The sequence below is a fragment of the Vulpes vulpes genome, chromosome 11 (assembly GCF_048418805.1).
Source record: "Vulpes vulpes isolate BD-2025 chromosome 11, VulVul3, whole genome shotgun sequence".
Classification (NCBI taxonomy): domain Eukaryota; kingdom Metazoa; phylum Chordata; class Mammalia; order Carnivora; family Canidae; genus Vulpes; species Vulpes vulpes.
Genome location: NC_132790.1, coordinates 50660161 through 50732249, shown reverse-complemented (window position 1 = coordinate 50732249; position 72089 = coordinate 50660161). Strand labels below are relative to the sequence as shown.

Here is a 72089-nt window from a genome sequence, read left to right as displayed (position 1 = left end):
GTGGGGGGCTGAGTTCAAACTGGCCTGCATGGTCCATGCTGGCTGGGCAGTCATTAGTGCTCCAGAGGTACTTTCAGTTTCTCCTTGGGATGCTATGCCCATTGGCCTTTTGCCTGAGTTAAGAGATTGGCTGGAAATAAAAAGCTTAAGGAAAAATGTGGGACAAGGGTGGGTGAGCACAAGCAGGTGGAGGTAGAGGCAGGTCTTGGGGACTGCTTGTGACATAACTGATGAGGGAAACAAAGGCAAGAGAAATGTAGCTTAAATGAAATCTCCTTACAGCTCACAGCCCACTGACAGATCCTGGGTCATGCAGAGCATGACTTTCCTGAAGGAATTTGTGGCTGTCCTAATGCCTTATTGCTTATGTTTTATCAAAGACTGAAAGTAACTTTATCTTGGCAGCAGCTGGCCCCTCAAGGTCCTGAGCCTTGCTTCCAGATTCCTTAGAGACTTATGCTCTCCCTAACCTTCACTAATGAAGAAGTATATAGTCAGACATGCCTCACAATCCCAGTGCAGCTCTTCCTGCCCACAGATCCTGTCCTGTGCTATAAAAAAAAAAAAAAAATCACCTTTTCTGCGCTAGAAAGTCTCAAGAATTATTATCCATTCGCTCATGAATCCAAAAACTTCCAAATTTCCTCGATGACCTTCAACATGGGGTATGTCAAGAATAGCTCAACATGAAACGATTTTATTCTTGTGATTGTCCCTCCCATGCAGAAAACATGCTTCCATGTAGGAGGGGCAAGAACCAGAGAAGAATGGAATTACCTCTTAATTATTGGTACTTTAAAACCAGCTACTCTCAAACAGTACATTCAGACCTTCACTTCCCTAAGGTAGTTGTGTCAGCCTTATTTTTACCCCCATTAATATAAACTTAGCTCTCTCAGGAGTTTTCATTTCCTACAACTTCTGAGACATTAAAAACAAGTGGTATAATAACTTTTCAATTTTCTTTTTTTTCCATGTCCCTCAGGGATTAACCCTTCCTTGTTTCACTGAAATACTTAACCCCAAATCCCTAAGACTAAAGCTGTAAGGGGAGGAAATGTTGACATCATTTTACAAAAATAACAACAACAAAAAAAAGGTTAAGAGTATCAGTGAGCCCTCTTGCTCAACTCTAGAACCTGATAGTTAAAACCAGAAGTAGGCAAGACTGCTTAACTCATGCTCTAATAAAAACCCACTGTGCTTCTTTCTTATCACATTTTCTGGAGGCAGTGACAAAGATGTTTTGCAATAACCAGAATGTTCCAACCTCCAGACCAGAAAGGCCTTATAGCAGGGAAATGCCTAGAAGACCACGCCCTACAAGTCCTCTTCCCTGATCAATATCTTGGACCCCGCCACCTAGGACCCCGCTGTGATCACGTTCTTTCTGAACCTCTCTCTACAAAACTCTAAGTGTCCATCTTGCTGGCATGAAGGTCTGATGTTAAGGGCTGAGCCTGCCACGTCTTCCAACTGACAACACCAGAAAAAAATCCCTTTCTCTTTTCCAAATCTTTGTCTCTTGAGCTATTGACTTCTCTTGCAATGAGTATATCCAAGTTTGTTCCACAACAGTTTTATCAAACCCAGCCAAGAGCTGCACTTTCAATCTGTCCAGCCCCTTTGGGATTCCCTGGGATGGAACAATGGCCATGGGAGTGCACCAGGGCTCCCTTGTTCATTTCCTGAATTAGTGGCTATGACTGATCAATCAGTAATGAGAACACTATTCCAGTTCATTCATTAGTTCTTTTCTTTAGTTGAAGTTCAATTTGCCAACATATAGTATAACACCCAGTGCTCATCCCATCAAGTGCTCTCCTCAGTGCCTGTCAGCCAGTTACCCTATCCCACCACCAACCTCCCCTTCCACAACCCTGTTTCCCAGAGTTAGGAGTCTCTCATGGTTTGTCACCCTCTCTAATTTTTCCCACTCATTTCCCCTCCTTTCCCTTATAGCTCCTTTTACTATTTCTTATATTCTCTGTATGAGTGAAACCATATGATGATTGTCCTCTGATTGACTTACTTCACTCAGCATAATTCATTAATTCAGCTAACACTTACTGATACCTTGGATGTGCCAGGCACTGGGAAAATAGACAAAATATCAAGTTTACATTCTAGTTGTAGAGACAGAAAAGAAGAAAAATATAAAATAGCCAATCGGAAGGGGCAATGGAAAAAACTAAATAAAGTAGGGAAGGAGAATGGGAAGTTGGAGAAGGGGGGGGTCACAATTTTAAATGGTGAGGTCAGGAAAGATCTCACTAAGAGCCTGATCTTTAAGCAACTGTCCTTACTTGAAGTGGGGAACACCTGAGTGATGGAGGAAGGTAGTTAATCCACAGTGCAGCTTGGGGCATGGGCAGCTAGGGGTGTCTTGGGCCACCCAAGTGGAAAGGCCACCAGATGGATTTGAAGGTAGGAATCTGGTGCCAGTTAATATTTCTGGTCACTAATTCAGATGTGTGGGGATTTTTTTCTCTATACCACCAAGCAGAGCTCTGACACAAGTTGGGTATTCTATAATTTAACTCAATTCTGACATTGTCTTCCTGTTAATAGTTAAGGGCTCAGTCCTACAGATATCACCCCCCACTTCAGATGCCTGTCACACATCCAGGTTTTTACCTGTGCTTCTGACCAAACTTCTAGAAATTGGAGGTTCTAACGACCCCCTCCTTGGATTCTATTAACTTGCTAAAATGGCTCACAGAACTCAGAGAAACATTATCATTCAATGTATTTTTATAAAAAGACATAACTCAGGAACAGCCAGATGGAAGAGATGCACAAGGCAAGGTGTGGGGAAAGGAGATGGAGCCCCCTGCCCTCCCCAGGTACACCACTCTCCCTGAATCTTTAGGTGTTCCCCAATCTGGAAGCTCTCCAAACCCCACCCAATCCAGGGGAAAGGACTGCTGGCTGGGGAGAAATGGCCACACATGCTCCTGCTTCTGCCAGCCCATCCTGGAGTTCTAGCCAGATAAGGAGCATAGTCATCAGAGTCCGGAAGAGGGGCCACAGGGAGCTGCAGGAAGTGGACTTGGTGCTCAAACCCTAAGGAAGGCTTGGATTTGGGCCAGCTGGCCTGTGGCCTCATGGAGAGCAGAACAGAGCCTCAGAGCAGCAATAACCTGGAAGTGCATGCCAGCATTCAGGGCTCATCTACCTTCTCTTGAAACTTCAGAAGATGAACCCAAAGCAGACTGTTTGTCCTCCTGCAGCAGTTGGCTGGCGCTGTTCCCTTGGATGGGACATGTGTTTTCTGCTCACTGGTCCTCACCAGCCTGCTTCTCTGGAGTGTGACACTGGGTTTGAGTCACAGGTTATCAGTCCATGTGGGAAACTGACAGCAGAAGGGTTCATGGGATGTGCCTGGAGTTCCACCAGGTGGGGTGGGGGCAGGGAGCCTGGTCCCAGCCCATATCCCTGCTTCTCCAAGTTCTGATGAGGTTCATCTGTGGGATGTCCTGAGTCAGGACAGAGTTCTCCTCTCTCCTGTAAAATTGAATGGAAAAGACAGGTTTATGACATGCTTCAGAAATATTCTTATCAAAAATACAATTTAAAAGGCAGGCATTTCAGGGGGACCCTTTTATTGACCTAAAATATGTGTGTGTGTGTGTGTGTGTGTGTGTGTGTGTGTGAGAGAGAGAGAGAGAGAGAGAAAGAGAGAGAGAGAGAGAGAGAGAGAGAGAGAATGGGGGGGAGAGGTGTTTCATTTCCTACTATTGCACTGAGGAAATGTGAATACCTATGGGGTTGACTCTAATAACTGTAATTTAGCTTAAATGTCCCCATCACTTGACAGTCTTCCTGATCTAAATCCAGAGTTTGCTCCAGCACAGAGCCATCACTGTGTGCTTAGTCCCTGCCCAGACCTCTGGTGATGGAGAAGTTAATTAGTTAACACCCGAGGTGACTCCCCAGAGTGTGCCTTCCCTTCCTGAACCCAGCTCACAGAATCTTAGTCCCTGGCTTCTGCCTTCCATCTTCCTGCTTCTTTCCCTCTGTAGGCCTGAGACCTTCTGGAACTGCTCTATAAACAAGTTACAAAGTGAGCTGGGCACAGCCACTGTGCCAACCCTTAGGAGGTGGCTGTGAGTTTCCAGGGGACCCACTTTGGCAGCAGTGAGTGCTGATATGAGAGACCCATCGCAGGAAGGTAACTGCGTGTGTAAAATTGGCAGGTGTTGTAAGCAAACCCTGCTTTTCTCTGTACAGGTTGTGGTTGGGATGAACTATCTCCTGGAAGTGGAGATGGGCTGAACCAGATGCACCAAGTCCAAGCCCAACTTGGAGAGCTGTCCCTTTCATGTGCACCTAAACCTGCTGAAGGTATGTGCCCCGTGGGGGCAGCCAAGCAGGGCAGAGGGGTGGGGGTGAGCCTGTGTCTTTGAAGTGCATCCTGTGTGAGAGCACTGGTGGTATGGGCGTGCAGGTGCCAGGATACAAGTGGGAGGGGGCATATGTGTACATGTGACTGAGTTGAGCTAATAATGGGAATTTAGCTTGGAAAATTGAAGCTCCAAGTGCTTTGGGAATTGTTGCCTGTGGAACAGAGGAAGCAGCTATAGGGCTTTGCTAGGGAGAGGGAGATGGGCCTTTCATCCCAGTCTCAGCTGCCTGAAAAGACTGGAGGAAATTAGAGACCTGTAAGGAGTAGAAACCCTCTGATGCTGCTCTGTTCAGCAAATACTGTCTACTCCATGGGCCTGGCTCATTCTTGGGGATCTTGGCCAAAGTCCCACTTCTCTTGTCCCCTTGCCCCCATACCCTCCTCCTTTGTGTGTTTCCTTGCTCCGAAACAGCTCCTGTGCCCTCCCCTATGCACCTGTCCTAGTGTAGGCAGACTGGAGGTCAGGGAACATCAGAGCAGTGTCCTGTCCCTGGAGGGCTCTGTGGCCTTGCATGGACAACTCCTAAAAGGGCTGTGGTGGGGCACTGACCATGTGGAAACTTATGAGTGTGGACTGGGGACAGGATGCTATCTCTGATAGCATGCTCTAGCATGACAGGATGCTAGAGCCTTAGTGGAGTTACTGAGAGGTCACTGTAGAGCCCTGCTTAGCATTCTGAGGCTCAGCAGGGTAGAGGCTGAGAGTCTCACCACCACCCTTCCTCACCTGCACTTCTGACTTCTCCAGGCTGAGTTTTTTCCTTTTTCACTGTAATCCTAATTATCTGTCTGTCTCTTCTTTCACAGAAAAAGCTCTGCTCTTTCCAGATACACATTGTGCCCTGGATGGGCACGACCTCCTTGGTGAAGTCCAGCTGCCAGGATACATAGAAGACTCTGACAAGCCCCTTCTCATTATCATCCCCCCTCCTTATAAAGCTGCTACACTTTATAATGGTGACCCTGCCCAGGGGTCCCCATTGGTGTGCTAGTCCCAGGCAACAAAGAAAGGTTCTGGGGCTTTTCTGAACAGCTTAGTGGCTCTACGCACTTTCTTTTCATTACTCTCCAAATCACCAGAAGCAGTGTACATGTTCTGCTCTATGTTAATCAATAAATACTAACATCAGGCACCTTTTGAGTTGTTCACTGTCTTGGGAATATGCACAGAAGAACGGTTTGGGCAATGCTTTTAAGAGTCCCTAGTCCCATGGCTCTAGAGAGCAGAGGAGGAACTGAGAGCTGAAAGAACCCTGATGAGGTCGTGAGGGGAGTGTGCTGCCACTTTTTGGAATGATTAAGTAAAGAGAACGCTAGGAACCCAGATCTTCAGCTGTAGTGCTCCTGATGATCACATAGGAGAGAAAGAGACCTAGGCTGCCCCTCCTGGAGATTTGTGCTATAAAAGGAAGCCAGATGGTGAGCAGACTGCACAGGAGGGAGGGATGGATGGAGCCCATAGACCAGAGCCACCCTGGCAGGGCTATGCCAGGCACGGATTTTAGCCATGTGTGCTTAGCTCATCACACTCCTGAGGCTGATTTTCACTGGTAAAATATGCAAAATAAATGGATTTAGGTCTACCTCTTTCCACAAAAGGCATCAGGCACCTACAGTAGACAAAAACTAAAAGTATATGTCTGTTTATGTAACTATTAGGGAAATACCAATCAGAATTAAGGTCAGTCAAGGCCACAGTCAGGAGTTACATTAGAAAGAGTAAAAGCACTCTACGTCACTTTCTCAAGAGTATGTCCTTGGAGCTGCCTCCAGGAAATACAAGGGGACCACATATCCACAAACAGGGGTAGGGATATGGAGCCTTTTGAGTACTCAGGTTCAGGTCACTGGTTAATCCATGGTCTTCCCTTTTTGATGACATGTCCCAACACTCCACCCTCATGGACCACTCTTAAAATCTCACAGCCCCTTCTTCGGCAGCAGGCACTGAGCTGTTAACAAGAGGTTTTACTAGCCTGCATGTGACTCTTTTGGTGGCTCTCTGGCTGCATCGGAGGCAGATGCCATAGCAAAAATAAAGGCACATGCAAGACAAAACACATTTAAGACAATAATTTCCAAAACCAGTGACAACTTTTTCTACCTAGGCCACCATGAACCAAACAATCGATTTCTTAAATCCTGTAGGCTTGGGGTTGGATCACCCAGTCCATACAACATACTACATGCTGTTTGGATGATGACATAGGTGCCTTCCTTTGAGGCAATAATAATGTTCAGGCCAGATGACTTTGGAGGACAGCATTTATATTAGAGTCATTTCATGTTCAGTAAGGACAGACTCTGTTGGCTATCATTTAGGGCTTGCTGAGTGAATTAGCTAATGGCTTCTATGTGCACTCTAACACCTTCCTGGCCTATGGACAGCAACCATGCCTTGAGGACTGGGACATGGTAGCCACCAGAACCATGGGGCAGATTCTACCTTACGCCCAGGGAAATCCCATAAGCAGTGGTCCAATCACCCAGGTGGAAACCATGCCACACAGCCATTGAGTGCTACTCAAATACCTGGATTCATAACCTATGCCAAACTAGTCACTATCCCTTAATATGACAGAATGACCACTGGCTTCCAATGAACTACATACTAGCTGGTTCTTCTTTAATATTTGTGCACAATATTATTACCACAAGACAGAGTACACAGAGTGAACCTGGATTTTATTATATGGATTTTCCTGAGAAAGGCGTGGAAAAGTTCAAGTCTTCTCAGATTGCAGAGGGGCCATTGCTGTTTTTCTTATTACTGAGTCTGACTTCCCAATATCTAATTGACTTCTTGGTACTTATAACTAATGATGGTCTTCACAAACTTGATGCTAAAATATTACCTCTTAGGACTAGGATTAAGCACTCCAGGCTATAAAAGAAGAGACATATAAGCAACTGTCCCAATTCTGTGCAGGTATAAATCCTGCTTGACAAAAATAGATCATGTGCTAGGCTTTCTCAGCCCTCACAGGGTCACAAAGAGGCAATCATAACCAGATAGCAAGATCACTTCAAGTAAATGAGAGCAGGGGCAGAGGCTTCCAGTGTCAAGTTGGGAAGGGTGCCTGCAATGCCCCATGGCTAAGGCACAGGGCTGTGATCTAGGAAAGGATCGAGGTGGGGGAGGCCAAAGGGTGAGTAACTTCGATCAGGCATGTCTGGCTACAGGCACTGAGCTACTTCCTGGTGCTCTTACTTCTTTGGTGTAAGGAGGTTCAGGTCACTGGGTCACTGCCCCATGGTAATAATGGTGGCTACCATGTCCCTGTCCTCAAGGTAAAGGAGGACCCACTTTGGACTAATGTAAAGGAGAAAATGTTATGCCTCTTAGGCTTCCTTGAGCAAAAATAATGTCACAAGTCAGTGATAAAAGATTAAAACTCAAAAGATAAGAAATGCCCTCAATTCAGTATAGACAAGTCCCTGGAAAAAGGGGCATGAGTCCCTTGCAGGATGGGAGCACAAGCAGATGTGATCCTTCCATGGGTGGATGAACATTGGGTGTAATGGCCTAAGGCTGAGCAGATGCTGTGGGGGTAAAGGTATGGAAAATTTAGGGGCTGTCTTTACCAAAAAATGCCACAGTATTACCAATATCAAAGTACAAAAGTCATATTTATTTAGAGGAAAAATAAATCATGGTTTATATTACTAATTCTAAGATGCTCTTAAGGACTACAAACATCACCACATCCAGAAAAATAACATATGTTGTAGCAAAACCAGCTCATCCAAAACTAGCCTAGAGTCAGTAAAGTCACAATTCTTGACATGTTGCAATAACAGAATGAAGTCACCCCAGAGGAACCTGGAGCATCACACCAAGCACAGAAGAGAGTTACTATAAGCTTGAGGAAGGAGTTTGGGAGCAGTATTCTGAGGGACACAGAGCAAAGCGTGGCTGTGTGCAAACATGTCAATGTCAGGTCTGCAGTCAAAGTGCACCCAGGTCCTATCTTCAAGGAAACCTGAAGTGCAGCCAGATGAGGGGTGTTTTGTCCAGAATGTCCAGCTTCCTCTAAAGTTCTGTCCTTCTAGGCACAAGCTGCTTCTCTGGGTGAAATGGGCTAAGTCCTCCAGGTAGTAGGATGTTTTCTTCTTTCTGATGACCAAAGGTATGATAGTCTATTAATCTAGAGAACAAGATTTTCCAAAGAATGAGAAGCATTGGTCAAAGAAATCATTGTTTACATATTTTAAAGCTGCAGATGGGAGAATTATTGCTTCCTGTTACTTTTGTAACTGACTTTTTGACTTTTCCATTTATCTGTCCATACACCTTGTGGATGAAAGGGTTTCCCTTAACCCATGTCGTTTTTACCTTCTCACAAAATATTTTACTAAGGGACTTTGACACAACTCTATAAAAATCTCTCCTTCTATTTCCATCTTCTGTTAATGAATAAATATTGAATTGCTTCATTCTTTTTCAACATTCCCAGTATTCAGGGTCTTTTCTGGTTCCATACAAATCTTAAGATTATTTGTTACAACTCTGTGAAAAATGTCCACAGTATTTTGATAGAGATTGCATTGAATGTGTAGATTGCTCTGGGTAACATAGGCATTTTAACAATATTTGTTCTTCCAATCCATGAGCATGGGATTTTTTTCCACTTCTTTGTGTCTTCCTCAATTTCTTTCATAAGTGTTCTATAGTTTTCAGATTACAGATCCTTTTTTGCTTTGGTTAGGTTAATTCTTGCATAGCTAATAGTTTTTGGTACAATGGTTTCTCTTTCTTCTGCCTCATTGTCAGTGTATAGAAAAGCAACTGACTTTTGTGCATTGATTTTGATTTTCTATCCTGCAAAAATGCTGAATTCCTATATCAATTCTAGCAATTTTTTTTGGTGGAATCTTTCAGATTTTCTACATTAGCATCACATCAACTGCAAAGAGTGAAAGTTTGATCTCTTCTTTGCCAATTTGCATGTATTTTATTTCTTTTGTTGTCTGATTGCTGAGACTAGGACTCCCAGTACTATGTAGAACAGTGGTGAGAGTGGACATCCCTGTCATGTTCCTGATCTTAGGGGAAAAGCTCTCAGTTTTCCCATTGAGAATGATATTTGTTATGGGTATTTCATATATGTCTTTTATAATGTAGAAATATGTTCCCTCTATCCCTACACTGTGGAGAGTTTCAATCAAGAAAGTGTGCTGTATTTTGTCAAATGCTTTTTCTGCATCTATTGAGAAGATCATATGATTCTTGTCCTTTCTTTTATTAATGTGGTGTATCACATGAATTGATTTGTGGGTATTGAAACACTCTTGTACCCCAGGAATAAATCCCACATGGTCGTGGTGAATAATCCTTTTAATGTACTTTTGGATCCTATTAGCTAGTAACTTGGTGAGAATTTTTACATCCATATTATCAGGGATATTGGTCTATAACTCCTTTTTGAAGGGAGGGGTGGGAAGATCACATATTCATTTATTGCTAGCTTTATGTGTTTCCTTAGATATATTCAGTAAAATATACAATTTAAAGTCAATATAAAGAAAATATCATTGATAGAGCATAAAAGGATTATTTTATTTTTAATTTTTCTTTAAATTCAGTTTGATGTACACTAATATAGTACATCATTAGTTTCAGATGTAGTTTTCAATAATTCATCAGTTGCATGTAACACGCAGTGCTCATCACATCATGTGCCCTTCTTAATGCCCATCATCCAGTTATCCCGTCCTCCTACCCACCTCCCCTTTAGCAATCCTCAGTTTGTTTCCCAGACTTAGGTGTATCTCATGATTTGTCTTCCTCTCTGATTTTTTTCCCCAGTCAGTTCCAGGGCTCGCTGCCTGGAACCTGCTTCTCCCTCTGCCTGCCTCTCTCTCTCTCTCTCTCTCTCTCTCTCTGTGTGTGTGTGTATGTGTGTGTGTGTGTGTGTGTGATGAATAAATAAAGAAAATCTTAAAAAAAAATGAATCATCCTTCCAAAGGACCCAAGGAGATTCAGGACCAGTGTACACAAGATTACACACAAATGTCTACATACAGTCTATGCTCTTGCCCAAATGCCAGGCCAGGCCAAAATCCAACTGCCTGTGGGATGCATGAAGGAGCTATATAAGGGGCAAGATCACAGAGAATGTCATATGTCAGCCAGGTACTAAGTAGAGTTTTAATTGAAGGACAGTTAGAATACATTGAAGGCTTTAGCCAAGAACCACAATCTACCTTGCTGTGTAGTGGGTTGGAGGGCAAAGGAGAGGAAGTGGGAGTACCATTAAGTAATTCCGTCAAGAGACATCCATGGGCTTTCTTATAGCTGGGACAGTTGGGATGATATTGTAAAAATAATTTAGAGAATTTTACAACTCATCAATTTTTACGGGATGATGAAAGATAAAATTGAAGAGCAAATGTTACAGATAGATGATATAGATAGATAGATAATAGGTAGATAGGTAGATAGATAGATAGATAATAAGATAGATAATGGAAGGGAAGAACAAAGGAATAAAAGAGGAAAGGAAGGTAAGAAGGAAGGAAGGAAGGAAGGTAGAAGGAAGGAAAGAAACAACTAACAAAAGCCATGCACTGTTCTAAGCATTTTGAAAATATTATCACATTTAATTTTCCTGACAACCCTATGAGGGGAAGCCTGGAGAGTCACGCTCAGCATATGAGCACAGATTGAGGGCTTCAGCAATCTGATGACCACCAAGGTCCCACTTCATGAAATGCCTGTTTAGGGCTACAGATGCTGCCTCCTCTGGGCAGCAGAGACGCCACAGCACCGTCGGGTAATGGGCAGCACCCATCAGCACTGCACAACTTCCATGGACACTAGTCAGCCCCACTTTCTTTTAAGCTGTCCTTGTCCCAGTGTGTATCGTCTATATTTAAAATGTAGAGTCAGAATGTCTGGTTGCCCAATCCAAAGACAGGTGTCTCTGTCTTTCCTTCCAAGAGGCAGGAAGTGGTGTCTGGCTTGCTCAGCTTCCATAGCAGGGGATGGAGCTCCAACTTCCTTCACAAAGCACACAAGGCGGAACCCCAAAGAGGAACAGCACAAAACTTAAACACTAAAGCTGCAAATGTCCAGCACAGAAACTTAATATAAAATGTGATGCTTGCCTAAGGATATAAATAATCAAGATTGCTTCAGTAGCATAAGTTTGCCAAAAGTTAACTAAACTACCTGAAAAAAGCTTTTGGTAAAAGCTTCCCCCATGGGGAAAATCCCCATGGATTTTTGAGAGATAACTGGGATTACTAGGTTTAAAATGACTACAGCCTTTACTGTAATTAATCATGATTAAGTTATGGCCATTGTTTTCATGATATTATATGAAATGCATGAACACATTTTGGACTGTGCACTGTTGGACAGAATTATGTCTCCCTTCTGACTGAATGAGTATGAGAGATGTATTAACTTTCTCTACCTCTCTATTTTCATATCCATAACATGGGTAATACTCCAGGATTGTGTGTAAATGAAATAAGGAAGTACATATTAAGACACCTGGTACAATTCTCCATAAACAGGGAGTTACCTTCAAAGAATTAACTTCCCTACCTCCTCCTCACATCCTACCTCCTGCCCTCTATCCCACTCCTGCCTTTCAAGGTAATCCCCATGTTCTTGTCCTGCACCATCACCCTCTTTCTACTCATTCTTACAGCCTCAAGGTCAGAGAGAATTAATATCCTAAACACCATGGTGGTGATTTTAGGAAGAAACCCTCATATTCATAAGATGACTCTTCCTGCCAAGGGTGCCTTGACCTCACTTTGTACAGCCCTCAGACCCTCATCCATCAAGGGAATTTGGGTCAGCAGAACCAGGCGCCAGACTGAGAACAACTAACTGATAAATTATGGGTAATATTTGCTGACCATTCAGCTGGTCAACAGGGACAGTATTTGTCTCAGGACTGGAATTATAGAGACTGGCCCCAACACCTCACCCCCCGCTCCAAGCACCACCATGTACCCTAAGAAGTTTGCACTTGGGGCCAGTCTGTGATTTTCATAAGAACTGTAGCCAGGACTCAGTGAATGGTGCTTTTTGTAAAAACTAAAAATATGTGGTAGCATGAACGTATGCGTTGTTCATCCATCAGTGAGGATTGTCTTGTTCTAGGAACTTCAGTCAGGCTTTATGTGGCACTTGGGTCCAAACAGAGATCTGTAGCCATAGCTTCACCCTTGCTCCATGGACCCTGAATTTACCCACCTCTGCTGCTCACTTCCCACCACAATCTGAGGACCAATCTTGGGTCACATCTCAAACAAAGCTTCTGAGTTGTCCTGGCATAAGCTTAAAAGAAATGTGCAGCCAGAAGTCCCTGACATCTTGATTGAGGACACCTTAGTCTGATTTTCAGGCCCAGTCAGGATAAGTTTCCTGTGACCTTTAGGCCATGGCTTTTTATGCTCATTGCCTTGCTCTAGAATCACTTGAAAAAGGGAAAATAAGGACACCTGAACCCCACTGCTGAATAGTGACCAGAAACTCTGAAATGGCACCCAGAGGATTCTGCTCTGTGTCAGGGAAAGAATTTTGGCTAGACCATGAACCAGCCTCTCAGAGACACAGCTCTCAGGGATGTCAGCCTCAAGCAGGCTGTGTGCCACTCTCCTTGATCTGACCCCAGAGGGGGACAAAGGAAAGTGACCTTGGACCACAGAGTGGGGTCAGGAGGTAGTCCTGCCTAGTCATGCAGGACACAGAGACCATGGATGGCAGAGGCCAGGGAGGGAGGTGGAAATGGAGGGAAGGAAGGTGGAACAGCCTAAGGTCCAAGTTCTGTCCCGAGGGCCAGGTCCTCCTACACCCAGTGGTGTAGGAGCAATGACCCTCTGCGGTGACTCAATAGCAGAAGGCAGCACATGGGACCAGGCTAGGCCTGGGTGGAATGTGGGTGCCTTGAGTTGTCCCAGAGTTGCAGCCAGCAGGCCCCCTCCTTGGGTACCCCTTGAGGTTTGTCCTGATTCCTCTTCAGGGCCAGGCTGCACAGCACAAGCAACTGCCAGTCCCTTTTAAATAGACACTTTTCAAATAATTTACTCGGTATAATTCAGCCTTAGCACTGACTTCTAACTCCTGGCTTCAAACTACTGTCTTGACCCATTTCACACCACCAGTGAGTATATTTAAGGTATAAGTATATTTAAGGCCCAAAGATTACAACTTATTGCCAAACCAAAAAGTTGCCATTATGAGTAGAATTTGCCAAGGGACTCTCAGGTCATGAAAGAGGCTTCTTAACAAAACTCACACAAACAACATCACATACCCTCTGAGGAAAAGAACCTACTCTTCAATTTTACTTCTTTTTCTTTCTACATCCCTTGGGGGTTCTCCCATCCCTGTCTTACTGAAATGAACTCTCATTATAGAAGACATAAGATATCTTAGGAGGAAATTTTGACTTCATTTTTTTCATAAACAACAAAAACAACCTTAAGAGCGCTAATCCAGTACATGCATTAATTCAGCTAATACTTACCTGTCCTAGTTATGTTCCAGGCAATGGTCATTGTAGTGAAGAAAACAGAAAAAAAAAATCAGCTTACATTGTAACGGGAGACAGAAAAGGAGAAACAGTATAATCTCACCAAACAGAAGGTGCAGTGGAAAAACAAGTAAACAAAGAGAAGGATGATGTGGAGGTGGAGGAAGGGAGATGAAAATTTCAAAGAGTTTAATCCTGCCTTTTAAGAATATCTACTACTGAAGTGAGAACACCTGAGTGATGCAGGGAGGTGCCCAACCCACAGCGCAGTTTGGGGCATGGGCATCTTGGAATGTATTGGGCCACCCAAGTAGAAAGGCCATGAGCTGGATTCAGAAGGAGGATCCTGATAACAATAATTCTGCTCACCAATTCAGATGTGCAGAGTTTTTATCTACCCCACCAAGCCAAGTTCTGATACCAATTGAATGTCCTTCAATTTAGCTCTATTCTGACACTATCTACCTGGCTAAATTATCAGACCTAATAGGGTAAGACCTCAGTCCTACAAGACCTCCCCCCGCAACTTCAGAAGCCAGTCACACATGCAGGTTATCATTTATGCATTCTGACCACCCAGGGGGATATTAGAGGTTCGAATGACTCCCTTTGAGGATTTGATTAATTTGCCAAAGTGACTTACAAATCTCAGAGAAACATTATCATTCAATGGTTTAACATAAAAGGCTCTAACTCAGGAATAGCCAGATGGAAGAGATGCACAGGGCAGGTGTGGGGAGAGGGCTCTGAATTTCCATCACCTCTCCAGGTGGACCAATCTCAAGTCACCATGTGTTTACCAAACCAGAAGCTCTCTGAACCTGGTCCTTTTGGATTTTATGGAGGGTTCATAACATAGTCATGATTGATTCCTAAAGTTACCACTATAACATCACAAGACACACTTTTGTGTTCTCATCAGTTAGGAAATTTCAAGGGTTTTTCAGCTTTGTGCCAGAATCAAGGACTACAGCCAAATACACCTCTCTTATTATAAATCACACCATCAAAAGAGGTAAGGTGGTGGTTTTGAGCTGGGGCTAGCTGGTGGCACTAGTGGATGCAGAGCTAGTGTTAAAGCCACAAGATTGAACCAGACTCCAAAGGAAAGGTTGGGTGCAGCTAGAGGTAAAACGTGGTACAAGGCTTGAGCCTGGCAAACCCCTTAGAGCAGGCCTGGATGAGCTTCTCAAGGATGTCAGACCTAAAAAAATTTCTTCACATGTCGACCAGCAAAGATAAGCAACACTTCTGGTGTCTTGGAAATAAGAAAAGAATCAAGATCATACTGCCCTTTCTAATCTATCTGCACAGAACCCTGGAGAGACACCCCAGTCAGAATCTGGAACCCTGGTCTCTATGATCCTGCAATCTGGGGCAGTGTGTTGGGTTGAAGTACCTGTTTATACGTGTTTCTCTGCATCAGCCCCAGGACTTCTGGAGGGAAGGACCTGACTCTGATGTCTCTAAAGTCAGTATCTGACATCCTCCATGCCATGAGTACTTAATCAGCAATCGATAAATCCAATGAGACCATTTTTAATGGAGGATAAATGAGTGCAAGGTGGCTCTGCCATGGTGTGACTCAGGTACAAGATCGTAGCAGTAGGAGGAAGTGCCCTACAGCCAGGGTCTCAGGCCCAGCATCACAGCACTGAGGACAACTGCACTTGTAGATATTCGCAAGTAAAATAAGCACAAAATGCTGCTGTTGACCAAGAACTTTGTCTTTAGTACTTGAACCTGTGTAAGTCAGACATATCTTCCTAAGGAACTTTGACAGTCTGTACCCAAAAAGTCTTTGTAACCTTTGTGGGGCCAAGGGCAGGCCACTCCAAGATGGATCACTTTGCAGTTAAGATTATTTTGAATTAAGCAATCAAAACCTAGCATATGAAGGAAAGCTCTTTACCTCCCCTGCAACTGACTAAAAGATGGAAGGCCTGCTGCAGGAAGAGAGCTATCATCATAAATAACTACATTTTGATATAAACTGGGTATGACAGGGAGGAACCTAGCAAGATGCGTTTGATTAACATATTCTGTGTCCCATGATTGATTAACATGTTTCTGCAGGCCCAGCTAACATTTGTTACCAAACATTCATTTTCATTCTCCTTGAGAATTATAGTCCTTACCTTTGAAGTCCTAGACTTCAGCCCTGTCTTTGTAATTTCTTTATCTGTACGAACTCCCCATACATACAAAGTTAAATTTGAGGGATGCCTGGGTAGCTCAGTGGTTAAGTGGCTGTCTTTGGCTCAGAGCCTGATCTCGGGTCCAGGGGATTGGGCTCCCCATGGGGAGCCTGCTTCTCTCTCTGCCTATGTCTCTGCCTCTCTGTGTGTCTCTCATGAATAAATAAATAACCATTTTTTTTAAAAAAAAGCAAAGTTAAATTTAATTTTCTCCTGTTAATTTGTCTTGTCAATTTGATTATTAGTTCACCTAGAAAGATCTAGAAAGGGACAGGAAATTCTTGTTCTCTGACTTGGTATTTTCAATTCTAGGAAGAAAAAATCCAAAATATTTTTTGGATATTTTTTCCTATATTAGTGTGTATCACATTATTAGTCATTTTGCAGGGTTGGAAAGCCTGTGAACAGCCTAAATGTCTAGCATTAGAAAGAAAGCTAAGCTATGGAATAACTAGCTGAATACTTATTAATCAGTATGATTGACTGATAACTTGAGTTATTTATTAATAGCTAACCTTAGCAACATAGACACTTAATTGATAGTGCAGAGTTTTCAAAAATGATTTAACACATGAAAATGTTCATGACATAATGACAATGCAGAAAAGCAGCATTGAATTACAATCATCACATGAGATCAATGTGGTAAACCCTGCATAAGTACATTCAGTACACAGGTTCAGTGACATGCACACACATAATTTATATTCTTCATACTTTTGTTCTCTCATTTGTTTTTATACTAAATACGTTGTACTAGTTGGATTAAAACATAGAGAACTTTTATTTTCAAATATGGGGAAGAGTTGGATAAATCTGCTCTTTAAAACAAAAAAAAGATTTTATTTATTTATTCAAGAGAGACACAGAGAGAGAGGCAGAGAGAGAAACAGGCTCCAAGCAGGGAGCCTGATGCGGGATTCAATTCCAGGACCAGGATCACGCCTGGAACGAAAGGCAGACGCTGAACCCCTGAGTCACCCAGGAGTCCCGCTTTGTCTTTTAAAATCAGGTTTTTCCACTACTCATGGTGCTTTTTCCCAAAAACTAAAAGTAGTGAGAAGGAGGAAAGGAGGAAGACAGGGGAGAGGAGAGCAGGGGAGAGGAGGTTAAAAAGGAAAAAGGAAGAAAAGCAGAAGCCACCATTCCAGGTAATCAGGGTTGGCCTCCTTGGTGTGGCAGCAATGTCTTAGTGCCATGCTTGAGACCTTCCAGAGACTCTTCTGGAGGAGGCTCCCTGTGGCAATCCAAGGCTGACCTCACAATCACGCATACCTCGTTTTATTGTGCTTCTCAGATGCTGCATCTTTCACACTGGAGGTCTGTGGCAGCTCTGCATGCAGCAAGTCTGTTGGTGCCATTTTCCCACAGCATTTGTTCCCTTTGTGTTATGTTTTGGTGATTCTTGAAATAGTTCAAACTTTTTCATTATTCTCAGACTTATTCTGGTTACCTGCGATCAGGGATCTTTGGTGTTACTGTTTGAGCCAGAAGATGAGACTGAGTTGCTTCAATCTCATGGTAAAACTTTTACAGATAAGCCAAGAGAGTGGTTTTTGAGATGGAATCTACTCCTGCTGAAGACACTATTAAGATTGTTGACATGATAACAAAAGACTTAGAAGATGACACCAACTTACTTGATAAAGCAGAGGCAGGATTTGAGAGAATTGACTCCAGCTCTGAAAGTTCTACTGTCCGTAAAATGCAATCCATTAAACAGCATTGCCTGCTACTGATAAATCCTTTTTGAAAGTTATACCTATGTACAACTTATACAACAGAGATGAATCTCAAAAACATCAAGATGAGTGAAAACAAAACAAAACAAAAACCCAGAGAAGTCAATAACATAGAATTCCATTTATGTGAACTTTAAAAATATACAAAACTGATCTATAGTGAAAAAATAGAATAACATCAGTGTAGCCATTGTCTCTGGAGGTAAGGGCCCAAAATGACTGGGAAGGGGAATAAGGGAACTTTCTGGGTGATAGTCATGTTCTATACCTGATAGGAGGTTGGTTACATAGGGCTACACATTTGTTAACATAAAGTAAATGTATACTTAAGATTTGTGCATTTTACTATAGGTAAATTTTACAACAAATGAAAAATTGTAAATAAATATTCACCTCTAGTCCATGTTATTCATGCTTGTGTGTAGAGGTGAGATATACTGATGTCTTTAAATTACTTCAAAATGCATGAAAACAAGATAGGTTGATGGATGAATAGGGAGATGGACAGGTGGATAGACATGTGATAAGTAAGTAAAGTACAATATTAATGCTAGAATTCAGGTGGTGGGAATATGAATGTTTGCTATAAAATTCTTCTGACTTTGTTGCACATTTGAATGTGTTCATAATATGATGTCAGGGAAAATGCATCCCCCTCTGGATTTCCTCCCCTCACCTTGGGCCCTCCCCGTCTGCCCACCCCATCTGCCTCTGAATTTCCCCTTCCTTTCTTACTCCCCTCCACCATCACATGCCCCTTGGCTCCTATTTGTCAACAGTATTTTCACTACATTCCAAACAAACCAGCGGTAGCACAGAGCACTGGCCTGGTTGGCTGCCAGTGTTTTGTTTTGTTTTGTTTTGTTTTATGATAGTCACACACACACACAGAGAGAGAGAGGCAGAGACATAGGCAGAGGGAGAAGCAGGCTCCATGCACCGGGATCCCGACGTGGGATTCGATCCCGGGTCTCCAGGATTGCGCCCTGGGCCAAAGGCAGGCGTCAAACCGCTGCGCCACCCAGGGATCCCAGTTGCCAGTGTTAAAGATATATTATTCGGATACTTGTTAAAATGTTGAGGAAGACTTTATTCAATACTATTGCAACAGGGGGCAAGATTATCCAAACAGGAGAGAAAGACTGAGCTCAACTCTGAAGACAGCTAGGATAAATAGAGTTTCACATCCAAGGTGGGGAGGGGGGCAGGGAGAGGGGGTAATTTTTGCTACACTAACCTAACAAGACTCTCTCAAAGGACTAGCCATCAAAGGTGGGGGTAATGAACTTGAACAGATACCAAGGTTAAGGGCATTCTTACTAGGACAGGGTTAAGCAGGCTAGCTGGCAGGGATAAGACTGGACAAGGCCCAGCTTTAGTGGAGAGGCAGCTTGGAGGAGCATCACTAAAACTCAGTCAGTCCTTGTCACTAGGTCCAGCTCCTCTGTGAGTGGCAGGAAGGAGAGCCCAGGGACACCATGGAGAGAGCAGGGCTGCCCTCAGTGGCCTCAGAGGTCAAGATCCAACATCCAGTGCACCAGTTCCAATGCTATCCCAGGCTGGAGCAGGAATCCCTCTGCTGCCCTGTGACGATTGCAAAAGAAACTGGAATTCAAGTTTGCACAAACACTGAGAGGGATGGCAGAGCAACAACTACAGCATGGATTAGGAAAGGAAACTGACCATATAGAGATCCCAAGGGGATTGCTCAACCTGACTCAGATCCATCTTTTATTTTCCTTGTTGCCAGGGCTCAAGCTCAGAGAGACTTCAGAGCCCCCAGCTGCACAAGCCACAGGCCTGTGTCCCTGGAAGCCCTCTCCCTGCCCCCAACACCCCACCCCCACCCCCACCCCCACTGGCTGTGGTGCTGCAGACACCAGAGCTGCTCGGATCAGTGTGCTGTTGTGAAATTAAATGGTAACTCCTAATGTAAAGCAATAGGTGGACCCTGAGCAAAAGCTTCCAAAGGATTATCTGTTTCCTTATGCAAATGCAAAATAGATACTGGCCACTGTACTCTGTCTTGCCTTTTTCTACAGCGGCTGTCAACAGGCTTGCCTGTGAGCATCACAGTTTTATAATGACAAGGAATCAATCCCTATTAGAGCCCTAAATGCTTTACACCGAGTTTTCACTGCAAGTTTTAGAAGCCTAAATGTTCAGAAACTCAATTCTTGGTCAACTTGACATGCTAGTTTAGGTGCTGTTTTATGTACTTGGTCATTTATTATAGTACTATTAAATATTCACTTCTTTATATATTACAGAGAATGTCTGTCACTCTCTCACTTTCTTTCTCTACTAGTTCAGATCATGGGATCAACGGCCACATGAGCAGCCTTGTGTAAAGGGTTTTTCTCTTCATCTGGCAGAAGGGAAACATGCTTGCCTCCTGGACACATGTGCTCTTTCCTTCGTGGTACATGAGTGCTGGAAGCCCTGTGCCTCAGTCTTGAGTTCATTATTTCTCTCTGGGTCTCTGCTAGCTTATCTTTGAAGCTGGAGGTTACAGATGAGGGCATGGGCTGCTCCATCATTTTAAACCAGGTTGAAGTATCAACACTGAAGCTTGCTCATCCCTGTAGATTCTGACCCCCAGACACTACTGTTAACAGAGAAGCCCGCCTCGCCCAATTTGTTACATTTGCCCCAGGTCATTCAAACAGCTGAGGTGGATGTGCAGCCTTCCACTTCTTATCATCAGATATACTATAGGTCCTCTGGTAGCTTCTACAGGCACTCTCTGTTAGGATTAGGGATCTGGCACATGCCAGAGACCTAAGAGAGAATTATATATAGGCAGTGTAATAGCATGTGTTAAATCACAACCCTCTACCACACTCACATCTGCCTTCATGCTCTGGCTATTTGGGTGCCCTGCACTTCCTTCCTAATAACAAAAGATGAAAAAGTCCCTTGCATTTCAGCTTACCCTCTGTGCAACACACCCTTCAAAGACTAGAGGACTAGATGTCCTGCGTGGGTGGGGAAACCACAGTAAAAGCCCATCCCTACTCTCAGGAGATAGCCACTACTACTCAGAAGCACCTGGCTAGGGGCAGCCCCCTCTTTCCCTGCTCTGTGTATCTACTTCTTTCTCTGTAACTAAGAAAGCCCTTGCCCGCTCCCTCCTGAGGCCATATTGGAGCACAGATGTATACAGTCCTGGACCGCAGGATCTGTTAGCCCACACCATACCCAGCTACCACGTCCAGGTCTTAGTGTCTCTCCATGGTCTCAGCAGCCCTCTTGACCTGTAGGTTTCTGCTGACCTGCGTCTTCTCCCCAGCAGGTCTCTGACCATGTTCAGTAGCACCTTTTTCTAGCAATCCCTTCTATTTCACTTCCAACAGAACACCTGCCACTCCCTGAGGGTGATCACTGATCACCGCCCTCCACCCTACACACACCCTGAATCTGTGCTGTGCCACGTCACAGCCACCAGCGGTGCTTGGCCATGGGGTGCTTGAAATGAGACTCATCTGACTTGACACCTGCTCTGAGTGTGAAACACACACAGGATTCCAAATGCTTGGCACGCACAAGAGAACATAAAAATATCCCATTAAATAATCGCCTGTGTATGTTGACGTAATGTTCTGAATATGCTGGGTCAAACAAGAAAATGTCATTCTCGTCTGTCTCTTTTTACCGCACTAGAAGACGCAGAGCCACACGTAGTTCCCATTCCATGTTCTGGGTCGCCCTGCGACAGGACCGCCACGGCTCGTCACCACGTGCCACGGACGGGCCGGGGCCCCGCGGCGGGCAGAAGCGCCTCCCGGGCGCGCGGGTGGGGCAGGTGAGTGCGCCGTGAGGAGGGGGCCGGGACCTCCTGCCCGATGAAGGCGAGTTCTTTCAGGTCTTGCAAGCGTTCCCCGGAGCAGAGCGGTCTTCCTTGGCCTCTACGCCGCCCCCTGCTCCCCCGGCCCCGGCCTGGGCCCCAGCCCTGAGCCCCCGGGGCGTGCGGGGCGTGCGGGGCGTGCGGGGCGTGCGGGCCGCTGTCTCCCCTTTCCCCGGAGGCAGGGCTGGGGTCGCTCGCACCGCGGGCCCCGGGAGGACTGACACCTTCTGCAGGAGCCCCGTGAGCCAGGGGGCCCCGCACCCGGAGTCGGGGCAGGGCCCACAGGGTGAGCCAGCCCGGGAGCCGCTAGGGGAGCCGGCGGGGCTTCCGCGGCGGGAGGGGCAGGCCGGGGGCGCGCCGAGGTGCCGGGCAAGAAGCTGCGGACGGCGGGCGCGGCCCTCGACACCGGCCAAGGCCCGGGCCGGGGCGGAGCGGTTGGGAGCGGAAGGGGCGGGGCCGGCGGGCGGAAGGGGCGGGGCCGGGGCCGAGGGATAAAGGAGCCCGAGCCGGGCGCTGCTCGCTGCCTCGCGCCGTCGCCCCCCGGAGCTCGTCCGCCTCCAAGCGCACCATGGCCGGGCGCCCGCGCACCCCGCCGCTCCTGCTGGCCACCCTGGCCCTCGCCCTCGCCCTGGCCCTGGCCGCGGCCGTGAGTCCCGGGGCCGGCAGGAGAGGCGGCAGGCCCGGCGCGGTGGGCGGCGCGATGGACGCGGACGTGCAGGAGGAGGGCGTGCAGCGGGCGCTGGCCTTCGCCGTGGGCGAGTACAACCGGGCGAGCAACGACGCCTACCACAGCCGCGCGGTGCGAGTGCTGCGCGCCCGCAAGCAGGTGCGTGTCCTCGGGCCCCGCCGACCCGCCCAGCGCCGTGCGGACTCGGCCCGGAGCACCGGGCGCCGCCGGGCGCCCCGCCGCCTCCCTTGGTGTTCGCGGGGGTCGGGCGCCCGGACCCTCACCCCGTGCGCCAGCCCCACGACTGCGAGCTCCTGACCAGGGCGAGGGGAGGCCGTGGCACCCCCGGCCGCCCCTCTGGCTCGGCGCTGAACGACCCTTAGGCACTCTCGTGACCTTCGATTTCAGACCCAGAAAGACACCGTGCGTAAGATCCCTGTAGACCCGACGCCTAGATTCCTTCTGTGTTAGAGTTTGACCATTTTGCTTTCCATTGGGCGCATACGTGTGTACAGGGGTGTCAGCTTGGGTGTTTCTGTACTTCTGAGTCTTTTGAGAGTTTCCACCTCAGTGTGCTTTCCCGAGGAACGGCGCCATTTTCTGAGCTAGCGATAGGAACACTTTAGAAATCAGAACCAAAGCTGGCGGGATCATCTACTCCACAGACCTTATTCAGATGTCACTGACTGTCCCACCGATGTCCTTTACAGCCAGGACGGCCAGGCCGTGTGCTGCAGCCACTGTCCTGCAGCCTCCTTTCCTCTGGACCCCCTTCCATTTATGACCTTGGCATTTTTGAAGGATCCACCCAGTTGTGGTGCACACTGGGGCACACTGAATTGCTATCATGTTTCCTTGAGATGATTGGGGTTACACAGAAGAGGCCCATTCTCCTTAAGGCCTCCTCTTAACAGGACCCCCTAAATTAACCTGGCCTCCATGTCCTCCTCCCGTGATGGAGTTTAGGGCCCATGGCAAACATCTTCCCTCAAGTGGGGCCCTGGCTGCTCCCTGAGCACCCAGACAGAGGCTTGTCAGCAAACACAGATGGGCCAGTGAGCTGGGCTGTGGTACCCAGTGCATCTCAGAGCAGAGGGTCTGTCATATGAATTCAGACCTGTCCAGACATCCTGGTGGAAAGCTTCCCTCCGCAGGGCATGTCCACGGGAATAGCCTTTCATGTGTGCCATCACAGTCCCCGTCCCAATATGCACCCCCCCCCCCCCATCACCATCACCCAGGGAGTAGTTGAGTGGACTGCTCCTGACCCCTGCCTCTGCCAGCCTGCCCTGGAGTTCTGGTCAGATAAGGAGCATAGTCACCAGAGTCCAGAAGGGGGTGGGAGGGGGTGTCAGGAAGGGCCCTGGGCTTTGTGCTTATCCTGTAAAGGTGCCTAGGATTCAGGCCAGCTGATCTGTGGCCTCGTGGAGAGCAGAACAGAGCCTCAGAGCAACAAAAGCCTGGAAGTGCATGCCTGCATTTCCACCTTCTCTTGAAACTTCACAAGGCAGGACCAGAACAGACCGTTTCTCCCCTGCAGCTGTGGCTGGTGCTGAGTGCTTTGGATGGGACGTGTGCTCCCTGCTCCCTAGGTTCCCCCCAGTTGTTCCTCTCCATTGCAGCACTGGCTTGGCATCACAGCTCATTGGGGAAAGTAACAGCAGAGGGATCATGGGACCTGCTTGTGTTTCCACCAGATAAGATGTGGAGCCTGGTCCTAGGTCCTCATCCCATGTTTCTCCAAGTTCTAAAGATCTATCCTGTAATGCCAAATGTAGAAGACAGGCAGATATGTGGCACACTTCAGAAATACTCCCATCAAAAATCACACGTAAAAGGCAGGCATTCCAGGGACAGGGTTTTATTTGGCTAAAACACAAACGAGAGAGAGGCCTCTCATTTCCTACTGCGAAATGAGGGAATAAATAAACATTTGTTACACTGAGGAAATGTGAAAATGTATAGGGTTGACCCTATTAATTGGAATTAAGCTAAGATGGACCCGTCACATGATCATCTTCCTGAGCCGGATCCGCTGTTTCAGCACAGAGCCCTTGCTGTGTGCTTAGTCCCTTCCCTGGCTCCTGGAACTGGAGAGGTTTATCAGCCAGCTCCCGTCTGGCTTCCCAAAGCGCACCTTCCCTCCTAAACCCAGGTAACAGAATTTTGGTCCCTGGCTTCCACCTTCTATCCTCCTGCTTCTCCTCCTGCCAGGCTGCCTGAGACCTTCTGGAGCCTCTCTGTGAACAAGTTACAAGAAGGCTCTGGGTACAGCTGCTGGGCCAGCCCTCAGAAGGTGGCTGTGGTATTCCAAGGTACCTGCTTTGACAACAATGAATGCTGTTATGAGGGCCCCCCAAAGCAGGAAGGTAACTACGTGTGTGTGAAATTGGCAGATGTAAACAAATCCTGCTCTTTACATGTACAGGTTGTGTCTGGGATGAACTACTTCTTGGAGGTGGAGATTGGACGAACAACATGTACCAAGTCCCAGCCCAACTTGGACAACTGTCCCTTTCATGACCAGCCACACCTGATGAGGGTATGTGCCTGTGAGATGCATTGTATATGAGTGCTTGGGATGTGGGTGTGCAGGTGTCAGGGTACCTGTGGGGGAAGGTTGTATGTGTGTGCACATGACTAATTTGAGTTTATAAGTGGGTTTTAGCTGATGAGTTGGGGCATTGTGCACTGTGTGGATTGTTGCTTGTGGAGGACTCTGGGGTGTTTGCTGGAAAGAGAGATGACCTCTTAATCCCAATCTTGGCCATCTGAACAGATTAGAGAGAATTAGAGACCTATAAGCAGCCAAACCCTCTGATCCTGCTCTTCTCACCAAATACTAGTCACTCCAGTGGAGGAAGCCGTACCCCTCCCATAGCTACCCATATTCCCTGTGTCTTTGGGTGTTTTCTGAACTCTGGTCCCTGTCCCTGTATACCTGTCTTAGTCCTGGCCCACTGGACATGCAGAGGACTTGGGGGCAGCGCCCTGTCCCTCAGGGGCTCTGTGATCTTGCACAGGCTGCACCTTAAAGGGATGTGCAGGGGGAATGAGCTGGTGGAATCCTGCTGGTTAGAGTTAGGAGACAGGATCCCATGTCTTGGACTTAAGGAGTGGGTGGGGTGACTGAGTGGGTGGGGTCACTGCGAACCCCTGCTTAGCGTTCTGGGGCTCAGCAGGGTCGGGGCTGAGAATCCCACCACCCTTTCTCACCTGTGCTTCTGACTTCTCCAGGCTGAGCTTTTTCCTGTAACCCTAATTATCTTTCTCTCTCTCCTTTGACAGAAAACGCTCTGCTCTTTCCAGGTATACACTGTCCCCTGGCTGGGCAAGACCTCCTTGGTGAAGTCCAGCTGCCAGGATGTATAGAAGACCTGCTCTAGCCCCCTCTCCAACTCCCCTATTCCCTTGTAGAGCTCCTAAGCCTTAGAAGGTTGGCCCTGCTCAAGTGACATCCCCTGTGTGCTGGTGATCCCAGGAGACAGAGAAGGATTCTGGGGCTTTTTTTGAACAACTAAATAACTGTAACTCTTCTCTTTTCATTGCTCTCCAAATGCACAAGTATGTAGTACACGTGTTCTGCTCTATCTTAATCAATAAAAAGTAACCTCAGCTACTTACTTCTTGACTTATTTACTGTCTTGGGAATATATACGGAAGAAGGGTTTGGACAGTGCCTTTAAGAGCTTCTAGTCACAATGACTCTAGAGGGCAGGGGAGGAGCAGAGAGCTGACTAGTTCCTGCTGGGGAAGTCAGGGGAGCATGCTGCCACTTTTGGGGTGATTGAGTCAGGGGCAGGCTGGGAACCCAGGCCTCCAGGTGTGGTGACCCCTGTTTATCACACAGGGGAGAGGAGAAGACGTAGTATGCTGATCCTGGAGACAGGGCTGCGGTGTTTGATAAGAAGTCAGATGATAGATGATGAGACACTAGACAGGAGGAAGGGGACAGGTGGAGCCCATAGCCCCGGGCCACCCTGAGCACGGCTCTGCTAGGTCAGATTTCAGCCATATATGCTGAGCTCACCACACTTACTTTTGGGCCAATTTTCACCGGTCAAGTTCTTTAGAGAGCAAATAAATAATGATTTACGTCTACTTCTCTCCACAAAAGACTTCAGGCACCTGCAGGTGACAAAGTATATGTCTATGTAACTATTGGGGAAATACCCAGCAGAATCAAGGTCAATCCAATCAGAATCAGAAGTGAAATAAAACTGAAAGCCACACCCTCAGATATATTCCAAGAAGTTGTATCTATAAAGAGTTTTACAGATTTGTGCCCTCCCTGTTTTCTGGGGTTCCATTTAAAATAGTCCTTGTGTAGAGCTTCATGTAAGGGATACAGAATTGAAACCATAGGGACGCCTGGGTGGCTCAGTTGAGCATCTGCCTTTGGCCTAGGGTGTGATCCCGGGGTCCTGGGATCGAGTCCCACATCAGGCTCCTTGCATGGAGCCTGCTTCTCCCTCTGCCCGTGTCTCTGCCTCTCTCTGTGTGTCTCTTGTGAATAAATAAAATCTTAAGAAAAAAAAAAAAAAGAGTTGAAACCATAAACAGGATTGACATAGCACTGGCTTCTTACTCAGAAGACTTTGGAATTGACAGGGAATGTTACTCTACTACTTCACCATCATTCTATAGACTACTGCGTGCCTCAGAACCCTAAGATAGGAAAGATCCAGTCCTAACAAAAGAGAACTTAACACACACATCCTGTGCTGCCCTTCCATTCACCATTCACTGCAGAGGAGTGAAGCCCTCTCATGGGGGTGGTAGTGCTGGGGCCATGTGCCCTGATGTCATCCACATGCAGAGGAGCATGGATGAAGTCATGTGACCTGTTGCCCTGAACACAGAAGATGAAATGACGAATGGAATTCCCCTAGATGCTCCCAAGTCCCAGCATTCCAGGTATGGTGGCTGCTTCTGGCAAAGGTAGACCCCAGCACAGTGCCAGGGAAGGGCTGCACAGGGACCCACCCTGCATGCCTCCTCTTGATGACTAGATGGGCCCCAGCAAGATTGCATACCTTGTCTCCTGTTTACCATTATGAAAAAAGATGCACAGTTGCTAAGAGAGTCTTTCGAAATAGAGTTCACAAGACATGGGGGCACTAGGGCCTGTGCCACACTCTCTTCTGTTTCCATTCTCCAGACATTTGTCAATAGCAGCTGGACCACCTGGAACACAGCCTTCCACTTTGGACCCAAATAGAAATACTATAACACCAGTTTGCCAGATAGCCAATCATGTAAGAGGCAGTAAATAAATATGAACTCTGCCAGTACCAGTCATTATTTCAAAACAAGTTATGAAACCTTTACTCCCAGCTCCAAGGTCAAGCACACTTTGATTTTCAGTGGCCTCTGTGTCTCCTCGATCATAATCTTTTAAGACCCCAAATAAACACTCTGGCTGCTTGACGGTTTCTTCAGGATGGACACCATCCTTTACTTAATGAAAGGCACTGGGGGTCGGAGAGGCAAAGCACTGCCCACAGGCCTTGACAGGTGAAGTATGAACCCGGGCCTGGTCCCTATAGGGCTGCATGAACTTGGGGATGTGTTGGGAGGCAGGGGCCCTGGCAAAGCCAGCAGTACACAGAAGTGGTATCCTAGGACTGAGTGTGATCTGAACAGGGTCTTTCCTATCTTGGTGAAAAATCTTAGGTTTACATGAACAACCAGCATGCAGGCACCACAATGAAATGCTGATTTCCTATAAAGCCATTCCCTTGTGGACACACTTCCAATTCTCTTTTCCTTGTGGAAGTTGGGAGTGAGAGGTGAAGAGTTGTATGCACAGCTTGGCTCATCTGAAGCTCTCCACACCTTCTCCCACTACCTAGGCCTTGTTCCACCAAAGCACAGGGGTCCAGGTTGATGCTACCCTGGGAGCCCCATGGTATGGACAACTTAACCCTGAGGCTCTGGGTGAAGTGGTGTGACCAAGAAGATCCTGCAACCTGACATCATGTAGACTAGCGTGTCTAGGGGTAGAATCAACAGTCCCTGCAACTTTTATGTGCATGATTTTATTTTTATGTTTATTTATTTTAAGTATAATTTATACAAAATTATTTATATAAATGTCTCTATTTTTTAAAGATTTTATTTATTCATGAGACCCAGAGAGAAAGAGAGACAGAGACACAGGCAGAGGGAGAGGCAGGCTCCATGCAGGGAGCCTGATGAGGGACTCCATCCCAGGACTCCAGGATCCCATCCTGGGCCGAAGGCAGGCACTCAACCACTGAGCCACCCAGGCGTCCCTACATAAATGTCTTTAGCATAGTCGTTGGCTCTGAGTAAAACACTCAATAGGTTTTCAGTATTTTTTCATTGATCTCATTACATATTGTGGTGGTTTAAACATGGCCTCCATAATCTTTGATACTCCTTACATTGAGAGGTAGGGTCTGTGAGCTGCATCTTGACTCTGTTGGGGAACATTATTGGAAAGATGTGACAGGATTAACCTGTGAGCTGGTCCTGAGAACTTGGAGGCTTCTCACCCCCTCCCCTGCCCTGGGAATGTGGGTTCCACTGGTCTTTTCTGCTTCCAGATACTGTTCCGAGGACATAGCCTGGAGATGGTGATGTGGTGCTGAGACTATCTGAATGGTGTGTATTACTGAACCCACTTAGGTCCTCTTTTATAAACTTTTAAGATTTAGCAGGTGGGTAAGGGTCCATTTATCTTGCTACCACCTAAGATAAACCTCATATATTGAGTTGCCTTTCCTTATTAAAACTGCCATCTGTCAACCTGGGGGGACCTGCTTCTTTCTCAGCCTCTCCCTGCCCTCTGAGTACAGGGGCAGTTTCAGATTATACCAGGGAAGCTCCCAAGAGGGTTGTGAACCACCACTCTAAGTGAGTTTGTACAGGCTTCAAGTGAAAACTGCAGAGGAAGTGGCCTTGTGACCGCCAAGGAGGAGTCAGAGAAGATCCCAGCACTTCTGCCAACCTGCCCTGTGGGATGCCAGCATCCCTGCAAGTAGCCTGACTCCCCAGTATCTTTGTGTTGGAGATGCCCTTTGCATGTGCCAGCTGAGCTGCTGGCCAAGTGATGGCTCACCATGGACAAGCACCCCAATTGAGCTCTCAGGTGACTGCAGCCCTGGCTGTCACCCGACTGCAATCACAGGAGAGCCCCCAAGCAAGGATTTCCCATGTGTTTTTTTCCCAAATCCTGAGTCCACAAAACCGTGAGCAACAGAAAATGTGTCTGGGAAACACCTGTGTGTGTGTGCGTGTGTGTGTGTGTGTGTGTGTGTGTGTGTGTGCGTGTGTGAGTGTGCCTGTGCATGTGTGGGTACACATGTGTGTTGGATGGGGTGAAGCCCAGGGGACCTGGAGCCAGATGCCCTGGGTGAGAATGCCACTGGCTCTGTGACCTGTACAAGCTCTTTACTCTCTCAGACCCTCACTTATTCTCAGCAAGGGGGCAGTAGGAGTCCCCTCCCCATGGGGTTATGGGAATTAATGTGTTCATATCTGTCAAGCACTTTGAACAGTTCAGTTTGTCACATAAATACATATGTTTATTCCAGTCAGAATATTCATAGCTTTTAATTTTGTTTAGTGTAAGAGTTTAACTTCATTTTTCAAATGACACTGTTAGTTTTTTCTTTCTGTGAGATTTCCAAGAACTGCTTCAAAAGGCCATTGCGTGTATAGGGAATTCTATTGCATCCTATCAGTTTCTATATTTCTGTCTTAAATCTAGCTGGGTTTATTTTTCTGTGCCAACTGCTCTATTTAAAATATGTTTTAATATTTCTTAGATAAGTACCATTCTCTTTACTCTTTTCTAAATTTTATTTCTGAATATGTTGCATCTGTTCTCTTGATGAAATTATTTTCTTTTCCAGCTCAAAAAGTATAATCATTGTTTTTCGAAAAAGATAGCATTTAATATTTGAGCTTTACATTCTAGAATATCATATATTTCACAATGTACTTAGGCTTTTATTATGTCCTCCAGTAGTATAAAGTAAATTTTTATGGATCTTTCATATTTCCTGTGAAATCTATGCCTGGATATTTTACAGTTTTGCCAGGAATATTTCCCCATTGTATCTTACTGGTCAATACTGATATTAAAGAAAATCGTTGACCTTACCTATTTTCCTTACATCTTGATGGCTCAAAATTTATAGACACTTAGAGGTCTGGGTTTCTTTGGTCCATTACTGCTACCAGATGCAGATAGACAGGAATGAACTTGGACATGGTGACAAGCCCTGTTAGAAGATGCAGAGAGAGGAGAAGGCCAGCCCTGTCCCAAACCTATAGGCCCAAACTAGAGAGACAGGCCCTGGGAGACTGTAGTAAAATTGCCCATTCCTTTTCATTATGCTCTATAATGCTAACAAACACACACAAAATTGAACAGCAGTTCCTCAACTGAGAGCCAAAATAAGGAGCAAATTTTTCAAACCACCTTATATCAGTTCTCTCACTCTTGGCACTGGGGGTCCCCAGAGATCACTCAAGTACCTGAAGTCTATTCAGGTACCTGACGTCTATTCAGCCCAGGTTCAGATACTCACTCAGGAGTCATTTGGATGTCAGCCAGGGTGTCCAGCACCACGAGACCAGATAAGGTGCATATGTGGTCTCAGGTGTGACTGCACATGCAATCACCTGGGAAGCTTTAAAAAATACTGATGCCTGGTGCCCCTCAGAGAAATTCTGACTTAATTGATCCAAACTGGGGCCTGGGCACTGGGATTTTATAATATTACCCAACTGATTCCCCAAGGAATCACTGAACTATAACCCAATTAGATTTCCTGGCTAAGTTCAGTTGCTCCTAAAACACCTGCAAATGGCAGCAGGTAGAGGGCTCTCTCTCAGAGTCACACCTGCATCTAAACATGTTTTTGATCCCAAGTAGCCCCCTAGATGTACAGCTCAGCCCCTTCCTTGATCCCCAGTAAATAAAACACAACCAAATGAAACCAAATGAAAATGCCCTTCACCCAAATGTGTGTGTTAGGCCAGTGAACTTTCCTGCAGATTTTAGGCGACTCAGCAGGTTTCTTCTACTCCAACACTGGCATTCCGGATTTTGCAATGTCCTTGGCCTCACTTCTGGAGGTAGTTGTCATATGGCCTTCATCGCACCAAATCACTGACCTTATTTGTCTAATAGATTCCTCTTTTCCTTAGCGTTTTCTGTTTGTCCACCTCACATCCCTTTCCTTTGATCCCTAAGTAGGTTCAAACCCTCCCTCTGTAGGGCAGAACAATTCAGCCCTTTCTAGACTTCCCCACAGCCATGAAGGTGTTCAGAAAATATAGTGCTTCCTTGTGGATAGGATCCAACATTTTTGTTAGGTACTTTTAATCATGATGAGCAACATTTATTTTTCTTTTACCCAAATCCAGGCCCCTATGGTAAAGACTGAGAAAAATGTCCACCTTTCCTGAATGTCTACTTTCACGGTGCTGAGGATTGTTTACCCCACAGGTGTGTGCATTCCTCACTGGTCACCCTTACCACGTGACAGCATCATCAGCAGATAATCCCTGAGGTTGGTGCTGACTCACAAACCAATGAGGGCCTGGCCTTCTCATGATAGTAATTATAGAGGGCCATCCAGATGGTGATGCATCCTCCTTCTCTCTCCCTCTGCCAGTTTCCAGGGAAGCTGACTCTACCCTTTGGGTCATGACTTGAAGAATGTGATCTTGGCTAAAATAGTCAGAGCAGCCAGTATCCCCTAAGCCTTAGTAACTGGCTTAAGCCAAGTCTGGCCACCTGTGGATCATGAGACTTCATGGTGGAATTTTCATTCAAATTTGTGAACAGCAGGCTCTCTCTTTTTTGCTGGGCATGAAGATGAGAAGACAGGAGGTCCAGATCAGCTGTTTGAAAATGAAGTCATATTACGGAGGGCATCAGAACTGAGTCAAGAGACAGCAAAGATGAGTCCCTGCACCAAGCAGGGCCTGATGTCAGCCCTTCCTCTGGACATTTAGTTATGTGAAAGAGTCATTCCCCTTCTTTGGGCCTCTCAGGTTGGGTTTCCAGCACTTGTTCCCTTATAAGTCATAACTGAGAAAAGCAGGCAAATACTGAACTCACCATTCATTTATCAGACCTGACAGTCCTATGATATCTCTTGACTGTTTTAAAAGTAACAGCCCAAAGGATTAGTTTGCAGAAAGAGGGGACCCTGCCCTCTCTACCACAGAAGCATCAGACTACTCTTAGAAGTTCAGTGGTGACAGGTAGCTAACAAATAGAGGCACAAGGGATGCCTGGGTGCCTCGGTGGTTGAGAGTCTGCCTTTGGCTCAGGGGTGATCCTGGGGGTCCGGGATTGAGTCCCACATTGGGCTCCTTGCATGGAGCCTGCTTCTACCTCTGCCTGTGTCTCTGCCTCTCTCTCTGTGTCTCTCATGAATAAATAAATAAAATCTTAAAAAAAAAAAAAACAAATAGAGGCATGAGTCAGACACTTAATAACCATAATGGCATTTGCCAGTATATAAACAGATCATAGATTTATTGTTATTGTGAAGGGCAATCTCAGAAACCAAAGCTATGAATTTGGTGGGCATGGGTCAGGTACTTAAAAAGCTGTTAGACTCCCAAAAACCTAAGACTCCCAACCCACAACAAGTTGGTCAGGGAAGGGTTAGATCAGCATTAGGTCACTCACTAACCTCAAAAAAAAATTTCTAGGCAGTGAAACACACTGTAAAACACCTCAAAAATCCCCAACCCAGCAGCACATCCCTCTTAGATATTAATTTGGTCCTGAAATAACCAATGTTTACCTAAAGAGATGGAATCCCCAAGTTTCAAAGAATTGAGTGCTCTACCTTCCAACACACTGACTTGTTTTATATCTAAGAGCTGTGGCCCCAGATGCTATGAATGTCTACAAAAATGAAAAAAAAATCTTACTGAGACTAAAATTACAATGGTCATTATGAGGAACATTTCAGTTAGACAATCTTATCACTTATGAAATGTACTTGAAAGCAAGGGTTTACAAATCAAACAACCAGAATGGGATTTTAACTGGTATGCAGAAGACTCCAAAATGCTTCAGGATTCTAAAATAGCTTAATTGAAGGATTCATTATGAAAGGCTAATGGAAACTCAAAGACACAAGAGGCATGTCAAAAGACTATAAAATCAATGTGACTGCTACTACTACCCTCTATCCTCCTTTACCTGAATACTCATTGTCTACTACTTCTGTTTGAATCATCTCTCCAATTTGAGAGACTACAAGACCTAAACAAAAATCTTCCCCATTAGTAGCCTTACAGCTGCAATAGCTCAAATGCCAGAAACCTGAAACAATATCTGGGCCTCCCTGGTTTCACCCTCATAAGGGCCATTATCAAAACATTGGTCAAAATATCAATGTTTCATTTACAATCAACTGAAAAACTGCCCTCAAGGGGCTGCCTTCTTGTTGGACCACTCCCAGGGTTGATGGGATTCTAGTAAAAGATTCTTCAGGGAAGTGTTGTAAGTTACTTTCTTAAATGGCCAAAGGGGATCTAAAGCTAAAATTAAGGGAAAACTTTGGCAAATTCTGATAGATATCAGGGCTCCTCACTCTACTTTAAACCCACTTGTTGGGCAGCCCCGGTGGCACAGCGGTTTAGCGCCACCTGCAGCCTGGGGTGTGATCCTGGGGACCTGGGATCGAGTCCCACATCAGGCTTCCTGCATGGAGCCTGCTTCTCCCTCCGCCTGTGTCTTTGCCTCTCTCTTCGCTCTCTCTGAATGAATGAATAAATAAATCTTTAAAAATAAATAAATAAATAAACCCACTTGTTCCAGAGCCTACAAATAGCCTTCTGGGAAAACTGGCAGAAGCCAGTTAAGGGTAAGAATTCCTACCAGAGTCAACTCTCCTGGCTGTCTGCCTCTAGTATCTAGTCAAGAGAGGAAGACAAAATTTCAAGTTGTCCTTTCATTTCCAAGTTCAGACTTATGAATCTGGTTTATGGGTGTCTATTGGTTATCTTTTTCTTTCTCAAGGACAGCTGTTACCTCTTATTTGTTTTGTTTTGTGTCCTGAGAATTTGGCTTGTCCACCACAGGTTGGAGGCCCCAAAAGTATGGCCAGACAAAAATGTGGGCTGCACTGAATTCTCAACTAGGACTCTACCAACTGCTGCCAACTCTCAGGAAAATTACCTAAGTCTTTCTTACTTTTGGCTATACTAGGGTTCTAAGACTTGGGAGGGTGGTATCTTTTGTACTCTTTTGGGGGACATCTCTGATAACTGTGGGGTTTTTCAGTACTTCCAGGAATATTTACTGTTTGTCCCAGATGAAACCTGGCAAGATATTTAAAAGGGTTTTTTTTTTTTAAGTAGTTCTGTGGTCAGAAGTTGGCCAGATTGGAAGCGAATATTAAGAGGCTAATAGAAAACTACTTTGCTGCCCTTTTTCCTAAGCTAAATGAAACTAGCTACCCAGAAGGAAAGACAAGCATTTCAAAGACAATGGTTCTAAATATAGAACACAGAAATTTTTTGTTGAAGGTTGTCTCCCTGATATATACATATATATATAAATGGAGATTATATATATATATATATATATAGAGAGAGAGAGAGAGAGGGAGAGAGAGAGAGAGAGAGATAATACAGTGGATGGTTGGCTCAGCCCCTTGACAGCATTCAGGTTGCAAGCCAATTTTTTGAGGAATTAAAACACCTGTCTTAAAAAAAAATAAAATTAAAATTAAAAATTAAAAAAATAAAACACCTGTCTTATTTTACAAATTGAATTTTTACAAGAACAGAAATGCAGAAAGACCCATTCACCTAAGCAATTCAAAGCCCACGCATCCTTTTTACCAATGACAAAGCTCCCCTATTCATCTTAATGCCAGTAGGAAACCTGAGCAAGACAGAATGGCCCACAGTGCCCCTGAGCTGACACAAACAAGCTCACTAAGCCCCAACCAACCAGTGAGCTACTTAAACCAGGCACAATTCCTATGATTACCAAAAGGGAAGACTCTATACATCCCCATACTTCCTCACTCTGCCCTATATACATAGCCCTTCACCACCACCTCATGGCAGATGGTCTCTCCTTTGCTGTTCTGCTGACTGCTCCCTGGCAGTATATTCAATAAACTTCTACATCTTTTGTTCTGCCTTGTGTGAATTCTTTCAGTACCCATGCTGCCAGCCCCCACCCAATCAGTAACCTCATAACAACTGCTTGTGAAAAGTAGGTAAGTATGACTGTTTTTTCTAAGGAAAAGGGAGAAAAGCATAAATGGATATAAAAGAAGTTGTAGAAGGTTGTGTAAAACAACCTTTGGAAAAAGAAATTTATGAGTGGGTAAGCTAGGTAAGATTGGAATGGATTTCTTTATTATTTTTTAAAGAATGAATTTTAATATCAAAAGTACAATGAAGCAAAATTGAAATTTGATATGTCCCTGTTAAATGCACAGGGTTTGTTTGGTGTTTGGGATTTTATTTAAGATTATGAGTCTGCTCTTAATAAGAAATTGTAAACAAAGATTTTTCTTTATCTTTTAAGTGATCTGCCTAGAAAAACAAAAAAATTTTATCTTACCAAAATAACTTACTGTGCTTCATGACTTTATTGGGTCTTTGATTACTTAAGAAGATCTAGTCCTCTCAATATTAAAAGACCTATGTTATTTTTTTAATAGCTACATAAATTTCTGTATTTGCCTTCAAAGTCTTTAATGTCACTTTGATTAAATGGATAGTTATGTACTGTTTCATGGTGACCTATGAATCTATTTGATCAAGTGTTTTAAAACCTGTTGATATTTTTGACAAGGTTCTCAAAAAACAAATTCAAAATGAAGCCTTTTGAATTCAAACTAACTGAGATTTTCTAGAGGGTGCCTGGGAACATCTCAAAAGATTTGTTCTCTTTCCTTAGGAAAAAAAAATTAGACTTATTTCATATGTTAAAATACATTGAGAGTATTTGTATGAATATGTGTTTTAATGTAAATGTCCCAGAAATTATACAGAATTCCTAAAAATCTGTCATAGTATAAAGTCATAATTCCAGTTATCATCTTAAAATCTAAATATAATTTCTTTTTTTGTATATTTTTTTGAGTTCAATTTCCCAACATATAGTGTAACACCCAGTGCTCATCCCATCAAGTGTCCCCCTCATTGCTTGTTACCCAGTCACCCCATCCCCCCACCCACCTCTATTTCCACTACCCCTTGTTCCTTTCCCAGAGTTCAGAGCCTCTCTTGTTCTGTCACCCTCTCTGATACTTCCCACTCATTTTCTCTCCTTTCCACTTTAATCCCTTTCACTATTTTCTTATATTCCCCATATGATTGAAACCATATAATGTTTGTTCTTCTCCGATTGACTTACTTCACAGAGAAGAATACACTCCAGTTCCATCCACGTTGAAGCAAATGGTGGGTATTTGTCATTTCTAATGGCTGAGTAATATGTCATTGTATATATAGACCACATCATCTTTAGCCATTCATCTTTCGATGGACACCAAGGCTCCTTCCACAGTTTGGCTATGGTGGACATTGCTGCTAGAAACACTGAGGTGCATGTGTCTCAGCTTTTCACCACATCTGTGTCTTTGGGGTAAATCCTCGGTAGTGCAATTGCTGGGTCATACGGTAGCTCTATTTTTCACTCTTTGAGGAGCTTCCACACAGTTTTCCAGAGTGGCTGTGCCAGTTCGCATTCCCACCAACAGTGCAAGAGGGTTCCCTTGTCTCCACATCCTCTCCAACATTTGTTGTTTCCTGTCTTGTTTATTTTCAACATTCTCACTGGTGTGAGGTGGTATCTCATTGTGGTTTTGATTTGTATTTTCCTGATGGCAAGTGACATGGAGCATTTTCTCATGTGTTTCCTGGCCATGTGTGTGTCTTCTTTGGTGAAATTTCTGTTTATGTCTTTTACCCATTTCATGATTGGACTATTTGTTTCTTTGCTGTTGAGTTGAATAAGTTCTTTATAGATCTTGGATACTAGCCCTTTATCTGATACATCATTTGCAAATAACTTCTTCCATTATGCAAGTTGTCTTTTAGTTTTGTTGACTGTTTCTTTTGTTGTTCAGAAGCATTTTATCTTGATGAAGTCCCAATAGTTCATTTTTGCTTTGGTTTTTGTTTTTGTTTTTGTTTTTGTTTTGTTTTGTTTTGTTTTACATAGGTAGAGGGAGAAGCAGGCTCCTTGTGGGGAGCCTGATGTGGGACTTGATCCCAGGACCACATCCTGAGCCAAAGGCAGATGCTCAACCACTGAGCCACCCTGGTGCCCTAGAGTTCTTCACTCTGACCAAGAAAGAATTAGTTTTTAACCTGTGGTTCTGTATGGATCCAACTCTCCATCAGCTGTCATTTTATTTTTGATGATTGCTGAGGTCCCCCAAGTAGAAGTAACTCTTTGCTGATGGTAGGAGGAGTAGTGGAATTAGGCAATAACACCCTAATTACCTAATTAATGAGGGGCACCCTATGTGATTGGCTGTGGGGACACATTCCCTTGCCTTCATAGATGTATCTTGCAAGAGGTTGCTGTGGCTAAGAGAATGGGCTACTTTCATTCTTCTGCACCTGGCTGTCCAATTTTCCCAGCACCATTTATTGAAGTGAAGAGACTGTCATTTTTCCAGGAGATAGTCTTTCCTGCTTTGTCGAATATTAGTTGACCATAGAGTTCAGGGCCCATTTCTGGATTCTGGATTCTATTTCATTGATCTATGTATCTGTTTTTGTGCCAGTACCACACTGTCTTTATGTCCACAGCTTTGTAATACAATTTGAAATCCAGCATTGTGATGCCCCTGGCTCTGGTTTTCTTTTTCAATATTCCTCGGCTATTCAAGGTTTTTTCTGATTCCAGACAAATCATAAGATGATTTGTTCCAACTCTCTGAAGATAGTCCATAGAATTTTGATAAGGATTGCATTAAATGTGTAAATTGCCCTGGGTAACATTGACATTTTCACAATATTAATTCTTCCAGTCCATGAGCATGGGATATTTTTCCATCTCTTTGTGTCTTCCTCAATTTCTTTCAGAAGTGTTCTGTAGTTTTTAGGGTTTATATCCTTTACCTCTTTGGTTAGGTTTATTCCTAGGTATCTTATGCTTTTAGGTGCAATTGTAAATGGGATTGACTCCTTAATTTCTCTTTCTTCAGTCTCATTGTTAGTGTATAGAAATGCCACTGATTTCTGGGCATTGATTTTGTATCCTGCCACACTGCCGAATTGCTGTATGAGTCTAGCAATCTTGGGGTTGAGTCTTTTGGGTTTTCTATGTACAGTATCATGTCATCTGCAAAGAGGGAGAGTTTGACTTCTTCTTTGCCAATTTGAATGCCTTCTATTTCTTTTTGTTGCCTGATTGCTGAAGCTAGGACTTCTAGTACTATGCTGAATAGCAGTGGTGAGAGTGGTCATCCCTGTCCTGTTCCTGAACTTAGGGGAAAGGCTCCCAGTGTTTCCCCCTTGAGAATGATATTTGCTGTGGGCTTTTCGTAGATGGCTTTTAAGATGCTGAGGAATGTTCCCTCTATCCCTATGCTCTGAAGAGTTTTGATCAGGAATGGATGCTGTATTTTGTCAAATGCTTTCTCTGCATCTATTGAGAGGATCATATGGTGCTTGATTTTTCTCTTGTTGCTATGATTAATCACATTGATTGCTTTATGAATGCTGAACCAGCCTTGCATCTCGGGGATAAATCCCACTTGGTCATGGTGAATAATCTTCTTAATGTGCTGTGAATCCTATTGGCTAGTATCTTGTTGAGAATGTTTGCATCTGTGTGCATCAGGGATATTGGTCTATAATTCTCCTTCTTGGTGGGGTCTTTGTGTGGTTTTGCAATTAAGGTGATGTTGGCCTCATAGAGCGAGTTTGGAAGTATTCCATCTCTTTCTATCTTTCCAAACAGCTTTAGTAGAATAGGTATGATTTCTTCTTTAAACATTTGATAGAATTCCCCTGGGAAGCCATCTGGCCCTGGCCTTTTTTGTCTTGGGAGATTTTTCATCACTGCTTCAATTTCCTCCCTGGTTATTGGCCTGTTCAGGTTTTCTATTTCTTCCTGTTACAGTGTTGGTAGCTTGTGGTTTTCCAGAAATGCATCCATTTCTTCTAGATTGCCTAATTTATTGGCATAAAGCTGCTCATAATAAGTTTTTAAGATCGTTTGTATTTCCTTCATATTAGTGGTGATCTCTCCTTTCTCATTCATGATTTTATTAATTTGAGTCTTCTCTCTCTTCTTTTGAATAAGGATGGCTAATGGTTTATCTATCTTATTAATTCTTTCCAACTCCTGGTTTTGTTGATCTGTTCCACAGTTCTTCTGGTCTCTATTTCATTGAGTTCTGTTCACATATTTATTAACTCTCTTCTTCTGCTGAGTGTAGGATCTATTTGATGTTTTTTCTCCAGCTCCTTTAGGTGCAAGGTTAGCTCTCATATTTGAGTTCTATCCAGTTTTTGAATGGATGCTTGATTTGCGATGTATTTCCCCTCAGGAGTGCCTTTGCTGTGTCCCAAAGACTGTGAATGGTTGTATCTTCATTCTCATTGTTTCCATGAATCTTTTCAATTCATCTCTAATTTCCTGGTTGACCGTTTCAGTTTTTAGCAGGATGGTCCTTAACCTCCACGTGTTTGAAATCCCTCCAAACTTTTTCTTGTGATTTAGTTATCATTTAAAAGCATTATGGTCTGAAAATATGCAGGGGACGATCCCATTCTTTGGTATCGGTTAAGACCTGATTTGTGACCCAGTATGTGATCTATTCTGGAGGAAGTTCCACGTCCACTTGAGAAGAAGGCGTATTCAGTTGTTTGGATGTAAAGTTCTGTAAATATCTCTGAAATCCATCTGGTCCAGTGTATCATTTAAAGCTCTTCTTTCTTTGGAGATGTTGTGCTTAGAAGATCTGTCGATTGTAGAAAGCAATACATTGAAGTCACCAAATATAAGTGTATTATTATCTAAGTATGTCTTAACTTTGGTTATTAATTGATTGATCTACCTGGCAGCTCCCACATTCGGGTCATAAATATTGATGATTGTTAGGTCTCTTGTTGGATAGATCCTTTAAGTATGATATAGTGTCCCTCTTCATCTCTTAACAGTCTTTGGGATAAACATTAGTTTATCTGATATAAGGATGGCTACTACCCCTGCTTTCTTTTGAGGACCATTTGAATGGTAAATGGCTCTCCAACCTTTTATTTTCAGGCTTTAGGTCTCCTCAAGTCTAAAATGAGTCTCTTGTAGAGGGCAAATAGTGGGTCTTGCTTTTTTATACAGTCTGAAACCCTGTCCCTTTTGATGGGGTCATTAAGCCCATTCACGTTCAGAGTCACTATTGAAAGATATGAATTTAGTGTCATCATGATACCTATTCAGTCCCTGTTTTTGTGGATTGTTCCCTTGGGCTTTCTCTTTCTATTACAGAGTCCCCTTTAGTATTTCTTGCAGAGCTGGTTTGGAGGTCACATATTCTTTCAGTTTCTGCCTATCTTGGAAGCTCTTTATCTCTCCTTCTATTCTGAATGATTGCCTTGCTGGATAAAGTATTCTTGGCTGCAGGTTCTTCTCATTTAGGACCCTGAATATATCCTGCCAGCCCTTTCTGGCCTGCCAGGTCTCTGTGGAGAGGTCTGCTGTTAACCTAATACTTCTCTCCATAAAGTTTGGGGATCTCTTGTCTCTTGCTGCTTTAAGGATCTTCTCTTTATCTTTGGAATTTGCAAGTTTCACTATTAAATGTCGAGGTGTTGAGTGGTTTTTATTGATTTTAGGGGGGGAATCTCTCTATTTTCTGGATCTGAATGCCTGTCTCGCTTCCCAAGTTAGGGAAGTTCTCAGCTATGATATGCTCAAATACACTTTCTTGTCCTCTGTCTCTTTTGGCGCTCTCTGGAACCCCAATTAAACATAGATTTTTTCCTTCTGAGGCTGTCAGTTATTTCCCTTAACCTATCCTCATGATATTTTGTTTGTCTCCTTTTTCCTCAGTTTCCCTCCTTGCCATCAACTTGTCTTCTATGTCACTCACTTGTTCTTCTACCTCGTTAACCCTCGTCGTTAGGAACTCTAGTTTGGATTGCATCTCATCTAATTGATTTTTAATTTCTGCCTGATTAGATCTAAATTCTGCAGTCGTGAAGTCTCTTGAGTCCTTTATGCTTTTTTCTAGAGCCACCAGTAGCTTTATAATTGTGCTTCTGAATTGGCTCTCTGACATTGAATTGTAATCCAGATTTTGTAACTCTGTGGGAGAGAGGACTGTTTCTGATTCTTTCTTTGGAGGTGAGTTTTTCCTTCTAGTCATTTTGCTCAGTGCAGAGTGGCCAAAAACAAGTTGTACTGGAAAAAGGAGAAAAGGAGAGAAGAGAAAAAAGAAAACAAAGAAGAAGAAAAAAAAGGTGGGGGAAGCAACAGAAAACAAAAAACAAGGGGGTGTATCCTCTGATTCTATATACTGTAAATCCCTTGACTTCTCCTGGAACTTTCCAGTGCTTGGTCAATAACTTGCTTTTCCCCTGTCCTTCTAGCTGGTCTTCTGGGGGAGGGGCCTGCTGTGCTGATTCTCAGGTGTGTGCACCTGGGGGAGCTGCTCAGCCCCCTGCCTGGTGCACCATTCAGTGGGAGCTGTTTATCCTGTGAGGCCCCAGGAGGAACAACAACAGTGGTGCAGGCCAGCTCTCCAGCCCTCGAGTCAGCTCCGGTAGTAACTACCACAGCTCCCAGTCCACAGGGGCCTGGATGCTCCGGGGGTGGGGAGCACCGATCTGCAGAGCTCGGTGCCGCTGGCGGCAGGAGCATCCTTGCTGCACTGTGTCCTCCTGGCCTCTGCCTTTCCCGGGGGGCGGAGCGCCGGACCTTGGGCTGTGTCCCCCAGCATCCTGGGTTCCAGGGCCTGGAATTACGCTCCCGGGGCCATGCTGCCCCCTCTGCGCGGAGCCGACGCCCGAGCCGCCCCGGAGCTGCTCGCGGCCCGCTGGGTGCACGCTGCAGCCTTATAGGGTGGTGGGCTGCAGTTTGTGGCATGTTCTCCCCCGGGGGCGCAGGTCCTCTGTTAGTGCCCCTGGGATCCTGAGGGCATCCCCGCCCTCCTGGGATCCTGCTCCAACTCCCTGCGAGAGCCTTTCCCGTCAGAGAAGGTTGGTGCAGCTCCAGCTTCTCTAGGACTGGGCTTTCCTGTCCTGGGGACACTCGCCACGGCCTTAGCCTGACTCCTTGCGGGGTCCCCTCCCCCTTGGATGCTTTTTTATTGCTTTATTTTTCCCCCCGTCTTCCTACCTTGATAGAAGTGCAAACTCTTCTCACTGTAGAGTTCCAGCTGTTCTCTCTTTAAATCTCAGACAGAATTCGTAGGTTTTCAGGATGATTCGAAACTTATCTAGGTAATTTGGTGGGGACAGGTGACTTGGGGACCCTACTCTTGGGCCATCTTGCCCCCTCCTCATAATAAGTTTTTAAAATCGTTTGTATTTCCTTGGTATTGGTTGTGATATCCCCTTTTTCATTTGTGATTTATTAATTTGAGTCTTTTCTCTTTTGTTTTTAGTAAGGCTGCCTAATGGTTTATCTATCTTATTAATTCTTTCAAAGAACCAACTCCTGGTTCTGTTGATCTGTTCCACAGTTCTTCTGGTCTCTATTTCATTGAGTTCTGCTCGAATCTTTATTAACTCTCTTCTTCTGCTTGGTGTAGGTTTTATTTGCTGTTCTTTCTCCAGTTCCTTTAGGTGCAAGGTTAGCTTGTGTATTTGAGGTTTTTTTCCAGTTTTTTTTAAGGGATGGTTGTATTGTGATGTATTTCCCTCTTAGGACTGCTCTTGTTGTATCCCAAAGATTTTGAACAGTTGTATCTTCATTTTCACTAGTTTCCATGAATGTTTTTAATTCTTCTCTAATTTCCTGGTTGACCCTTTCATCTTTTAGCATGATGGTCTTAACCTCCACGTGTTTGAGTTTCTTCCAAATTTCTTCTTGTGACTGAGTTCAAGAGTCAAAGTTGTGGTCTGAAAATATGCAGGGGATAATCCCAATCTTTTGAAATTGGTTGAACCTGATTTGTGACCTAGTATGTGTTCTAATCTGGAGAAAGTTCTATGTGCAATTGAAAAGAATGTGTATTCAGTTGCGTTTGGATGCAAAGCTCTGTAAATATCTGTGAAATCCATCTAGTCCAGTGTATCATTTAAAGCTCTTGTTTCTTTGGTGATGTTGTGCTGAGAAAATCTGTCATTTGCAGAAAGTGCCGTGTTGACATCTCCTACTATCAGTGTATTATTATCTAAGTATGTCTTTACTTTGGTTATTAATTGATTGATATACTTGGCAGCTCCCACATTGGGGCTTAAATATTCATGATTGTCCAGTCTTCTTGTTGGATAGACCCTTTAAGTATGAAAAAGTGTCCCTCTTCATCTCTTACTACAGTCTTTGGGATAAACTTTAATTTATCTGGTATGAGGATGGCTACTCCAGCTTTCTTTTGAGGACCATTTCACTGGTAAATGGTTCTCCAACCTTTCATTTTCAGGCTGTAGGTCCTTAGGTCTCAAATGAGTCTCTTGTAGACAGAAAATAGATGGGTCCTGCTTTTTTATCCAGTCTGAAACCCTGCGTCTTTTGATGGGATCATTTAGCCCATTCACATTCAGAGTTACTATTGAAAGATGTAAATTTAGTGTCATCGTAATACCTATTCAGTCCCTGTTTTTGTGGATTATTTCTTTGGGCTTCCTCTTTTCCAGAGTCCCCCTTAATATTTCTCGCAGAGCTGGTTTGGTGGTCACTTGTTATTTCAGTTTCTGTCTATCTTGGAGGCTCTTTATCTCTCCTACTATTCTGAATGAGAGCCTTGCTGGATAAAGTATTCTTGGCTGCAGGTTCTTCTCATTTAGGACCCTGACTATATCCTGCCAGGCCTTTCTGGCCTGCCAGGTGAGAGGTCTGCTGTTAATCTAATATTTCTCCCCGTCTAAGTTAGGGATCTCTTGTCTCCTGCTGCTTTAAGGATTTTCTCTTTATCTTTGGAATTTGCAAGTTTCACTATTAAATGTCAGTTTGAACGGTTTTTATTGATTTGGGGGGGACCTCTCTATCTGCTGGATCTGAATGCCTGTTTCCCTCCCCAAGTTAGGGAAGTTCTCAGCTATGAAATTTTCAAATATGCTTTCTGGCCCTCTGTGCCTCTTGGTGCTCTCTGCAACCTCAATTACACGTAGATCTTTCCTTCTGAGGCTATCATTTATTTCCCTTATCCTTTCCTCATGGTCTTTTGTTTTTCTCCCTTTTTTTCAGCTTCCTTCCTTACCATCAACTTGTCTTCTATGTTACTCTTTCTTCTACCTCATTAACCCTCGTCATTAGGACCTCCAGTTTGGATTGCATCTCATTTAATTGATTTTTTATTTCTGCCTGATTAGATCTAAATTCTGCAGTCATGAAGTCTCTTGAATCCTTTATGCTTTTTTCTAGAGCCATCAGTAGCTTTATAATTTTGATTCTGAATTGGCTTTCTGGCATCAAATTGTAATCCAAATTCTATAATTCTGTGGCAGAGAGTACTGTTTCTGACTCTTTCCTCTGTGGTGAGATCTTCTTTCTAGTCATTTTGCTCACTGCAGAGTAGCTGTATGAGCAGGCTGAGTCAGGAATATTAACTATGACCTAAGTAAATTTCACCCTAGATGATTCTGACAAGGTCAGAGACCCAGAAATTTAAAAAAAGATCAGAATGAAATAAAACAAAAGGATCACTAAAGTGAAAAACAAATTTTAAAACAATGTAGTAAAAAATAAAAGGCCAAATATCCCAAGGAAGAAGAGAAAAAAAAAGAATAAAAGAAGAGAAAAAAGCAAAAGTAAAGAGAAAAAAAAGAAAAAAGTAAAGAAAGAAAAAAACGGGGGGATTGGGAGATGGCATTGGTGACAAAGTTGTAGTGGAGGTAGAATGTAGTCTACTGAGGGGTCCTAGATGGTGATCCTCTTGGTTCTGAGTATATTAAGTTCTGTATGTTAGAAGATGCTCAGTCCCAAATTTATATAAACCAGAAATACTTGTAGAAAACCCCAACATTGATCACCAAAACATAAATTAGATAAAAGAGGGGGACAGAATGGGAATGAGGAACCTCACAGAATGAACCAGCACAGTATACCACTTGGTTCTGAGTGCATGCTGGTCATGTTTTAGAAGGTATTAACTTCCACCATTGTAGAATAAAATGAGGGAGAGAAAATGAAAAACATAATATAAAGAAAACACATCTTATATATCTCCCAAAATTAAGTTGAGTATGTTGAAGGGAATCTAGAAGTGGAAAAAATATCTAAGACCTGTAATTGTAGAAATATGAAAGTCAAAAAGGAAGAAACTTAAAAATGAAGAGGTGGTAAAATATTGTAGTTAAGGTCGGAAAAGAGAACAAAAAATGGGAAATTTATAGTCTGATATAAAAAGGAGTTGTACTAGAAAAAGGAAGAAAAAATAGGGGTAATCTCTGGTTTCATATACCAGAGGGATTCATAAATCCCTCGACTTCCCCTGGAGCTTTCCCATGCTGCTTGACAAGAACTTGCTCTTCCCCTGTTGTTCCAGCTCGTCTTCTGGGGGAGGAGCCTTCTGTGCTGACTCTCAGGTGTGTGTACCTGGGGGAGATGCCCCATCCCCTGCAGAGTGCCGGGCTCAGTGCCAGCTGTTTACCCCCATGAGGCCTCTGTTCCCTGGTGGTCTGCCCCTCCTAGGCACACAGCGACACCAGGAGGAACAACAACTGGCGGCAGCCAGGTCTCCAGCTCTTGAGTCAGCTCCCTGCAGTAACTACTGCAGTCTCCCAGTCTGCACTGGCCTAGATGCTCCCAGGGTGGGGGTGCTGACCTGTACAGCCTGGGGGCGCCCGGTGGCAGGAGAGTCCTCGCTGTCCTGTGCCCTCCCCACCTCCACCTGTCCTAGGGAGACCACAGGATCGGGGGCTGTGTCCCTCCATCACCCGGGGATCCAGGGCCTGTGCTGCTGGAATTGTGCTCCTGGGGCCGCAGCTCCTGAAACCAGCAGGGCTCAAACCCCTCTGTCAGGAGACCCCACCTGACCCACTGGCTTCTCCCAGAAGTCCTGCCAGGTGCATGCTCCAGCCCTTTACCGAGTTGGGCCCGCAGTGTGCTTTGCCCTCTCCCCTGGATGCACTTCCTCTTTTAGAGACTCCAGAAGACTGGAGGCCTCATTGACCCTCCTGCGGTTCTGCCCGATTTCCCTGCTAAGTGCCTTTCCATCCGGGAAGAATCTGGTGCAGATTTTTAAAGTTCCCACTGCTCAGGGCCTGGGCTTTCCTGTCCTGGAGGCTCTTGCCACCTGGCTTTAGCAGGCTCTTCAGGGGGCCCCTCCTCCATGTGATTCTTTTTATTTTATTTTTTTCCACCTTCCTACCTTTTTAGAAGTGAAAAACCTTTCTCTCTATAGTGTTCTGGCTCTTCTTTCTTTAAATCTCAGGTCGAATTTATAGATTTTTAGATGGTTTGAAAGTTATCTAGGCAAGTTGGTGGGGCCAGGTGAGTTGAGGACCCTTCTCCTCTGCCATCCTGCCCCGCCTCCTCCTAAATACAATTTCTGTGTCAATTACATTATAATTAACTCTCATGAGATCCTTATCTATGGCCAGTCTAAAATCTTTTACAATTTACAGTTATTATTTTACTTTGGTGTGTTTGCAAAAGTGAGATTCATAGAAATGGTCCTATCAAGTACTGTTGACTACTAACACTGCTGCCAAATTAAAAGGTGTCAAACCTCCAGTCCATATTTCAAAACTGAAGAAGGATCCACGTGACATCTTATCCTGTACAAGTAGTGGAGACTTCAAAATCAAATTGATGAGGAAGAGGAGTAGCCAACATGAAGAAAGGCTGCTTTTACTCAAAATGTTGGATCAAGAAGATATATTTTTCCTTTTCTTTTTTCCTCTCTGACCATCCTTTTCACAATTCTTATACCACAAAGATCTTTTTCCACCTTTTCTTCTTGCTCTGTTGTGGAAAGATAATGGCATTATTTACATATCTCAGGCTATTGCAAGAGTGAGTAGGAGGGTAATCCAATCTCCAAGTGATTGTTGGAAGTGCCATGATGGTGGTGGTTCTATAGTTCTGCTTGTCACACACTTCTGATTCCCAATGCCTCAACCTCACCAGAGCACTCAGCTCCCTGTCTATCACGTTAGCCTCCTTAACCCTGGGGGGCCATTTCTTTCTTACTCTAAGGGAAATATCAAGGTCTACCACTAAAGTTATAGCTGCCTAGACATCATTGGATTTGCCTGTAAAAGTTGTCCTGACAATAGAATAGCTCTGGATTATCTACTTGCAGAACAAGAAGGAATTTGTGCAATAATCAACAGCACCTGCTGTATCTGGATAAACACTTCTGAGAAAGTGGTGGAGACACAGTTACATGAAATGCATAAAGAGGACAACTGACTCAAAGAAGTATCCCCTAAAGAAGGGTTCTTTTTTTTTTTTACTTACTTTATTCTAGCTTATTTGGTTTATGGGGACCCTGGCTCTGGAGTGCTCAACAAACCAAGGGTGTCATTTGATTGCTAAAAATTACTATTTTCTCCCTAATAAACTGCATTCCCTCTGAAGTTTTAAATGCACTGGATAGCCATTGACTGGGTAATAGATAGTCTCTGACCAACTAAAACAAACACAAAAACCCTGAAGAATATAACCAGGTCCAGTAATACAAGCTTGACATCATCTCTTGTGACTATTATACTGTGACCCCCAAGGCAATGATAACGGAGCATCAAACTAGGCCAATATTTTTTAAAGCATTTATTTATTTATTGAGAAAGAGAGCACGATCAGGGGGAAGGACAAAGGAAGAGAGAGAATCTCAAGCAGACACCGCACTGAGCACAGAGCTGACATAGGACTCTATCTCACAACCCAGAGATCATAACCTGAGCCAAAATCAAGAGCTGAACACTTAACTCACTGAGCCTTCCAGACACCTGTAAAGCCGATATATTTTATCATATCTTGAATGGTCAAGAGAATGATCAAAAGTGGATGGGAGCTGTCAAAATAAATTTTTAGGTTCAAGAAGGAGCCACTACTGCTCAGGATGCCACATCAGCAAACCTAACTTCCATGTTCCTGTAGAGTCTCCACTTGACAAGACACACAGACTATCCAAACACCAATCCAACTCTTTATATATTTTCTTGTTCCTTAATCTTTCCAAATAAGGTCAGATATGCAACCCCAGCTAATCACACCCTGTCTCCAACTTGCTGCTTCTAATTCTATTTAAAACTTTCTCTTAACCAAAATCCCCCAGGAAGAGTGTGCTACCATTTGGGTGGCACTGTATTCTCCCAGCCTTTGGAATTTTCCTTGTATAAAGGACATCACACTTACTACTAAATTGTTTTAGTTTTATCATTTTACAAATGACAAATTTCTACCACACAGTGGTAGAAAACATTTGCAAATCATATAGCTAATATGAAATTTATTTCCAAAATATATAAGGAACTATTATAACTTAATAAGAGGACAACTAACCCATTTTTAAATAATTAAACCTTAATTTTAAAAATTAAAAGTAACCAAATTAAACTTTTAAAAAGACAACCCAATTTTAAAACCCCCAAAGGAAAAAAAAAAAAACAACCCAAAGGATTTGAATGGACATTTCTTCAAAGAAGATATGCAAATGACAATGAAGTACATGAAAAAAAATGCTCATCATTAGGCATTAGGGAAATGTAAGTCAAAATGAGATACCACTTCATACCCACTATATGGCTATAATAAAAAAATTAAAAACAAATAAAAACAGACAATAACAAATTAGAACCTCATATTGCTTATAGAGATGCAAAATGGTGTAACTGCTTTGACAAGTAGTTTGGCAGTTCTTTTAAAAGTTAGGCATATGGCTACCGTATCACTCAACAATTCTGCTTTGATATAGATGCCACATATAAATGATAACATGGCCATACAAAAACTTACACAGGAATGTTTGTAGCAGTGCTATTCCTAATCTCAAAAAAAAAAAAAAAAAGAGAGAGAGAGAGAGAGAGATACAAAAAACCTAAATGTCTGCCAATAGATGAATGAGTAAAGAAAATGAAATATATCTGTATGGTGGGTTATGGTTGGGTAATACAAAAATTGAAGTGCTGATACATGCTACAAAATGGAAGAATTTGAAAACATCAAGGTATTTGAAAAAGTCAGCAACAAAAAGACCACATATTTCATTCATGTAAAATAGCTAGAAAGATGGGGCAAATTTACAAAGACACAATGCAGACTAGTGGTTGCCTAGGGCTAGGGGCAGCAGTGGGAGGTGGGCAGGCCAAGGAGGTGAAAAGTGCTAATAGGTAGAGGCCCTCTTTGGGGGTAATAAAAATATTCTAAAGTTATATTATGGAGACATTTGCATAATTCTGTGAATATACTAAAAACCACTGAATTATACACATTAAATGGTTAAATAGTGTGGTATGTGAATTATAGCTAAATGAAGCTATTTAACAAAATCCACCCCAAAGCTTTATTTATCTAAGCCAAATGTTTACTCTGTGTTCTCCTTCCCATTTCAAATAATTTCCGGCCACCTTGTCCAATCAAGCCTCAACAAAATTAAGCAAGTACAATTAAACAATTGTACCCTAAGCCAACATAGAAATTTCCCACCACATCCCCACCCTCATTATCTCATTCCCAGGAAAAATTAAAGTCCAAGACTAACTCCTTTGCAAGCTGAAGTCCTAAAACACTAAAATCCAAAGGAATTAAAACCCCAGGCAGAATTCTCTTGTTCTTGTGTGAGTTTAAAACTCCAAAATTTTAAGTTAAAGTTTATAAACTACCCTCCCCAAATTCTTAATTCAGTTCAGACTTAGCCAGAATCTGAGCCGTTGAGATTCCCAATCTTAGTGCCTGGGTAAAGTCCAACTTTCTGCTGGAAGCCTGGAGCCTGATTCTCACTATGATTGAGTGTAGGATTTTCAAAGCAGCAATTCCCAAAATGTGGTTCTTGGATCAGCTACAGCAGCAGTAACAGGAGCCAGGAATTTGTTAGCAATGCAAATTCTTAGGGCCCACCCCAGCCCTGCTGAATCAGAAACTCTGGGGGAGAATCCAATAATCTGTGTTTTAACAAGCTGTGTTATGCAGCCATGATCTCCTTCTCCTGGTCTTCAGGACCTTGTGTAATCAGTCCCCTTCCCCTGAGCATGGATTGGTCTTAGTGACTGGTTTGTAATGAAAAGGCTATGGGCACCCCAGGTGGCTCAGTGGTTTAGCGCCGCCTTCAGGCCAGGGCATGATCCTGGAGACCAGGGATCCAGTCCCATGTCAAGTTCCCTGCATGGAGCCTGCTTCTCCCAGTGTCTGTGTCTCTGCCTCACTCTCTCTCTCTCTCTCTGCCTCTCATTAATAAAAAATAAATAAAATCTTTAAAAGAGAAAAAAAAAGGCTACAAAGGGACACCTGGGTGGCTCAGCAGTTGAGCATCTGCCTTCAGCTCAGGGCATGATCCCAGGGTCCTGGGATTAAGTCCTGCATTGGGCTCCCAGAGGGGAGCCTTCTTCTTCCTCTGCTTGTGTTTCTGCCTCTCTCTGTGTGTCTTTCATGAATAAAAAAATAAGATAAATAAAAAGAAAAGGCTACCACAGAAGTGAAGAGATGTCACTGGCAAACCCACTCTGTACAGTCTGGAAGGACTGGCTTCCATCTTGGGCACTCTCTGGCTCTCTATGTCAGATGGGTAACTGCTGTGATGTAAGGGCACTCAGGCAGCCTGTGGAGACACACACATGATGAGGAACCAAGGCTCACAAAGAGCCATGTGAGAGAGCTTGGCTGTAGTCCCCTACCAGCCATCACCAGAGAGACCTCCATCAGAGACTGTATCTCTGGTCAACAGCTTGGCTGTAACCTCATAGAGACCCTGATCTAGAGGCACCTAGTTAAGTTGTATGTACACTCCTGACCCATAGAAATTGAGATAATAAATGCTTATTGTCTTAAGTTTCTAAGTTCTGCAGTAATTTGTTACACAGAAGTATGTAGTTCACATATTATTATATAATTAGACAATTCTGACAGAGGCTAAAGTTTAAGAACCACTGCTTTCACTTTAGGAATGGTCAGTCACCAACTGAAGCAGAATTTCTCACTCTTGCCCTTGCCTTTCAGTAAGGATCAGGTAAATTTTTGATGGCTTCACCTTCTTCTCAGGTTGGTCACTAAAGTTCCCTAACTCTGGTGAAGCTTGTGTTATTTTCCAGATTGCCTCCCTTTCTTGCCTTTACTTTCTCCTTGCTTTCAAAGCCCACTCAGTTTCTATTTTTACACTACATTTTGCCTGAGGGGTACCCTATGGATGGCTACAAATAATGGCTAGTCTGTCAAAGTCATCTGCTATTGCAACAAATCTTATCCATTCTCCCTTCCTGGGATGGATAATTTGCATGTAAGGAGACATTTCTCATCCCAATGTCCTCTACCCCCAGCTGCTGTGGTGAGTGTCTTCTGTCTCTGTCATACCCTCCCTTGGTTTCCTTTAGTTCATCAAGCACACTCCCCTGGAGCTGAAGCAAACCTGTATGTCTACCTATTGTGTCCACATCACCTATAAATCCAGCAAGGGAGCTCTGATGAGTTTAGGTTGGTGAAATTAATTGGCAAATCTGACCTAGCTATGATCCTTACCCTGGCTGTACATAAAATCACCCAAAAGCTTTGGACATATGCTCTACCCAGACTGCTAAAGTCACACTCCTCAGGTGACTCACAGTTTTAGGGGTTAGTCTCTCAACTGTTCTCTCCGTGGTTATTCTTTGTGCACCTCTTCTCCCCCCAAGTAGCTTCATGGATCTTCCCTCTCCTCTAAAGGTGTCATTTCACCTTTCATTTCAGTCTGTCCCAAGACCTCTCTTGGCTTCATCAGTGGGATGCCTTTGGCTCCAGCTACTGTTGCTAATTTAGTAATTTAGTAATAGCATGTTTCCCTCACCTTTTTAGTGCCTCCTTCATGAGAAGTTGGATCCACATTAGTCCCCATCTCCTTATCCTGGTCTTCAAATCCACTTTGTGTTTTATGTCAGTCTCACTGGTCCAAGTACTTAAATTCCTAGGGAAGTCTCTTCCTTTAGCTAAATTAGAGGGTATTTCAGTTAGTATTCTTCTGCAAAACAGAATCAATAAGATCTATGTATATATATTATGAGATTTATTTTAAGTGATTTGCTCATGTGATTATAAAAGCTAGTAGGTCTGAAACTTGTCAGACAGGCCAGCAGCCTGGAAACTCAGGAAAAATTGTGTTGTTATCTTAGTGTAGAATTCCTTCTCCTGGAAACCTCAGATTTTGCTCTTAAGGCAAAAAAGCTTGTTGAATGAGATTCATCTGACGTTGTCAAAGGTGATCTCCTTTACTTAAAGTTAGCTAACTGCAGATGGTAATCATATCTACAGAAATACCTTTACAGTAACATCTAAACTAGAGTTTGACCAAACAACTGAGCACCATAACTTTAGTCAAATAAATACATACAATTTAACATCATTGTTGATTTTCTTCCTTTTTGTTCTAATTTTGCCTCTGTTTTTGTTTTGAAAGCTAACTTGAAACATGTTTTGCAAAATACTTCTGTTCTTGCTTATGTTTCCAAAGAAATTTCAGTCCAAGGACAGAATGTTCCACACACAGTCCTTTTAGTCGCATTCTTGGCCTTTAGTTTTACCATGATATCACTGAGGAGATAAAAAAAAATATTTTTGTAATTAGAGCAAAGAGTGCAGTGACATCCACAAGGTGGCTGTTTTGTGCAATAATATGTGCTAAAAATTGTGTAAGGACACTTACCTGAGCCCAACTTTGCCTTTCAGAGCCAATGTTATGGCTGGACTGGTCCTAGAGGTTTTTATTATGATGACAAGATGCCTTCAGTAACAAAGATCAGAAATACATAGAAAACCTCGTAGACTCAACAACTGTTAGAACAAGTAAATAAACTCAGCAAAGTCACAGATACAAAATCAACACACAAAAATCCTTGCATTTCTATACACTAGTACTGAACTATCCAAAAAAGAAATTTAAAAAGTCCTATTGACAAGAGCAACAAAAAGAATAAAATAGAAATAAGCCTAACCACAGAGGTAAAGGACATGTACACTGAAAACCAAAATATTAATGAAAAAAATGAAAGCAGGAACAAATAAATGGAAAACATTCCATGTTCATGCATTGGAAGAATTAGTATTTTTCAAAGGTCCATATTACCTAGGCAACTTACAGGTCCAGTGTAATCCCTATTAAAATCCCAGATACACTTTTACAAAAATAGAAAAAATAATCCTAAAATTCCTAAAGAGACACAAAATAGGGGTTGGTAATTTGCCTAATAGGCAAAGTAATATTGAATTAAAAGAACAAAGCTGAAGGTATCACACTTTCTGGTTTCAAAACATATTACAGGGGATCCCTGGGTGGCGCAGCGGTTTAGCGCCTGCCTTTGGCCCAGGGCGCGATCCTGGAGACCTGGGATCGAATCCCACATCGGGCTCCCGGGGCATGGAGCCTGCTTCTCCCTCTGCCTGTGTCTCTGCCTCTCTCTCTCTCTCTCTCACTGTGTGCCTATCATAAATAAATAAAATAAAAAAAAAATAAAAAAAAACATATTACAAAGCTATAGTAATTAGAACTGCATTATACTGGTATAAAATAAACATACCGACCAATGGAACAATAAAAAGCTCAGAAATAAACCCATATGTATGCATTCTACTGGTTTTCTTTGCAAGAATGCTAAGAATAAACAAATGAGAACAGATAATCTCTTCAATAAATGGTGCCGAGAAAATCAGATGTCCACATTCAAAAGAATGAAATCAAACCCTTATCTTTCACCATAACAAAACTGACTAAAAATGGATTAAAAGTTTGAACATAGATTCAGAACCCTAAACTCCTAGAAGAAATATTACATAAAGTTACTTGACATTGGCCTTTGGCAATATTTTGAATGTGACACCAAAAGCATAGGCAACAAAAACAAAAATAAAAATTGGAACAACAGCAAAGTGAAAAGCTTCTGCACAACAAATGAAACAATCAACAGAGCAAAAAGGCAATCTACAAAGTGGAATAAACCAATTGCAAACCATGTATCTGATAAGGAGTTAGCTTCCATAATGTATGAGGAATTCATACAGTTCAATAGTATGCATAAATAATAAATAAATAAATAAATAAATAACCCAACTTAAAAATGATCAGAGAGGGGCACCTGGATGGCTCAGCAGTTGAGTGTCTACCTTTGGCTTGGGTCCTAGTCCCAGAGTCCTGGGATGGAGTCCTGCATTGGGCTCCCCACAGGGAGCATGCTTCTCCCTTTGCCTGTGTCTTTGCCTCTCTTTCTGTGTCTCTCGTGAATAAATAAATAAAATCTTTTTTAAAAAATGATCAAAGAACTTGAATAGATATGTATATGGTCAACAGTTATATAAAAAGATGCCCAACATCACTAATCATCAGGGAAATTCAAATAAAAATCACAATGAGATACCACTTCAAAATTCTTTAGGGTGGTTATTATAAAAAACAAAAGATAATTGTTGGGAACTTATATTGGAACTTATACAGTGTTGGTAATAATATGCAATGACGCAACTGCTATGGAAAAGAGTATGTAGGTTCTTCAAAAATTAATAATAGAATTGTCATATGATTCAAAAACCCCAATTCTAGGTATATGTACAAAATAATTGAAATCAGGATCTCAAAGAGTTACCTGCACTCCTGAGTTCATGACAGCATTATTCGCAGTAACCAAGATATGGAAACAACCTAAATGTCCATCAACAGATAAATAAATAAAATACAGCACACACACACACACACACACACACAGCAGATTATTATTCTTCCTTTAAAAAGAAGTAAATCTTAACAGTCATGACATCATGGATGGATCTAGAAGACATTATGCCAGGTGAAACATGTTACTCACAAAAGGACATATACTGCAAGATTTTTCTTATCTGAGGCATCTCACATAGTCAAAGGTACAGAGATAGACAATAGAGTGATTGTGTGTGGGGGCAGGTATGAGAAATTGCTGTTCAAAGGATATAAAGCTAATTTTATGAGGTAAGTTCCAGAGATCTGCTGTACAATATACTTCCTAAGGTTAACAATAAGGTATTATGTCCTTAAAAATTTGTTAATAGATCTCATTTTAAATGCTCTTACCAGAAAAGAGGGGGACACAAGAAAATCTTTGAGGTGATTGATATGTTTATTACCTGGATTGTAGTGATAGTGACACAAGTGTATGCATATGTTCAAAGTGATAGTGACACAAGTGTATGCATATGTTCAAAGTGATAGTGACACAAGTGTATGCATATGTTCAAACTCACCAAGGAATATACATTAATTATGTGCATTTTTTGTATACCAATCATACTTCAATAAAACTGGAAAAAATAAAATAAATGCAATATGTGATTCTAGATTGCAACTTGGACTGATAAAATAATTTCCATGATGGACATGAGTTGAACAAAATTTGTATATGGGCTGTAGATTGACCATATCAATCTACAGGACAGCGAGGACGCTCCTGCCGCGAGCTGAGCAGATCAGCGGCCCCGCCCTGGAGACTCCAGGCCCTGCAGACAGAGAGCCCCGGAGCTACTGTGGGGGCTGACTCCAGGGCTGCAGAGCTGCTGCCCCACTGCGGTTGTTCCTCCTGGGGCCCCACGGGGTGAACAACCCCCACTGAGCCCTGCACCAGGCAGGGGGCAAAGCAGCTCCCCCAAGTGCTAACACCTGAAAATCAGCACAACAGGCCCCTCCCCCAGAAGACCAGCGAGACGGACCAGTTCCAGGGGAAGTCAAGGGACTTACAGTATACAGAATCAGAGGATACTCCCCCGTGTTTTTACCTTTACCTTGCCTGTCTTGCATTCACTTCTTTAGGATATGCACAGCCTTCTGAAAGTAATCTTTCCTCCTGCCTCCTTCCACCTGGCAGTCTGCTCCTGGTGCTGCTCGGCCCTGTATCCTAACTTGGCAGAGCGCAACAGGGAGCAGTGGCAGAAAAGAGCTGCAGAGGCTCATTGGAAAAAGATCCCTCTGTGGCCAAGAGGCAGCACTCACCAACAGCTGGAGAATGCAATCATAGCCCCTTGTTCAAAATACATTTTAAAATGTATTTTATTTTTCCCCTTCCCATTTGCTCATCTTACCAGAAAAGAGTTTTGTTTCTTAAATTCTGCATGAGTGAAATCATATGGTATTTGTCTTTCTCTGATTGACATATTTCACTCAGCAGAATACCCTATAGTTCTATCCATGTCACTGAAATGGCAAGGTTTCATCCTTTTTGATGGTTGAGTAATATTCCATTGTGTATAGATATATGAAGTGGTATCTCATCATGGTTTTGATTTGTATTTTACTGACGATAAGTGATGTTGAGCATCTTTTCATGTATTTGTTAGTCATCTGGATAATCTAAGAAAGGTGTCTATTCATGTCTTCTGTCCATCCTTGACTTGATTATTTGTTTTTTTGGGTGTTAGGATTGATAAGTTCTTTATAGAATTTTGGATACTGACCCTTTATCAGATATGAACTTGTAAATATCTTCTTCCATTCCGTAGGCTGACTTTTAATTCTGTTGATTGTTTTCTTCACTCTGCAGAAAAGAAAGAGAGGGGAGAGAGAGAGGAAGAGAGGAGAGAGAGAGAGAGAGAGAGAGAGAGAGAGACTTGTTTTTGTATTTTTTAAAAACGTTTTAATTTATTTTTTTATTGGAGTTCAATTTGCCAACATATAGCATATCACCCATCAAGTGCCCCCCTCAGTCACTCAGTCACCCCAAGCCACCTCCCCTTCCACTACCCCTTTTCATTTCCCAGAGTTAAGAGTCCTCATGTTCTGTCACCCTCACTGATATTTTCACTCATTTTCTCTCCTTTACCCTTTATTCCCTTTCACTACTTTTTATATTCCCCAAATGAATGAGACCATATAATGTTTGTCCTTCTTTGATTGACTTATTTCACTCAGCATAATACCCTCCAGTTCCATCCATGTCAAAGCAAATGGTGGGTATTTGTCATTTCTGTTGGCTGAGTAATATTCCACTGTATACATAAATCACATCTTCGTTTTCCATTCATCTTTCAATGGGCACCAAGGCCCCTGGGACATTTGGCTATTGTGGACATTGCTGCTATAAACATCAGGGTGCAGGTATCCTGGAATTTCACTGATGTGTATCTTTGGAGTAAATCCCCAGCAGTGCAATTGTTGGGTCTTAGGGCAGATCTATTTTTAACTCTTTGAGGAACCTCCACACAGTTTTCCAAAGTGGCTGTACCAGTTCACATTCCCACCAACAGTGCAAGAGGGTTCCCCTTTCTCCACATCCTCTCCAACATTTGTTGTTTACTGTCTTGTTAATTTTCCCCATTCTCACTGGTATGAGGTGGTACCTCATTGTGGTTTTCATTTGTATTTCCCTGATGGCAAAGGATGCGCAGCATTTTCTCATGTGCTTCTTGGCCATGTCTATGTCTCCCTTTGTGAAATTTCTGTTCATGTATTTTACCCATTTCACTATTGTACTGTTTGTTTCTTTGCTGTTGAGTTGAATACGTTATTTTTTTGGGGGGGGATTTGGAGGCCTTTGTGTTTTTTTTTAATAAATTAATTTTTTTTGGTGTTCAATTTGTCAACATACACAAAAACACGCAGTGCTCATCCCATCAAGTGCCCACCTCAGCGCCCGCCACCCAGTCACCCCTACCCCCCGCCCACCTCGCCTTCCACCACCTAGTTTGTTTCCCAGAGTTAGTAGTCTTTCATGTTCTGTTACCTTCTCTGATATTTCCTACTCATTTTCTCCCTTTTCCCCTCTAATACCTTTCACTATTTTTTATATTCCCTGAATTAATGAAACCATATGTTTGTCCCCCTCTGATTGACTTACTTCACTCAGCATTATACCCTCCAGTTCTATCCACTTTGAAGCAAATGGTGGGTATTTGTCGTTTCTAATGGCTGAGTAATAGAACAGATCAACAAAACCAGGAGTTGGTTCTTTGAAAGAATTAATAAGATAGATAAACCATTAGCTAGCCTTATTAAAAAGAAAAGAGAAAAGACTCAAATTAATAAAATCATGGATGAAAAAGGAGAGATCACAATCAATATCAAGGAAATACAAATGATTTTAAAAACATATTATGAACAGCTACACGCCAATACAGTAGACAATCTAGAACAAATGAATGCATTTCTGGAAAACCACAAATCACCAAAACTGGAACAGGAAGAAATAGAAAACCTGAACAGGCCAATAACCAAGAAGGAAATTGAAGCAGTCATCAAAAATCTCCCAAGACACAAAAGGCCAGGGCCAGATGGCTTTCCAAGGAATTCTACCAAATGTTTAAAGAAGAAACCATACCTATTCTACTAAAGCTGTTCTGAAGGATAGAAAGGGATGGAATACTTCCAAACTCGTTTTAGAAGGCCAGCATCAGGGATCCCTGGGTGGCGCAGCGGTTTGGCGCCTGCCTTCAGCCCAGGGCCTGATCCTGGGGACCCGGGATCGAATCCCACGTCGGGCTCCCGGAGCATGGAGCCTGCTTCTCCCTCTCCCTGTGTCTCTGCCTCTCTCTCTCCCTGTGTCTCTGCCTCTCTCTCTCTCTGTGACTATCATAAATAAATAAAAATTTAAAAAAAAAAAGAAGGCCAGCATCACCTTAAAGCACATAAAGCGTCTTATTAATAATTTTTATGTTAATTATCTTTGAAATAATACTTTGGATATATTTGATTAAATAAAATATATTATTAAGTTTAATTTCACTGGATTCTTTTTTACTTTTGAAAATTTGGCTCCAAGATAATTTGAAATTACACATATGACATATATTTTCTATTGGACTGTGCTGGTCAATGTGGTAATGCATTTCAAAATACTTTGGCATAAACAGTGGGAAGGATGTATGTTCATAGAGATCAACTCTCCACAATCTAAAAATAGCTGTGTGTGCTCAGGGCTCCATCAGAAATCCTCATCTCAGGGTGATTGATTGGAATCAGAAGCCACTAATTAGCAAAATGGCAGAAAAGTTAACATCCATCATAACTGAAACCTACACCAGAAGGTTTAGTCAGTAAAAAAAAAAAAAAAAAAACAAAAACAAACAAACAAAAAAACTGATAGAATTATTTTTGTGTGTGCAGAAATCATAAAAAGGTTTGGCTGAAGAAAAGTTGCACAGACTTGGCCACCCTTGGATACACGAGGCAAACCGGGAACCCCCAGCATCTTGGGGCAATGCTCAAAGTGGATGGCTGTGCTAGCAGTGTGACACTCCACTTCCTGGAGGTCCCCAAGCCAACCCAAGCCCAGAGAATGTCTTCATCCTGGAGTCACCTTCTCAAGCAAACACCAGCTGAAGAATAGAGAGTGAGCTACAGGGAGAGACCACAGGACTCCCTGGTGCCTACACATTAATAATGTGTGAGTGTTTGGAAGAGTTGGAACTGAGACTTGTTTCTATAAGTAGGTGATGAGGTTAGGAGGAAGGGGAGATTGTGTAGCTTTCTCTTAACATTAATTGGGACATGTTGCTGATATAGACCAAAAGAATTGACTTTTGCTGAATGACCAAATTCACTTAGGTTATTTCAGTACATTCCTTCTGGAGGCAACAAGGCTAGGACAACTAAGTGGGATATAGTGTGCCACTTGCTGCTACATCCATACATCATTTTTCCCCTCTCTCTCAGTTGTCCTCTCAATGTACATCTCTCTCTTTTTTTCAATTTACCTTCTTTCTCTTTTCCTTTCTTTGTCACAAATCACTTCCTTTCCCTAATCTCTTCATTTCTATTAATGATACCATCCTTTTCTTATTACCCAAACAGAAAACTGCATTGATTTCTCCTCCTATTCCCCCCTACAATATTAAGACAATCTTCAAGATTGAATCAGTAATCAAAAACTTCCCAATGAAGGAAAGCCCAGGAACAAATGGCATTCACTTTTTTTTTAATGTATTACACTTCTTTTTTTTATTTTTTATTTATTTATGATAGTCACACACACAGAGAGAGAGAGGCAGAGACACAGGCAGAGGGAGAAGTAAGTAGGCTCCATGCACCGGGAGCCCGACGTGGGATTCGATCCCGGGTCTCCAGGATCGTGCCCTGGGCCATAGGCAGGCCCTAAACCGCTGCGCCACCCAGGGATCCCGGCATTCACCTTTCATAGGTGAGTAGATAAACATCCTGGATACATGCACACAACAGAATATGTATTGCTAAAAAGGAAATAGCTATCAAGTCATAAAAAGGTGTAGGGGAAACCTAAATGCATATGAGTAAGTGAAACAAATCAATATGAAAAAGCTACACACTGGATTCCAGCTAGATGAGATTCTGGAAGAACCAAAACTATAAAGGTAGTAATCGATCAGCGTTTCCATGGATTAAGGAGGAAACAGGAATAAAAAGACAAAGCACAGAGAATTTTTAGGGCAGTGAAACTACTCCATGCGATATCATAATGGTGGATACATGTCACGCATTTGTCCAAACTCACAGAGTGTACAACATGAGGAGTGAGGCCTAATGCAAACTGTGGACTTTGTGGGATAATGATGTGTCCATGTAGGTTCATCAGTTGTAAAAAATGAACCATTCTGGTGGGGGTGTTGATAACATAGGAGGCATATGTGTGAGGGCAGTGGGTAAATGCACAATCTCTGTAATCTCATCTCAATTTTGCTGTGAACCTACAACTACTCTAAAAAACAAAAACTCTTTAAAAATCAGCACCTTTTTAATGGTAAAGAATGCAAAACAGTGATAAAAGAAAACTACCTCAACATATTAAAGGCCGTACATGAAAAGCCCACAGCTAACCTCATCCTCATTGGTGAAAGAATGAAAGCTTATCCTCTAATCAGAACAGCACAAGGATATCTGCTTTTCCAACTTCTATTCAACATAGTTTAGAAGTCCTAGACAGAGGGATGAATCAAGAAAAAAAGACAAAAATCATTCATATTAGAAAGGAAGAAGTGCAATTACCTGTTTGCAGGTGACATGATGTTATATGTACAATACCCTAAAGATCACACACATATTTGAACTAATAAATTCAGCAGTTGCAGATACAAAATCAACATAAAAAATCATTTGTATCCTATACACTAACAATGAACCATCTGAAAAAGAAGGAAAACCATTTTCTTCTAAAAAACATGAAAAATAATAAAACACTTAGAAATAAACTTAACTAAGGAGAACAAAGACTGATACACTGATAGCTACAGTGTGTTGATGAAAGAAATTAAAGCAGACACAAATAAATCAAATACATACTGTGCCCTAGAAGAGATGACAAATATCATTAAGATGACAATACTGTCCCAAACAATCTACACATTCAAAGCAACCCTTAGCAAAGTCCCGTTTTGCAGAAATAGAAAAATCCATCTCAGAATGCATTTAATTTTCAGGGACCCTAAATAACCAAAACAAATTTGAAAAAGAAGAACCAAGTTGGAGGTCTCACACTTCCTAATTTCAAAACTGACTATAAACTTGCAGTTTATGAAAGTAGTGTGGTCCTGATATAAAGAAAAACATATAGATCAATGGAACAAAATGGAGAGCCTAGAAATAAACTTTTGCATATGTGGTCAAATGACTTTTGACAAAGGCACCAAAATCCACTCAATTGGAAAAATATAATCTTTTCAATAAATGGCTAAAACAAGACAAGTCTACTCAAAGAGTTGAGAAAACTGGATATCCACATGCACAAGAATGAGATTGGGCCTTATCTAACACTATATACAAAAACTAACTCAAAATGTTATAAGACTTAAATGTAAAAGCTAAAACCATGCAATTCTCAGAAGAAAATATAAAGGAAAAGCTTCATGATATTGGATTTATCAATGAGTTCTTGTATATGACATCAAAAGCACAAGGGACAAAGGAAAGAAATCAAACTGTCATCCAAGGGCACTATCAACAAATGAAAAAGCATCCATGGAACAAGAGAAAATATTTGCAAGTTATATATCTGAAAGAGATTAATATCCAGAATGTATAAAGAATTCCTACAACAAAAAACAAAAACTCTACTCAAGATGGACAAAAACTTTGATAGGCATTTCTTCAAAGAAAATATACAAATGGCCAATAATCACATTAAAAAATGATCAGCATCATTAATCATTAGGGAAATGCAAATGAAAACCATAAGACATATAATTTCATACCCATCAAGATGACTATTAATTTTAAAAAGAAAAGCAAACAACAACAACAAAAAAGGAAAATCATCAGTGCTGGTGAGGATATGGAGAAATTAGAAATTTTGTGCACTGCCATGGGAATGTAAAATGGTATAGCCATAGCCATGACAGAAAATGGTATGATGTGTGTGATGGTTTCTTAATAAGTTAAAAATAGAGTCATCAAATAATACAGCAATTCCACTTCTGGGTATATACCGCCAAACACTGAAAGTAGAGATTCAAAGAAATATTTGTACACTCATGTTCATAGCAGCATTTCTCACAATAGCCAAAAGGTGGAAGCAAACCAAGTGTCTATGGACAGAGGAATGGATAAATAAAATGTAGTGTACACATACAATAGAATATTTTCAGTCTTAAAAAGGAAGGAAATTCTGACACCTGCTATAAGGATGAACCTTGGGGATATTATGCTAAGTCACAACAAGGTAAATACCCTGTTTCCACTTAAATGAGAGGCTTGACTACTCATCAAGTTCATAGGAATGAAAAGCAGAATAGTGGCTGCCAGAGGCTGGCAGGGAGGGGAAAATGAGGAACTGTGTACATATGGGGAAGATAAATAAGTCCTGAAGATGATGATGGTGATGGTTTCACAACATGAATGTACTTAAAGGCCTTAAACTCTACACTTAAAAATGGTTAAGATAGCAAATTTAAGCATGTACATTATACCACAATAAAAAAAAAAGTGGGGAAAAAAACCTCCAAACACAAGCAAATTAATTTTTCCCCTAGAGTGTTTGTTGTAACAGTCACATCCTTTTTAGTACCTGCAGAAACTGATGTTTCATCTCATGCTAGAAACAATTCCCCAAAATACAAGGTCATTACATATCACCAAGACAGGTATGGGCAGAGCAGGATTGGAGTGTAGATTTCCAAGGAGGATTCTCACTTTCCACAACAGGCCCTGCTCTTCTCCTGCAGGGACTTGCTGGGCTGGGACACAAAGAGGTCACAGTGAGGGCACAATTAGTGTGTGCTCTTCCCACAAGGGTTCATTTCTGGTTCCAAAAGCATTCATGACTTGCAAGATGTATAGCATGGGAAGGACACTTCTTATGGATCAGTGTGTTCCAATAAGTGACTTGCTATGAGCTGTGAGGATACTTCAGACCCTCCTACTGGCATGTTGCCTATGCTAGGGATGCATTCATTGAATCAAAAGATTTGTGAGACAGAAGAACTCAGAGGGCCCTTGAGACCTTCTTCTCAGTGATTTCCAAAGGCAGGCTGTAGATGATGCTCTTGCTGCTATATCAGAATCACCTGGAGGATTTGTTACAAATGCAGACTCCCAGGCTCCACTGCCAGAGGGTCTGACTCTGTCAGATAAGGCCTCAGATACTATATACATTTTTAAGCTTTCTATGTGTTTCTGGTGGAGAGTCAGATTGCCAGCAATGCTGAAGAAAGATAAGTAGAGTACACTGAAAATAACTTGCAATTTGAAGTTGCAGTCCGGTGGAGCTCAGTTGTCTCCCTATAGCATAAGGAAAATTAAACCAAATAGTCTCTGACTATCCCCTCCAGGACCCAAGTAGATATTGATATTGGTCATATCTTTGAGACTTTAATACCAATCTAAGGCCACAGTAGAACAGGTGAGTCTCTGTGGCCAGAGCACACCTGTTCTGGGGCCAAATTTGGTCCTCTGGGCTTTCACTAAGGATTTCTTTGGTTTCTTGGGGTTTTTTGTTTGTTTGTTTGTTCAGTTGTTTGGGGGGTTTTTAGTGTTAGAATGAGTAAAAATTGCTGTGAATTCAAATTTTCCAAAGCAATCTTGCAATCTCATGAAACAAGGTACTGTGCAAGCTCTGAGGAAGAATATCCAGAAACAGAGACAGGAGCACAGAGATGGGTTTAGAATGGGGAGCCTGAAGGCAGATTTTACAATCTCAGAATTTGGCTATGAAGACCCAGGCTTTAAGCTCTTGAAATATGTGGTAGTGAATGAAGAACTATCCATGGTTATCTTTGACCATTTAATTGGAAAATCTAACGACAAGTGCCACAAATTACTCCAGTGACTCACTGGATTTTCCAAATCTCTGGTCCTGTCCTGCTGCTTACCCCTAAGAAGAATAGAACACCCACTAAGGAGGGTAGAGCACTCCCTAAGGGGAACAGAGCACCCCATAAAGAGGACAGAATCATTATTTTATTTTTGTCAAGGGAACATCTCCACATAATAGGAAGTGCTGATGAGCTTAAGATAAAAAGCAACAATTTCATCTGTTCCAAGCCACTGTCCTGGCCCACAGAGCAAGCTGCCATGCTCTAGTTCCTCTAGTGTCTTCCCTAGGACTTGTCTAGGCCATAGGCTTATACCACTCTAACTGTATTGTCAGCATTGGACAAGATCTATCTGATCTCTGATATGAATGATGGCAATTGATCCACACAGGTACAAACTCATCTCTAATATTTGATATTTCTATTTTAATACTACTATATGCTCTCCTTTAACTTGAACCACAGTGTGTGGACATTGGAGATATATATCCCAAACCTAATTCTTTAGCCTGAAATCACATGGATTATGATGAGACTTAAGAAGTTTGCTTAGTCAAGAGCAGCTGATGTATCTGGAAAAGTAAAAAGGTGGAAAATGAACTGAATTAGTGTTTTGTTCCCCAAAAAGGAGTGTTATCTTTGCAGTTAGTTGACTGTTTTATATTTCCAAAATAAGTGCCAATTTGGACATTTGTGGTTGATTCCAAACAACACTATTTGAGGAAGTGGAAATTTGGCTGAGTCAACGGAAACTGTTGCAGGATACCCAAAAAGAACTCTGAATGGAATCATTTCAAGGAGAAAGCTGCCATTGTCCATGCCTGCATAGCCATTAAGGAAGACAAAAAGGACACGTTTGTTAAATTGGCCAAGTTTAAAGAGAGTGTTTTGAAAGAAGCAGCGGTAAACATTGCCCCAAAACCATCAAAATGAAAAGAATTGAGAACACCGAGTACAATGTGAGTAAAATGTCTAAGGCAGGACAACCCGGACAGGCTGTGAAGACAGGACATCCATGACAAAAAGCCAGCATAAAATAAAACAGAGTGGTTGGACAGAAGGTTTCAAGGGCCTCAGCCAGTGATTGCATCTGTTGCCTAGGCCTCATTTTATAATGCAAGAAAACTTGTTCCTCGTAGAAATAAGAAGAACCCAAGGCTGCTCAGAATTCTGCATAGTGACAGAGAACAGGAATCCTATATGAAGCAGCAATTAAATGGTGCTGTGAGAGGCCACACAGCATCACTGCACATGCCTCTCATGTCAACTTCACATAAGACCATGCCATAGAAGAGGGGAAGGGGTTGTGGGAAGATTGAGTATGGGGCAGGGGTTTCCCAGCTGCAAGGTCAGAACACAAGGACTTGAACCCAAGCTTCTCAACACTGAATTTGAAGCTCAAGGGATGCCTGGATGGTTCAGTGGTTGAGCATCTGTCTGTGCTTGGCTCAGGGTTTGATCCTGGGTTCTGGGATGAAGTCCTACTTCTGGCTTCTTGTGGGGAGCCTGCTTCTCCCTCTGCCTGTGCCTCTGCCTCTCTCTCTCTCTCTCTGTCTCTCATGAATAAATAAATAAAAATATTTTTTAAAAACGAAGCCCAAGAGGGTTAGTTTGGTTGTCAGAACTTCTCAAAGAGAAAACCATCACATTTGAATCTCTAGAATGAGTTTTCTTAAGCTGTGATCTTAACACAAATCACATCAAAGTCTAAACTTAAAGCCAAACAACAGTGCCCAATCCTGTATCCAAACCATCCCAGGGAATCTGATAGATGGTAACAGAGCCATGGAAACTCCTTCTCCCCTTCCTCCCCAACATGCTCCCCAGTCCCACAGCTTAGAATATGTAGTACACGTCTCAGCTCAGTCACCTTCTTCTGGGGATGAGGATAGTTAGAAACAAGCTTGGTTCCTGAGGGATGCTTTTCCAATAATTAAGGAGAAGAACGAAACACCACAAGTATCATTTGTTGAGCATCTAGTTCTGCCAGGCTTTCTGTCATTGTCTTATGTACATTATCTCATCCACTTCCTAACAACCCTTGGGTAAGATACCAAATAATTCTTATTTCATGGTTGTGGAAACAGAAGCAATTGTAAAGTAAAAATGTGCCCCACTGCTGCAACCAGTAAGAGGAGCAAATTACCCAAACTGAGGTGTGTCTAACTCCAAAGGCCTCCTCAACTCTGCTTTGCATTCTTCCATGATTTCTATAAACTACAACATATTGACCATACAAGTCATCTAAAAACATGAGCCTCTATAAATGGATGCAATGATGGTACAGCTTCTTTACAATCAACCCATACTCTCAGTCTGCACCTCCAGTTTTTTCTCTTGCTCTTTTGGGTAAGTGCTTGCCTACATCCAAGAGGTAATTCCAACTTTCCAGGAGACAAACCCCTTGAAGAATAAAACTTACAACATTTCAGAAAAAGATAAAAGAACAAATCTCATATTTCTAAATGATAAAGGAATAGACTAGAAATTGTAGGGTTGGGTGCTGGAGATATTAACAACAGTATAAATTATAATAGCTAATCCAAAAAGGGCTTCCTAAAACCTGGGATCAAACCCAGATCACCTTCCCCAAAGCCAAGGTCTGAGTGGAGAGCACAGAGGGCCACTGTTCCACTGACCACAAGTTAGGGGCTGGCAGGGAGCAGCCCTGTGCAGCAAGCAAGGCCTAGGCCTAGTAATATGTCCTGACATTTTACTCTCTTTCTGGCCAAAGTCAAATGGTCACCTTATTTTTCTTTCTTTCTTTCTTTTTAAGATTTTATTTATTTATTCATTATATATAGAGAGAGAGGCAGAGACACAGGCAGAGGGAGAAGCAGACCCCCAGCAAGAAGCCCAATGTGGTACTAAATCCTGGACCCTGGGATTAGGCCTGACCTTCTTCACCCACCACTAGAGAAGAAAAGAGATTCAAAAGCAACCAACATGATTTAGAAAACAGGCATAGGACAAACAGACTATTAGGATCTGGGAGTAAAGAAGGAATTGTTCCATAAACGTGCTGGAAAAAGCCAGCTGTGCATCCAGGGCTGGCAGGGCTGGGTAGGGGTTGTAGGGAGCAGGAGAGGAGGGAGTGTCAAGCCTTAAATCCCTACCTCACACCTAACACACATTCAGACTTCATCTGGATCATACACATAGAGGAGAAAAGCAAAGATTACACAGTTCAAAGAAAATATAGAAGAATATGGGATAGAATTTTTTAAAAAGCATAAAAAAGCACACACCCTCAACAAAAATGTTGATACACTGAGTTGTCTTCCATTTAATCTGTATAATGTACTATCGTTAATTTAATCTGTATAATAATAGAAATCATTAGCATGGTGATCAGTAATAAAGCTGAAGGCAGGGCTACCCCATTCCCAACAATATTCTTTCTGGGCTCCAACCCAGTCACTCATACACGTGCATGGGGAGACCAGGATGAAGGTGACTGTTGCAGGTCCAACTTTAACAGGCAAAGAGTAGGTCTACCCAGTATCACTCAGCAGAGAATTATTTCATTAACAACACCACAGGGTTCTAATACATACAAAACAATGCCAGTGGAAGAACTAGATTGACAAGTACAAACATGGGCAACCTTACCAATATGATTTGAGTAAAAGCATCAAGTTGAAATGCAGTATGATATTATTTATACAAAATGCTAAAAGCCTATTAAGTTGTAACTTAATAACATATATCATTTTGGTTGACTTCCTCCCTATGAGGCTTAAATGGGACAATGCTTGTAGAGAGCCTGAGGCAGCATCTGGCAAAAGTGAGCCCATGTGAATATCAGCTTCTATCCATATTGAGAAAAAAATAAACCTCTGGCTTTTTGAAGGCCCTGTTTTTGGACTGTCAATTCTTCTGAGGCAAGCCTACATTTTACCTAAAGTGGTGATATACCATTTCATACTTTTTAAATGAATGTAGAATATTTTAAAGTTAAAACAAAAAAACTATACACAGAAAAGAAAAAAAGGAGGGGGGCAATGTAAGAAGAAAGCTCTGCTCTGGGTCTAAGGAAGGCTTGCCAGAGGAGCAGATGGGTACAGGCCCTCATCGAGCACAAGTCAGAGAGCTCAGCACCTGTTGGTAGAGACAGAAAGACACTTTAGAAGACAAGATCTCAGCAACCACAAGCACGTTTATAATAGGATTGACTGTTTTTCTGTCTTCTTGTTTTAGTTTTCAAATCCACTTTGGCCACGTAGAACTGAACCTTGAACAACATGCGTTTGAACTGCACAGGTCCACGTAGAGATAGGATTTCTCCAATTATTAACAGTGTGGTACTGTCAACATATTTTCCCTTCCTTATGATCTTCTTATTGACATTTCCTTTCCTCTAGCTAACTTGATTGTAAGAATACAGTATTTAATACTATAACACATAAAATATATGTTAACTGACTATTAAATTGTCAATAAAACTTCTTATCAAACTGTGGCTAAGTTCTGGGGAGTCAAAAGTTATAGATGGATATTCAACCACACAAGGGTCAGCTGTTTCATGTAAACAAAAGTGAATGAGATGGGATAGCCATCTCTGGTCACAAGAAAGGCAAAGTATGGTTTCTAACAGTGAGTCATGGAGTGGTGATTGGGGCAGCTAGACTCCCGAGTGATGATGGGATAGTGAGTGGGCCTGTTCCTCTTAAGCAGGTTCTGCAATACCACTGGCTCATAATCACATGGCAGGCTAAACCAGCGGAAGGAAGAGAAAACCGCCCTGGTGACTTTCCATATGCACATGCTGTAAGCAATTCCTGGTTGCAGCATCACATATCTTGTGGTCATATTAATATTTTTATTTTTCCCTTTTCCATTAATACATTCAATTGTTACTCCTCTTTATCAGTTTAAATTTGCTGGAAGTCTAAATTAGATGCCTGCCTTAAGTGATCAGGACTCAGTCTCCTGGAGACTCACACAAGAAAGGTTTTCCAGCTGGAAGCCCCAGGTAAAGGGAGGCCCAGGTGAAGAGTGGCTCTGCCTTGTCTGAAGGTTTCCTGCCCCTTCAGTGCTTCCTTTGACCTGGCTGTGATCACTCTATTCTATGTGAAGTCCAGGGATTCTATCTGTCCCTGCTTTCCTCTTTGTCCACATGGACTCTGGACACACTCTTGTTTCCCAGCACAGGAACCAGAGCACCTCAGGTTATCTGGGTGGGGCCGCAGGAGGAACTGTCAAGCTGGAGGTGCAGGGCCCTTAGGAAGCAGTCTGGAAGCCAAACGGACAATCCTGAGCAAGACAGTGCAGGACAGTTGGAGGGTAGGACCAAGTCAGGCTGGGCAGTGAATCAGATCATCTGGAAATTGTTGAACTGTAAGGTCAGAAGGAAGGAGCTGGGAGGAATGTCCTGTGTCTAGGACAGAGATGGTGATTTCTACTCACCTGCAGCATCACCTTTGTCTCCACAGGGAAGAGCTGGTGGTTTGGTCCTGGCCACTGCTAACATATTCTGATTTCTGAAAGGACGGCTTTCAGATATACAGGGCTTTTGTTCTAAGGAATCAAGCTCATTTCAGTGAGCAGTTACTGAGACCTTCCTATGTGACCCATATGGGGCGCTCTATACCAGTAACATAAAGGGAGCTTGACAAAAGTCCTACTTCCCCTAGAAGACAAGCACTAATTACTTAGGTTAGTGAGACAGAGCTCTTCCATGGGACTCTAGACAGCATTACAGAGAAGGTACATTTGGCCTGGGCATTGGAGGATGAATAGGAGTCCCTAGAGAAAAGGTACCCCAGATCCCAGATAGAGGGGTGGTCTGACAGACAGTTGTGACAGGCTGCTATAAGCTCCCAGATGTGGATCCTATACCTCTAGGTTTATTTGGGGCCTACACAGTGTCTGTGCCTATGTCTTTTGGGTTCTAACAGGGTAGGATACACTTTCATTCTTCTCATTCCTTAGCTTAATATCCTTCTAATTCCTTCCTGATATGCTAATAGCTGTCAGTCTGGAAACGGAGACTACCCAGACCACTAAGGATGTGGCAAGAGTATAAACATACTTGTAAGAGTAAGGTATCCATCCATGCACTTTTCATTCCAGGTCTGGATGTGGCCAGCTGCGAAACTCTTCTTAGTTGCAAAGTGAGGACCAGTGTGGTGCACATCCCTTCTGTGAGATCATGTGATGACATTCCCTTGGATGAAGAAGACATTGATGTATAAAAGACAGATCTGTGTTCTTCAGGCCCTTACCATGGCAAAGTGTGAGGGCCTCAGTGGGCATTTGCTGGCTCTCTTGGGACACTTGCCTTCTATCCATGTGTGTCATGATTCTGTTTCACACATATTTCCATGGCCTGTCCCCACTACTGAAAATCCACAGAAACATAACTATGATGGCAAACACTTCCATCTCACCCCAAAAACAAACATCATTCTCAGGCAAAAAAAAAAAAAAAAAACATATCACGTAAGCTTCGGTTTGTATAAACTTAAAGCCATCTGAGAAATGATGTGACCATTTATTTTCCTATCCTTTCCTTTTTCTTTTCTTTTCTTTTCTTTTCTTTCTTTTCTTTCTTTTCTTTCTTTTCTTTTTCTTTTCTTTTCTTTTCCTTTCCTTTTTTAAAATTTTTGTTTTTGGTTAATCTGCATTTTTGAAATATGACGGACATACATAAACTACAGCATTCTACAACTCATAGATTAGAGGTGAGTATACACCGATCAAACTACCACCATCATTACAAATAACACATCACAGCCTGGCAGGATGGAGTCTGTGGGGAACAAGGCAACAGTGACCATGGAACTTTGCCTGAAGACTAAGATCACATAAAACTGTGGAGGTTAAGATACAAGGATGCTCACATTCCCTGGAGTAAGGAGATGAAGATCTCAGGGGGGAGGATTAGCTGGGGACACTTGGAAGGATCTCCTGAATGCAGGCAACCCTCATAGCGCAAAATTTGAGTTGGAGAGACACCTCTCCTGGGAAGGATGCCAGCTCTAGGACCTCTGGGCAGTGAGGATGGGCTGTCAGATTCTAAGCAGCCTTCTCTGTCTGTAGGGCCATCTGGTCACAGATGCCTAGGGTCTGAAAACTCTATACCAGGCATGGAGTTCTGACACCTCCCCTGATCTGGTGCAGTGCCCACAAACCATCCTCAGCTCCAGCTTGTGCCCTTACACTTGAATGACTTTTCTTTGCAATTTGGCTGCAACCCCTCCCCCCACCAGGGACTCACTCTGAACTGTGCTCCCTAACATGTGGTCCAGAGATCAGGACAATCAGCATCCC

The 72089-nt window shown here is 42.9% G+C and overlaps 1 protein-coding gene and 1 long non-coding RNA gene across 2 annotated transcripts; one reads left to right on the top strand and one right to left on the bottom strand.

The window, feature by feature from the left end:
* Nucleotides 1–18911: 18911 nt before the first annotated feature.
* On the bottom strand, nt 18912–22116 carry LOC140594430 (uncharacterized). The gene is made up of 2 exons (XR_011995208.1): nt 21502–22116; nt 18912–19430 (listed from the first exon to the last, which is right to left on the bottom strand). It is a non-coding gene; the product is annotated as an uncharacterized lncRNA (long non-coding RNA).
* Nucleotides 22117–22164: 48 nt separating this feature from the next.
* On the top strand, nt 22165–25983 carry CST3 (cystatin C). The gene is made up of 3 exons (XM_026016413.2): nt 22165–22519; nt 24789–24902; nt 25649–25983. The coding sequence occupies exons 1-3, from the start codon at nt 22262–22264 to the stop codon at nt 25730–25732; spliced, it is 456 nt and encodes a 151-aa protein (XP_025872198.1). The 5' UTR covers nt 22165–22261; the 3' UTR covers nt 25733–25983.
* Nucleotides 25984–72089: the final 46106 nt, after the last annotated feature.

Bases quoted from the DNA above. Each gene is read 5' to 3' on its own strand.
- CST3 (XM_026016413.2), top strand. From the start codon at position 22,262: ATGGCCGGGCGCCCGCGCACCCCGCCGCTCCTGCTGGCCACCCTGGCC. The intron at 22,520-24,788 runs GTGCGTGTCCTC...TTACATGTACAG, and splicing joins TGCTGCGCGCCCGCAAGCAG to GTTGTGTCTGGGATGAACTA. The intron at 24,903-25,648 runs GTATGTGCCTGT...CTCCTTTGACAG, and splicing joins ACCAGCCACACCTGATGAGG to AAAACGCTCTGCTCTTTCCA.